This window comes from Eumetopias jubatus, unplaced genomic scaffold, assembly GCF_037043125.1.
Source record: "Eumetopias jubatus isolate StellerSeaLion01/CBP00866 unplaced genomic scaffold, mEumJub1_p1.0 scaffold_8, whole genome shotgun sequence".
Taxonomy (NCBI): domain Eukaryota; kingdom Metazoa; phylum Chordata; class Mammalia; order Carnivora; family Otariidae; genus Eumetopias; species Eumetopias jubatus.
Genome location: NW_028274814.1, coordinates 114,276,514 through 114,348,602, shown reverse-complemented (window position 1 = coordinate 114,348,602; position 72,089 = coordinate 114,276,514). Strand labels below are relative to the sequence as shown.

Here is a 72,089-nt window from a genome sequence, read left to right as displayed (position 1 = left end):
TTTAAAAATAGATCATTTATTTTTCTTCTTCACTAGACTGTGAGCGTATTCCTTCTCACTATATTAACTTCTAATTCATGGCACAACCCCAGAGAAAAGATAAAGGAAGGACCCTGATTTGACCAAGCTTAGATATCTACAAGTAGGCAGAATGAAGGTTCAAAATATAAATTAAATTGAGCAATAAAAAAAAAGAGTATGTGAGCTGTAATGTGTACCTTTTGCACTAAGATCAAGATATATCTAGGGTTCCATCAAGGCACAGTGCAGGGGAGAGAATAGGAACTCAGTGTCTGATGAATGAATTAATGAATTATATGACTGATGCTAATAGCTTTCATTTCTCTGGTGCTTACTCTATGCAAGCCGGTCTTGTTAATAGGGATCTTATAAGGAAAGCATTCTTTTTCTCATTTTGCCAAGGCTCGGAGAAGTAACCTCTTTTGTCCCAAATCAAACAGCCTGTGAGTAGCAAATATAGAATTCTTTTTTTTTTTTAAAGATTTTATTTATTTATTTGAGAGAGAGAGAATGAGAGATAGAGAGCACGAGAGGGAAGAGGGTCAGAGGGAGAAGCAGACTCACCGCTGAGCCGGGAGTCCGATGTGGGACTCGATCCTGGGATTCCAGGATCATGACCTGAGCCGAAGGCAGTCGCTTAACCAACTGAGCCACCCAGGCGCCCCGCAAATATAGAATTCTTACTCAGGTCTGTTTGATCCCAAATCCTGAATTTTTTGCTGAGCTATACTATGTAATCAATTTTATTGAACTTATGAGGTACTTATAGGTACAAGGTCCCAGGTGAGAAATATGTATATATGTATATGCACATGCATATATGATGAGGTCTCTTGCCTTCTAGAGAATTCAATGCATTTTCCAACCACTAGAAAGGATTATTTAAATATATTCTCTTGTTCTGCTCTTCTTAGAAATTTGATGTTATTTTCTCTGAGCCTTATTGATCCATCTAATATTTACTGCCTTATCAATAAAAGCAGGATACAATGTTACCATGTTATGCTTGGAATCTTAACATTTGCAATTGTGGTATATTTCAGTCAAATGATGCATTTATCATTTAAATGATTTAGGCATTGGTGGAGAGGAAGAAAAAAAAATGTCTGTTGTGAGTTACACGGGGATAAATGTTTCCTCTTTTCACTGCCTGGCAAGATGGTGGCAGTATTTTTTACAAATAGGATATGTAATTGTGTGTATATTCCAAGTGCTTGTTTATATTTTCCTTTAGGGTTTGACTCTCTTAGATGTCTAAAACACTCTGAGGGTGGGGTGGGGAGAGGGGATGCCATAAACTTTTACAAACAGACATTGTCCTTGTTTCCTAAGCAAATTCAATGCACCTTCTGTTGGGTAATTGGAATCCAAGAAGTAACATGGAGTGTTTTAGCCAAATGTGAACGAGCTGTATTTATAATGGAATGGCAGAGATGTGGAAACTCAAGCTATTCAATGTGAGAGAAAGTGATTAAAAAGACACAATGAGATATCAGAGTGTGTTGGCTCAGTTGTAGAATTTGGCATTCAACGTAGTAAACACAGGTAAATGTGAGTAAATATTTCCAGAAGAATGGTCCTATACCCCTTCTATTTCTGGGGTAAGGTCCCACCGCAGTTTGCTGGTAAATGCATTTTCTTCTTTTAAGGGGTGGTCATTGTAAACTGCACCATTTAAAATGTGCTATAAAAAACAGTACATCTCAGAGTGGTGTTTATCCCTTTTTTCTTTCTGTTTTAGGTTAAGAGACATTGGGAGGGGTTTTAAGTCTCATATTACTTTTTTGTGTCGTAATAGCTTCTTTTACAAAAGGCCATGTGTCTGTGTGCGTGCATGCGTGCGTGTGTGTGTGTGCGTGTGTGTGTGTAAATGTGTCTTTAGAACATCTGAGCTCGTGGGGCTTTGTAAATGCAATACCTTCACAAGAGGTCAAGGACTGAGAGCAAAGGCCAAAGGCCATCTCGCTAGGAGGACCGGGAGGCCAGTTGGGTTGTGTAGTGCAGTAGGAGGAAAAGAAAAACCCAGCTGGTGATGTGAAAAGGTCTGTAAGCTTTCCATTTCCTTTCATATTCATTTTCAAAACACACATTTAATGAATATTTACTCATATGAATATATAAATATACCCCTGACCTCTCCTCTTCCCAGACATTCATTCAAGTTTTCCATTTTATTGGTTGGTTGTTGTAGTTCTCAGAATTCCCAGGTTACTTTTTCTTCCATGTGAGAACAGTGATTTTCAATCATTGTGGAGTCATATGCCTCTGAGAATCCTATGAATGATATGATCTTTCTCCTAAGAAAAACTCACAAATATTAGGAGTTCAGAGCTCCCTAGAAATTCTTCAGTGGACCCCTGGTTAAGAATCACCTCTCTCTACAATCTCCTTTGTCCATGTATCTCTAATGCCATCCCACTGCTTCTTTTCCTTACAACATTTTTCACTTGCAACTTAGCTAACTGTTCTGTTTCTAACTTTGACCAAAGATGTGCTGCTCCTTTTGTGTCATAATGTGGTGGAGGGATGAGAATAAGCTATGTGATTTCCTCCAACCCCACCATCCCTTACTAGGAGTCTTTCTCTTGTGTTATTCTGGAACAGGTGTCTAATGGACTCTTCCCACCTGGTGAGGATGAAACTGATATCCAATAGAAAACTGATATCCAACAGAAAATGATTATTGAGTTTTTCCAGGAATGGCATTAGGTCTGGTATAATACTCTGTATTCTCTTAAAATGCACCCTCTTGAATTCAAAGTATCTATTGGTAAGACAGCATCCCCATCAGATGGAGTGTTTGGTGGTAGAGCTGAACAAAGTTAACTGGTCCCCACAGGAATCCTATCTCCGACTAGACAACAGGTCTAGAACTGACAGAAAAAAGTGAAATTCTTGTGTTTCTCAATGAAAAATCTTAAGATATTGAAGATTTTTGGGATTTGTGTGTTTGCCTTTTCCAATTTGAAAAATGCTGATTTATGAAGCTAAAAATCTTATTCCCAGAAACTGTTTTTCAGTTGCCAATTATAAATGAAAAAGGGTTCTTGTGTTAGGTAGAATATTGGCTCCCCAAGACTTCCCTATCCTAATCTCCTGAACCTGTAAATATGTTAAACTTACACGGCCAAAGGGATTTTGCAGAGGTGATTAAGTTTAAGGACCTCAAAACAGGGAGATGATCCAGCTTGGCCCAGTCTAATTACCTGAATCCCTATACTTGGAGAACCTTTCCAGGCTATTGTCAGAGAAGAGATATGGTAACAGAAGCAGGGTCAGAGAGATGCTATGTCACTGGCTCTGAAGATGGAAGAAAGACAAAGAATATGGGTGACATCTTGAAGCTGAAAAGGCAGGAAAATGGATTCACGCCTAGAGCCCCCAGAAAGGAGTCCAGCCTGGCTGACACCTTGATTTTAGCCCAATGAAACAATGTCAGACTTCTGACCTCCAAAACTATAATAAATGTGTGTTGTTTTAACCTACTAAGTTTGTGGTAATTTGTTACAGCAGCAATGGAAAATGAATACAGTTCTATTGTTAAAACTGTAAAAAAGTTTAAACAATACATCATATTAACATTACTATGCAAAAATTTTAAAATTTTATATAATTCATGAACCCTGAAAAGGTGCCTGTGGATCCTCCAAGGGTCCTGGGGTACCAGAGGGAGAAACGCTGCTGTATTTAAATATTAAAGAAGATGTAGACAGGAGGATCCATAGATTCTTTTCATCTGTGCTTTTGTTGGGTGGATTTGTAAATTCTTAATTCATTGCTTCAAATGCATTGGTCTCATTTTATGAAACACATATCTTTCTCTATGTGTTGAGTCACTTTCTCTTACATTGTTTAAATTTCTCATCTCTCAGCATTCAGGTTACCAAGAGTATCTTATCAATGATGCATCATGTCTTTTAGTAATGCATTCTACAGTCAGCAGAAGCTGTGCATTAATTTTTTGCATAGTTCAAAATTGTCCTGTTTGGGGTTAAAATAGCAGATTAGCTTATCTGCAGTGAGATTCTTTCATCTGATAAAAATACAGCTAGTTTTTCTTAGTAATGCCTTGAACGGTAACCATGTTATCTCTTAGAATATTTTATTTGTACCATGTGGGAAAATATGCATCTCATTCAGACAATATTGTTGTCCTCTCTCTGTTTAAGTTTATTGATAAATTTATTACAAAAAAGAGAGAGAGAATATAATAAGTTAAAAAAGGATCTTAAGAGGTCATCTCTTTCTTCAGGCAGGGCTGTATCTGAGTGATTCCGAACAGATAAGTATCTATCCTAGGGATGGAAATGGAATTTTCCCCCCTAAGGGAGCCCTAAATGTATTTCAGTCAGCTCATTTGCATGAGTCATTTACATTGATTTCCATGAACCATTCCTTGGCCTCTATTCCTCATATAACCCTTGACTTAACAAAACCTCTCTCTCGTTCCCTCCCTCCTCCCCCTATTTATTATTCATTCAATTCATATTTGAAAGCCTATTCTTGGAATGTCCTGTGCAAGGCATGATGAGAATCTCTGAGAAATAAAGTGCAATCTTACCTCAAAGAATTTGCAATCTCCTGGAGAAGCCAGAGTGTGGGCCTGAGGAAAGGTTAGCGACTCCTCAGAGATGTTTAGAGAGAATCATACCATGACATGCAAATGCAGGATACTCATAGGGAAAGTGTGGGCAGTGGGGAGAGCAGACAGAGTTTCTGTGGAGTACCTACTAGATGGGAAGCACCTTGTAAATGTTACCTTTTTTATCCTCAACAAATTTTTAAAAGAGAGAATTTTATCTCCCTTTAGTAATTGGGGAATATTGCACTCAGTCTTCTAACAGACTGTGATTTACCTGAGTCTAAAATTCATGCTTATTTCACTGGGCTACATTGCCCATGCACAACTACAGAAGGAAGCGCCCCCCCGTGGATGTAGAGATTGTTAGATTCATTTATCAATCATCTACTATGTGCCAGGCACTTGCTAGCTCTAATCTCCCATTTCAAGCATGAGAAACCTGAGGCATAGGTTAACTAACTTGCCCAACAGCACATATTAAGTAAGTGGGTGAGCCAGGATAGGAACCCAAGTGGTCGGATTCCCCAACCAACGCTGTCTTCCCAGTGCTGCACTGGATATGGGGGATTCCATGTTGAGTGGGAGGGTCTTTTCATTCCTTTCAGAATAACATGGAAAGAAGCCAGTTGAGCAGCTGATACCACAAAGCGTGGTAACTGTTTTGACAGGGGAAATAGAATGCTGGGAGGACATAGGAAAGAGTTCCTAACCTAGACATGAAGAAAAGGAATGCTGTCTCTAGGCAATCAGAGCTAAGCGGAGATGTGGGGCATGAATAGAAGAGAGCGAGATGAGCACAGAAGCATGTGCAATCCATCAACAAAATCACAGCCCCGCCTTAACTCTGGGGCTGATTCAGAGACAAGCGAATTGCTTGTAGGGACCTCTTCCCCCAAGAACCCACTTGGTTCACTCCTTAACTTCGTTCAGGTTCTGACTCAGATGTCACCCCCTCATTGAGATCTTCCCAAACCACCCTATTTAAACTTACACCACAACCCCAACCTTCCTAATTTCTTTCCATGGCATCTATTTTTCTCCACCACATCTATCTAACTTCCTACATTACTTATTGCTTCTTATATTTCCTCCCACTAGAAAATATGCTCCATAAGGGCACAGTTGTTGCTATTTTCCTGTTGTGTTCACTGCTGTATTTCAAGAACCTGGAATAGTGCTTATAACATAGTGAGCTCTCAATAAATACTCAGTGAATGTGAAGATCTCCACACGTTCCTGATTCCATGGCCACTGTCTCATGCACATCAGAGATATTTGCACTCATGTGCTCTCACTGGAAACTTCTTGAGGACCCTAATATGTCATGCTCTAGGCTGGATACTCTGAGAGCCACCAGCCATGTGGTGGGCAGGTACTTTATCTCCCTAAAGTCTGCAAATCACACATAGAATTTTCTCTAATTTTGTGTGGAGTGGAGGATCTTAGTTTTTGTGTCCACCCATCATCTGTGCATTTTTCTTTCCATTTTCTTCTTTGGCAGAGACTTGTTTCTAGGTCTCTCTGCCTAGCCAGGCCTCTGAAGCTCATCCCTGGGATGTATTCCTGGGTTGTGATGCTTGTTGCATAAAACCTTAATAATGTCCTTTCTTATTTTTACCTGATATGAGTAAGACCTCTGGCTTTGGCCGACTAAAAATGTTTAAACCTAAGAGGGTACTATCAAAAATATTTGGCATAGCAGAGCTACCAGATACATCCTGTTTTGTCTAAGTTTATAGCTTCTATTATTTTTTCAGATAATCTTTACAAATATATGCTGACAGTACTTCACCTGTCCTTTTATATCTGGGTAGAGGATTTGAAGCAGAGAACCCAAAGCCTGTGTATAAAGAGCTAGCGATTGCAAAGGGAATACAGAGACCTTAGAGACAAGAGTAATTCACTTGATGAGAAAGAGAAAGAGCTGGGGGTGGGGAGGGGGTGGGTGGGAGAGCTGAATACAATGAGTATATTAGTTGCCTGACCAGGAACCTGCAGGACACTGGAGTACTCCTTTACCTTTCCTACATGGAGGATTCAAAGAGATCTGAAATTTTGATGCCCTGGTGATATACTCCTAGTGTGAAAATATTTTGGTTGTGGTTACTCTGTGACCTTTGGAGATAGTTCATACAATCATTGGTTAACCAGGCCAACTCCATCCATATGGTATCATCATGGTCATTCTGGCAGCAGAGAATAGCACACTAGAAATCAAAACTGGAGAGCAAACTATGAGATCACATCTGGTCCCTGCCTGGTGTGATCTGAGCTTCTGTACAGTGGTAGCCATATCTAGAATAGGCTGAGAAAGCTAAGGTCAGAATAGCAACCTGTTTCCTGCTGTGACTTCCCTGTTAACCTCATTCCAGCCCTTGGATACAAATCAAGCTTGATTTAGAATTTTTCCAGCGGCAGAGGCATCAAGTCAAAGCTCCTTTTAGGTGGTCTGTTTCTTCTTTCTCCACTGTAAATTCAGAAGAAAGCAGAAGATCCATTTATGAGTCTTTTAATGAACGAATTAGATGTTTTCCTTGGTATTTGAACAGACAATTCACATAAATTCTCAAAGGCTGAATACGTAACTCCGAACAAAACATTGAACAGTTTCAGGTTTCATAACTGTTGAACTTGGGGATAATTGTTTCCATGTGTTTCCACTGATGAATCAACCTATAGTCATTTCATAGTTCCATTAAAGACATTTTTCACTTTTCACAGTTTTGTTTTCTATTATATATGTGTTTCTCCTCATCCCACACAAAATCTTCTATTCCCCAACAGAGTTCATGAATGAGAAAGAAGAGAGGACAAAGCAGTGAAATGTTGAGCAGAGAGTCAGTTGGGCCAGGTCCCATGACTCTTCACACTTGAAGGAATAACAAGGGTGGGGTACATGCATAGTAGGAGCAAATAATGGCTGAGTCATATAGGGACTTGTGTTCCACACTGGGACCAGAAGGTCTTGGCAGACTGGTGAAGGTTTGTCTGCAAGTCTGTTCTGAGATCACTGGGATGCATAAACCACTCCCTCCAGGCATACAATAATATGACAGTCAGCAACTCAAATTTTAATACTCTTCCTTTGACTCATGTGCCCCACTACCCCATAAAGATCTTTTCTTGAACTGTTTATAGGTCAAAAAAAGACATGTAAAAAGTTTGAATAATACAAGATAGCTTCCAGAGTTAATTAATTCAACACATATGTATGGAATACCCATTATGTATTGGTCATGATTTTTTTCCCAGGAATTGGGAGGTAGAATTATGGGTTCGGGTTCCTTGGAACTTACATTCTAGTAATGGGTGGAGAGTGATGCAGACAGACATTCCACAGGTAAACCAATAAACAAACACGATGATTTCCAATGATAATGTTTTACCAATGAAATAGATCTGGGAGTTATGATTGAGAGTGATGTGGCTGGGCAGGGGGAGGGAGGGCATTCCAGGCAGAAGGAACAGAAGGTGCAGAAACAGAGTGGTAGACAAGAGTGGACTCCAGCCTTTTTTCATCAGCATCAAAGGGTTTCTGGGGATCCTGGCAGAAGCTCTGACCTCACAAGGGGGCAGGGCCCTCCAGTCAGTGGGTGTTTCAAATCCAGGGAAACACAAGGCCCTTGGGTAGCACTTCAGGACCCTAAAGACAAAGCAGGTCATTAAGCAGAATGGTAATATACCTTGTGTCCTCTGTGCCATTTTGCTACTTTACCTCCCCCCCACCCCCTGTCTCTATTCACTTTGAGAAACATCTCATCTTTAGGGGCAGCTGCATAAACACTGCCTGGGGAAATGATGAATAAAGTATATGAGAAACCCCCACAAGTTACTGAGAAAAAAAATGATAATGACACTGGGTTTAGGTAAAAATGCTACACTATGAATCTTAGTACAGTAAGCCATTGATTCTCAACTGAGGTGGTCCTTCCTTACCCCAAAGTGGACATTTGGCAATGTTTGGAGTAATTTTGATTGTCACAACTTAGGAGATGGTGCATCTAGGGAGCAGAGAGGCCAGAGATGTCACTAAACATGCCACAGTGCATAGGTCAGTCCTCCATACCAATGACTTGTCTGATCCTGCATTACATGGCCCTTGTAGTTCTTCTTACTAGCATGAGTTTAAATCCTTCACACCAGGCTCCAGCAAACAAAGCAAGCTAGGAGTTTCTGGAGACTGCTAATCTTCTTGCTCCATTACTGGGGCTCAAATTCCGGCTCTGCGTCTTACTGGATATGTGATACCACGTGTATATGAGACCTTGGGCAAATTGCTTCATGTTCTGTGTCTCCATTTCCTGGTCTGTAAAATGGGGACAATACAAGTCCCTTCCTCAAGGTATTTTGAGGTCTGGCATAGAGTGATCATGTAGTAAATGTTCAGTATTATTTTTCCTACTGGGGTAGCCTGGTTTTAGGGAATGTGATTGGCAAACATCTGGACAGGAGGGTGGAGATCGCTTGCATCAGCATACCCTGTCCCACAAATTCAATGCCACCCTTCAGTGATTAGCTGCTCCATGCCAGGCATTCTGCTGGGATATGGAGATGGATGACAAATATGGAGTGGATAGACATTGTGAATGCCTTCTCCTAGGTGCAGCAGCATGATGACTCTCGACAAAATCGGTAGATACATTTGTCTTTCACTTAAAAATACAACTGATGTTTTAAAGCCTCATTAAAGCATCTTGTCTATCTGAAATGTGCATGTGCCATTGCACCACTGACCACTGAAGCTAACCTGTAAGCATTATTCAAACTGAATTTGGATTATCTTTGGTATCTGCTCAAAGGTTATTTGACAGCTTCTGGGGACAAATCTCTAAATGAGTGTGTTGTCAGGGTTCTCCAGAAAAAAACAGAACCAACAGGACATATGTATATATAGCAAGAGATTTATTTTAAGGAATTGGTTTATAATTGTGGGGGTTAGCAAGTCTAAAATCTGCAGAGTGGGCTGGCAGGCTGGAGAGCCTGGAAGAGCTGAGGTTCCAGATAAAGTCCAAAGGCCATCTGTTGGCAGAATTACCTCTTATTCAGGGGAGGTCTGTCTTTTGTTCTAATTAGGCCTTCCACTGATTGAATGAGGCTCACCAACATTATGAAGGGCAATCTGTTTTACTTAAGATCCACCAATTTGAATGTTTATCTCATCCAAAGACCCTCACAGAAATATCTAGAATAATATTTGACCACATATTTGGGCATCGTGGCCCAGCCAAGTTGACACATAAAATTAACTATCACAGTGAGTAAAGAAGTGTGGCCCATTACTGCTCAAGAACGAATGTTTGAAACTGGTTTGGTTCAGAAGCAGTGGTGCCTCCAGAGTGTGCTTGACAGGGGTCTGCTTAGAGTGACCAGTCAAGTAGCAAAACTTGCCTTTTAATTGCATGGGTTATCTGGCAGAGAAAACCTTAACCACAAAGAGCAACAGCTTCCTCTTTCTAGAACACTTGAGAGACTCTGGTTTTCTTACTGGAAGATCAAGATCCTAACCTTTTATTAAATTGTTCTATATGACATTTTCCCCTGTGATTTTGCCATAGCTAGAAAGGAATAATAAATCTTCTCTGTGTTTGTATGTTTTTCTTAGACTTCTGCCATTTCTTTTTTGAAGTTCATTGATATGGATAAATTGAAGCCCAATTGTCATGTCTGAACCTCTTACACACTTAGACTAGTGACTTAAGAGGTTCATCTCTTCCTGGAAAATTCTCTGAGGAAATCAAGTAGAGATACGAAAAGTAAATTGTCACTTGTTGATAATCAAATTCATTCCTCTTTAATAAGTTTTGTATTAGAAGTTGCCAAATCTAGTCACCGCTTCCTGTTCCTCCTGCAACCTAGATACAAAAGCATTTCATTCAACCACCCCTTCTAGTGACGGACTCCTTGCCAGGAACTCCCAGCATGCACTGCCATCTGTTCACCTCTTGGCTGCTTGAACCCACTCCCTTTTCTAAATTAATACTAAAATTTATTTCCCAAATGCCAGTCCTTTGGCTCATCCCTTAGCTAACTCCAACCTAATTCCAAGTACCAGGATCCATCCACTCTCCTCTAGGAGGAAACAGCATCAGCAAAGAAAGGAAACTAAACCTGTGTAAATGTATGGTCCAAATCTGCTGCTTAAAAACAGTGCTGCAATCTTGATGTGGGTCCCAAACAGATTGTCTGAATCTAATTAGACTACTTGGTATCAGATTTAAACTGAAGGACCTTTTAGAGGCAAATTCTTTTTCTTCTCTCCTCTTCTTCAACTATTGTAGTAGAATATCCAAGAACCAACAGCCCTCAGCTCAAGCCTTTTGGGAAGAAAATTTCCCAGGTTAATAGTTTTTTATTTTTCTTACCATTTGGCCCTTGGGTAGAATTAGCCACTTATTGTTATGCTAGAAGCTTCTTATGAACACTTCTTTGGAAATTAGGCTTCAAAGTGAAGGATAAGACAAGATTCAAGGATTCAAGGATGAGAGGAAAACGGAGGGGAAACCTAACTCTCCTCAAATACTTTCTCTCTCGCCTTTGGAGATGCTGTGCAGATAAAGGGGCAGGAGGAGAGATGTGTGGTGATAGGAGGTGACCTTGAGAAAACCTAAGCATACTCATTTGCTAGGGTTTCCATAACAAAGTACCAGAAAGTGGTACTGCTTACAGAACAAAGATATATTGTGTCACAGATCTGGAGGCTAGAAGTCCAAGATGAAGGTGTCTATAGGGTTTGTTGCTTCTAAAGACTGTGAAGGAAGAATTTTTTCCAATCCTGTATCCTAGTTTCTAAGGATCTGCTGGCAATCATTGGCATTCCTTGACTTGTAGAGGTATCACCCTGATTTCTGTCTTCATGTTCGCATGACTTTTCCCCTGTATGCACGTCTGCCTCTGTGTCCAAGTCCCCCCTTCCCCTTTTATAAGGACACAGACCTATTGGATTAAGGCCCACCTTAATGGCCTCATTTAATTTGGTCATCTGCAAAGAGCTTATTTCCAAATAAGGTCACATTCACAGGTCCTGGGGATTAGGACCTCATCATCTTTTTGGGGGAAACAATTCAGCTCATAATACTAGGAGTTGGAAAAGCCCATTTTCTTCTTCTCTATCAAATTTTAATACAGAAGAAGTTTCAGGCTGTTTACTTGTATAGATTGCAGTATGAATGTTTTTTTTATTGCTTAGCATTACCATCAAAGCACCAGCACATGGACTGCTCTCTCCTCATGTCTTATGTTGTATTGTTTTCTTATATACATTTTTTATGACTTTGTTGCTGTCAGTGTAATTTTCTCTAAGAGAATGACTACATGTGGTTTTGCTAAAAATTAACAAAATGTAACTTTCCATTTCTCTCATGAGAAATTGATCCAAATCTGATAGTACTTAGGAATGTAGACAATAAGAATTGCTCCTCACTAGCTATTTATCCAGGATCCTTTCACTCACAGTTTCCCACACAGCCACACAATCCTGGAGTACACACACACACCCACACACATTTACCTTGGCCTTTAACAAGTCTACCAAAACAAGGTATTGGTTTTAATTCCTCTTACATGGCAGTACTCCCTTCATGTTCCTTTTTTTTTTTTTTTGATTACTTTCTACTGGATGACTATTAGATGCCCAGCCAGCTGTACACCAGCAACAGAGTGAAAAGATAAACTGCTACTGGTTTCCCACAGAGAAAACCTACTTTATCTCAAGGAGCTGAACTGCCAGGTGGAGTTGAGTAAACTTTGGGGGTTGCAATACAGTTGAGGCACAAAGTTCACCACCAACGTAAAACAACCAACCCAGTTCTGCTTTTTTAATGTGCTCTAAACTGATGGGACAGAGGAATGTAAACAAGGGTGAAGCAACAGCTTCAGGAGGAAAAGGGCTACACTCTATTGACAACTAATGTGTGAACTGCTTTTTTAGCATTTTCATGTGCAGAATATAATTTTATTGGCCTTCAGAGTTTGCTGGGAAATCAAGGCTGGAAAGGGAAAAACTATGTGGAAACTAGAAGAGAGGAATTGTTTATTGCCTGCCAGGTCAACTGATTCATGGACTTACGGAGTTAGAAAGACCTTTTTGAGAGCAACAAGTTCAACCGTCTTGCTTTCTTAGGAAAGGAACCCAAAACTCAGGTAAATTAAATGGCATGAAGCTGTATGGTTTAATGCAAAGTTTAAGGACTTTGGGTTCAAGTCTCTAACTTTGTCAAGTAGATATCCTCATGTATATGTTATAGGTTGTTATGGGGGGATTAAACGAGAGAGAGCTTTGTTTGAGTTTGTCATGTGTTAATGAGTTACCTTCCCTCCTTTGACCAGAAGGGAGCAGACATCATTTCTCAGTTTGTTGCTTCACCTTTGTTCATGTTATCTTAGTGTTTGGAGGACAGGATTCCCGAAATCCCCAAATGAATGAACTCAAACCTCTTTTTGGATAGTTGTTTCCAACGCACTACCAACAGCTTTCATCAGAGCTGCTAATAGTTAACCAAAGGGAGTGACTAGATGGAAAGTTTTCCAGCCTCTCCGGAGCATACCTTGCCAAAAACCACATGAGAGGCAGCCAAAGTCAGGACGAGAGGGGAAAGCCAGGGGCCTGCAAAACACACATGCGCGATTGAAAGTCTTGGCTCCGAGACAGATGGAGCTGTGAGACACCAGAGCTCTTTCTTCATTTGTGTATTTACAGATTCGGGGTCTCATTTAGGATCCAAGTTCAGGGGACCGACCAGACCACAGCTCAGGGCTTCCTCAGTGGTGTTTACTTCCTCAGTAAATTCGTTAGCCACTTTCTGCAGCCTTATCTGAATCACAGTCTCTATTTTAACACCTTGACCCCACTGCAGGGTTGTGCACAGTGGGTTTTAGAAGGGAATAGGGACGCATGGAGTGGGGAGCAGTGGTGTTTGGACATAAAGAACATCGCTGCTCTGGTGCTCTGATGCTTGGTGTTTTGTCATCAAGGCTGGAGATAAGAGAATGCTTAAATTAGTTATGAGAATAGAAGAAGAAGCTAGCAACCCCTACCTTCTCCCTAAAACACTAGTGAAGAAATGATTTGTTGGGTGCCAGTGGTGGGCTGCACAATGAAGGATTTTTCTGAGGCCTGTTCACTTTGGCTGTCCAGTTCCATGGATCAGTTCAGATCAGGTGGAGTTTCTATGTCACCGGAAACTGCCCCTTTCTCAAGAAGGACGGGAATCTTGCCCCGTGATGTTGTCAGAGTAAGGCCAGATAATTTTTCTCACCCAGTTTCAGAACAAGAGGTCAACATGCTCTAGGACACCACCCCAAAGCTATCAAACACTTAGAGGTTGTCATGGCCACCAACAAATCCCCAGGGTGTAGAACCGTGCAGGAATTGTGCAGGGCTTCCTTGTGGAACCAATGAGCACCGGAAGTGGCTAATTAGGAAGACAGTTGCCCTTGATTTAGATGACTCATGCCAACATTAGCTTGTTGGGCAATATTGATTTATTTATGGTACCCTGTTAAATTCCATCTTTTAGTTGCAGACACTAAAGTAAACAGACCAGGATCATTAAAGAAGCAAATGAGATGATTGATTTCATTTGAATTTTTCAGATGTTCTGTTCTACAGTTATAGAGGAGTCAGTTGGGCTCTTTTTTGGATGAAAATAAAGATATTAATATCTCCATTGTAAGGTTGTTATGAGGATTAATAAGTCAAACATGCTTAGGACAGTGCCTGTCAATAATGAGTTTTCAATAAATATTCTATTATTTATTATTATTAATATTATTATGCTTTGAGCTTGCTGTTGAAATACCTTTTCTTTTTTGTAATTTTTCATCTATGCAGTATATATATATATGTAATTTTGCATAAATACATACATGTTATCTCACACAGGTATTTATCTGTTATTTAAAGTCTTATTTTTTCCTTCATGTTTACCATGAACTTCCCTTTCCTTTCCCCTTCACATTCCCTTCTACAGCCCTCTGCACCATGTAGCATGGGAGAGGTTTGGCGATGGTCCATCTTAGGAACATTGCATCATGCACATTTTCTGTGTCTTACTATTATTTTTTCACTTAGAGTGTAACTGTATAGGAATCTTTCAAAAGTGGCCTTTCAGCTGTAAGTCATTTTTTGGAATGGCTGCATGATAATCAGCCTTTCAGCTGTAACTCATTTTTTGGAATGGCTGCATGTGAGTGAGCTGTCATCTATGTAAACGTTCTCACTGATCCTCACTTACTTTGATCCCTGCTCCCTTTTCCTTTTCCTGCTACTATAAACACTGACATTAAGTGTCCTTTGACACATGCCATGGTGCACTGGTGATCTGAGAGGTGTCAAGGCGATTGCCGCATTAAATGGCACATATATGTTTAATTTCTGTGTGTGTTTGCTGCTAAATGGCTTGTCATAGCAGTTTTAACAGTTGGATTTTTCTCAGCACTATGTGAGCACCCATTTCATGGTAACCCAGTAACCGAATAGAGGTTACTGATCATTGCAATTTTTGCTAGTCTGATGGGCATAAAAAGAGACACTATTGTTACTTTAATTTGCATTTCCCTGAGTATGATTTATTGTGAACATATTTTCATTTGCTTATTGGTCATTTGGGTTTGCTCCTCTGTGATTTGCCTATTCTAATTCTTTATTCATATTTCCATGAGTTCATTTGTTTATCTTTGTTGATTTGTAAAAAGAAACAAAAAAAATGATTGTTATCTATAGTACAAATATTTTGGAACCTATAATTTGTCTACTGAACTTGTTATGGAATCTTTCTTTTGCCAAAAAAAAGTTTTAAATTCGTATATGATAATGTCTGTTTTTTCTTTATAGCTTCTCCATCTGATCAAGAAATGCTTAGGTCAGGAAAGTCTCCTTCAATCTACAGATTGTACATATACATGCATATAATAAGCTGGATTTTCTTGAAAGTATTTACTTTTTTTACAGTTATTTTTAATCCAAAAGGCATTTATATTTGTAGCTGCTGTAAGATTGGGGTTCAATTTTTTATTTTATTTTATTTTATTTTTTTAAAGATTTTATTTATTTATTTGAGAGAGAGAGAGAATGAGAGATAGAAAGCATGAGAGGGAAGAGGGTCAGAGGGAGAAGCAGACTCCCTGCTGAGCAGGAAGCCCGATGTGGGACTCGATCCCCGGACTCCAAGATCATGACCTGAGCCAAAGGCAGTCGCTTAACCAACTGAGCCACCCTGGCGCCCCAGGGTTCAATTTTTAAAAAAAAAATTCAATGAATAACTGTGCCATAATCAGTTAAATACATATATGAATGTGTGTGCACACCTATATCCATATATGTATGTGTGTGTGTGTGTGTGTGTGTGTGTATATCTCCACATATATGTTTGTGGATATATCCATATATGTATAGGTGTATATGGTGTATGTATATATACACACATACACATATGTATTACACACATATGTATACGCATCCATATATATTTACATATATCCCCACATATATATGTATATATACATGGAGTCATATGTATGTGTACATATAATAATTAACTGGGTAGTTTCACTGACTTCTACTATGACCTGAAGGCCCCATCAACCATTGGATTCAGGAATCAAGGAGAAATCTGAGTTAACTGCAGAAGACAAGAAAGCTATGTTCAAGCCCACATTGATCCCAAGCCCTCCCTTTAAAATATTTTGATCCTGTGACACCATAACCCACCCTCTCTTCTCAAAATAAACCACTCTGTTCTCGTGGGTGTTTCTCTTGTACTAGTTATCACTATTACTATTACAGAAGTTTCTTCATGTCCAGGTAGACTGGAAAGCTTCCACACAATGCCTATTGACTTTTTCTATGGGAGGTAGTCAGAGAAGCAGCACGTACCAAGTTGGTTGTCAGAGAGGATAGGAAAGAGTTAATATTTCCATCTCTCTTTTTTCCTTAATTTCTTTCACTCAGATATCCTGTTTTGGCACCTGAGATCTAATGTTACTTATAGGTACTTTAAAACTTAAATATCAGTTGTGGAGATTCACTAGCAACAATTATGATAGAAAATTTCAGAGTTAACATCTCTAAGCACTTCAGAAAAGCACAATTAGAAACAATTCCTAATAATCCAGACTCATTCCAACTTGAATTATATTTAGAGTCGTGGGGAAAAAAGCAAGACAGTTTAATGATTTAATCTAAAATGTGACATGCGATCACGATTCCCCTTTATCCTAGGACAATGTCTCAGACTGGTAAGTGACTAAAGAGCCATGGTTCTTTATGGGCTTTCCCTTGGGTGACCTTTACAAAAAGGCTAAGGTAACAACCTAAGTCAGTTCATTTCCCCTTTCCTCACTGGCTCTAAAAGAGGTATTGGAGAAGTCTCATTTCTACAAATCAAGTCCTGACTCAATGCCAAAAATTTTTAAGGAACATAATTTTATATGTAGATTGCCTAACCCAAGAAGCTTTATAGTTTCTAGAAAATTTTTCTTTCTTTCTTTTTCTTTCTTTCTTTCTTTCTTTCTTTCTTTCTTTCTTTCTTTCTTTCTTTCTTTCTTTTTCTTTCTGTGTTTTTCCTTTATATATATTTTATTACATAAAGCATATTCTCTCCCTCTTTCCTATACTTAGATAAGAAAATAGATTTGCTTCTCATCATCACAGAAACTTACAGAATCGTAAGATCTTAGAATTGTAAGGGACATTATAAATCAGCCAACTTTAGAAATCAGCTTCTTTAAACTCTTGTGAAATGCTTCTTTTTTTTTTTCCCTTTTAAAGCTGCCAGTTGATTTTAAGGGAAGGCAAAATTCTGTGAATGCCTGAACTCTGTTTCACGTCCTCCTTCTGTCTTCCTCTGAACTTTATTTAAATGGCTTTGCCTGGAGGGCTTTCCAGGGGTGGGGTTTTGTACTTGAACACGTGTGAGAATCCACTTGTGCCCCTGCATTCTTGGAGGAGGTGATTTCGGAGGGGATTTTTGTTTCATGGACGGAGGGGGTGTGAGTGCACTTTTTTTTTTTTTTTCTACTCAGCACAGCTGGTAGTTCCCTACTGACTGGTGTTTGTTTTGAAGTCATGTGGCAAAGGGGGTTTCTGCCAATGTGTACTCATTACACATTCAAATATGACACTCTGACGCCCATTCACAGGATAACTTCAGTGCTGTTATTCAATTTTCCTGCCAGAAATGGAAAGTTTATTCCCAGAGTGAAAGTTGCTTTCTTTGCAAATGCAGGTTTCATGCTCAATAGGCATGTTTTAGAATTGTTGCTTGTTTAACCCTAAATTCATTTCATTATTCAATTTTTCCATTTTTTAAGATGACTGCTTGGCTGAATATACCTGAAATATTTCTTAATCAGAATTACATTTGTTAAAGAATACTTTCATGGAACAAGGCTCAAGACAACTTCATACATTACTGTCTTAATATAAATTGAAATGTTTTTATTCCTATTTGGGGTCCCTACCCTTGCAGAGGTAACACATCTCTGCAATATTGTATGTGGATAAGGACACTTGACTTGCTTTGGTCAATGAACTGAGGATGACAGTTTCTATCAGGGGCTTCTAGAGCCAGTGTGGGGTCCACCACTCTTGCTTTTCACTCTGTTGTATGAGTGGCTAATTTCCAGGTAGAGGCAGCTTTGTCAGCTGGGTCCTGCCGGACACACAAAGTAGATCAAAGCCATAGCTGCCACGGAATGTGGGTCAGAAGTCAAGCTTGATTTTGGTGAGCCCCTGAGATCTGAAGGCCATTTGTTACTGCAGCCTAACCTAACTCATCCTGACCAATGCCGATGGCATACTGGAAGGAGCAGACAGAACTTAATTTCAAATCTTGGTTCTGCCATTAAGTAGACACGGAAACTTGGACGCTTCTAAAGTACTTGTGATCTTTACAACCTGAAACTCAGTTTCCTTGGGAATGGGTACAATCACCATCACCTTCTAGATCTCATAAGCTTGTATGAGGCTAAAATGGCAGCATTTATGTTACAGTACACTGAACAGGATCCTGCCCTAAACAAAGGTAAGGCGCTGTTCCAATTGGATTTTCCCTCTTTTAGTGAGTTGTGTGAACCAATCTTTGCCTCTTTCCAAATTTCTAATAAATAAACGTCTTGAAGTGTATCATCCTCATAAAGTTTGATAAGCAGTCGAATGCAGATACTCACATACCCTTGTCTGAGAATGGCACTTGGACCACTCTTTGTAAGCATCCAGCTTGGAGAAGGACACACGTGGAGCAGTGCCCAGGCATGTGGACACTAGCCCGGCCAGGCCAACCAGCCTGATTATCTTTCCTGAGCCATGAGCATGTCATGTTCTGGCCAAACTGCTTTCACTTTTTGACAGAATGTTGTCAAAGTTTGGGATCCCTATTATATCATGTATTTTATTAGGAAGACTTAGATGGTGGGAAGAACATTAGCTTTCAAATCATAGAGACCTGGGACATGGTAGTCACTCAACAAATATTTATTGATTCAGTAGATGAATCAGCTCAAATCTCACCAATAATTCTAGCTGTGTGACCTTTGTGCAAGATATGTAGCCTCTCTGGGCTTCAGTTTGAACACTTGCCACACACAAAACAATAATCTCTACCTCATAGGGCTTTTTAAAAAAGGATGAATGAAGTGGAAGATGTAAATCTCTCAGAGCGCTTAGTAAAGATTTCATAAGTGTGGAAGTTTAGTTTATGAGCTACATTATGTTCTGGAATGGGTAGCCAGCTTATAGAGAAAGAAAAAGAGTGGGCTTTTGAGCTTGTTTGCAAGATTCTATTCCGGATGCCTCCAGATTCCTTCTGAACAATATCAATTAGCATTTTGATAAGCCCACATTTTCTTTGCCAACAGAAGGAATATCATATGAGCGCACCTGTGGCAGGCATTTAAAATGCTTTTGACACACAAAAGCTTCAGGGGCTGTGCCTTGGAAAACCTTCCCTAACAAAAGGAACGGCAACACCTCCCTCCCACTGCCGGATTTCTGGATTGCTTTTCCATCTCCTTTCAACTGGACTGCCTCTACCACCCTGGGTCAGTCCCTGCCTCTTTAATATCCTCGCAAATCCTTGAAAGGCCTGCTTGCAGATATTTCTTAACATCACACTTAGGCATTTATACCAGCCACAATAAGGGACATGACAATGTTTTAAATGATCTTCATCAACAAAGGGAGATAGGAAAGAGCCTGTGATAATACCTGGTGCTTTGCTAGGTGTTTCTCATTCATATAATCCTTGTGAGGTGAGTGGCATTGCTTAATTTTTACAATAGTAATTTTAAAACAAGGATACTCAGATAAAAAAGGTTCAGGAATTTGCCCAAAGTCACATCTCCAGTAAACGCTATAGCTGGAACTTGAACGCTTAACTCACACTTCCCTGCCTCACCCATCACTGGCTGTTTACTACCTCAGTGCGTGATGCCACAAAAAAGTCAACAGCTCAGCCTGGAGAGATCCTTTGGAGCCAGGAGTCCTGATTCTCCCACTGATCATGCCATTTACTAATTATGTGGCCTTGGGCAGGTTACTTATCATCTCTGAACCTGGAGTGCTTCATTAGTACCAGGAGATAAATTGCCCCTTTCAGGCAGTATTGGTGAGAGGACTAGAGACTGTGTGAATAGAATGAGTGCCTGGCATAGACGAGCCACTCAGTCTGTAAAAGTACTCGTGTTATTATTATTACCCTGAATAAACAGTCCCCAAATAGGATGAATAACTCCACAAAGCTGTACTTGGTAAGTGTCAAATGGGTGATACAGATAGCATGCAGCCTTGGAAGGAGGTGCTGGGAGGATGGTTTCTTGCTTGAATAACTGGGACAAGATGGAAGCCCAGACAGAGTCACTGCAGAGGCCACGATGGTGGGGATTGGGCCTGCTTTTCTTTCTCTCGGCCTTGTCTTTCTACGACTGAGGACAATGGGCTTGAGCACAAAGCAGCGCTCAATGAAGTGTGTTGAATGAACACCAGTTGGCCCCCTGAAGGGGCATGATGGACACTGGAGGGAACATAGAAGGTGATTGAAAAAGGTGGGGTGGCCAGAAAACTTACAGGACTTGCTGGAATGGATGGAACTGGGCTGAACTGGAAGGAAGTAAAATGATAGGGCTGGAGAGGAAGCGGTGGGCTAGGTAACTTAGGAGGTCACAGCAAATGGGAGTTTCCAAGACAGCGTGGCATGTGGTATCTATTGCCGCAGAGTTTGGAGAAAGGGTGAAGTCAACAGTCAGGCAATGAAGAGACCACTGGTTGTCCTTAGAAGATAATTCTGTACTGACTTATCTGGTTGCTCTGAGGATTAAATGAGATATTACATGCAAAGAGCTTGGCATTCAGTCCATTAGTAATTATTAGTATCAAATTATTATTTATCACTTTGTGGCATTTTGGTGAGTGATAAAAGCAGAAGTCATGATGTGGGGGTAGGAACAACAGACCAGAGAGACGGTGGACACAGATATTTAGAAAGAACCTGTAAGTACGGAGCACTGCCCAGCCCCTCCAGCAACAGCAATGACACTTCCTTCTACTGCTTCTCGGAACACTGACACATCCCTCAAGGGCCTTATTACCAGATGTGGTGTTAGCATTTGCATCACGGTATAGTATCACTAGCCATTTTTATAAGCTGATCTTGGGGACCCCTTCCTGGGACGTCTCCCGAACCCAGTCAGTTCCCAAATGCCATCCTGGGGAATCAAGGGGGAGCAGAGCTCAGGGCCCAGCTTCTGTCCAAACAGGACTGAGTTACCTAAAGCGACCATTTAAATTCTATGATCAATCTGAGATGACGAGATTGGGCTAAAACTTACTTTGGCTTTTTCCCTTTTTCCAGCCGCGTGGGGTCTTGTGAGAGGAGCAGAGAAGTTGGAGACTAAATAAAGAGCAGTTTTAGAACAAATGTTCTCCACATAGCTGAGTATTGCCTTAGCAATTTTATGACCCACTATGCGAGCACTTAAATAACTATAACACAAGGTAGAAAGTGATAAACACAGAGTACATAAGTGCTGTGGGAATTTGGAGGAATTATTTCAGCTAATTTGGGAAAGGCTTTGTGAAAGAGATAGAGCTGGAGCTGTTTTTCTCTCCAACACCGGACTTTGAAAAATTTCAAGCATACAGAAAAGTGGAAAGAATCATACAATGAACAGCCATATACCCTTCAATAAGATTCAACTTTCAGCAATAACTTGGTAGATTTGTTTTCCCTCTATGTATGAGAATCCATGCATACATGTATACGTGTATATGCAATATACATAGTATATGATTTTGAGAACCGTTCAAGAGTAAGTTACAAATATCATGACACTCCATTCCTAAATACTTCAGGGTGCGTCTCTTAAGAATCAAGGCCTCCATAAGCATAACCTCCTATCACTGAAGAAAATGAGGACTAGTGAGTGAGCTGGGGATTGGAGGAAAGGTGGGGTTTGGGTTTTTGATGACCAGTGACAGGGTCCCTTGGACAGAGGTCACAGGTGAGTCCAAGCCCGGATGCAGCGACATATGTTAATCCCTTCATTGGATGGAGAAACTGCTTCTAGATCAGAGAGCTGCCACAAAGGCAGATGGGGAAGACCTGGGACCAGAAGCCACATTTTTGATCCCTGTTGCATTTCTCCCCACCACACTCCTCTTCCTGGCATGGCGCTAAATTGAAAACACGACACTCTTGTTTTCTACACAGGGGTACCTTTAAATCAGTCTCAGTTAGAAAAGCTTCTTGGATGGCACCCTTCTGTGTGGGTTTCCAAGGTGTTGCCAGTCGGAATCCTGCCAGTTCTCCTGGAAGATCAAGGTTTAAACAGGTGGAGAAACAGAAATAGGGATGACTGGCTGCACAGTAAGTCAGGAAAAAAGCAGAGGGTAACGTCCCAGATTCCCAGGGAATGGCAGTGCCGTGGCCCTTGCTTAACCCACCTTTATGGCTCGAGTGCTCTTTCCCCTCCTCTTGCCTCTCAGAGCAGAAGGAGAAGAGCCGGTAGCTACCGAGAGATTAGTGGGCTGTGGATCAGGACACTGAGTGCCGTCTTGCTTCCCCTTCTGATTATCAGTGTGACTTTAGGCAGGGGTTCTCAGTCAGGGGTGATTTTGTCTCTCAGGGAATGTTTGGCTATGTCTGGAGACATTTTTAGTTGTCAGAGCTGTGAGGATATTCGCGGCGTCTAGTTCGAAGGGGCTAGGGATGCCCTGAAATATGCTGCAATGCTCAGGACAGCCCCCCCAACAAGAAGATTACTCAGTCCCAAATGTCAGTAGTGCTGAAGTGAAGACCCTCTGTTTTTGAAAATCACTCATTTTCTTCAGGCCTTAATATCTTCACTTTGAAGGGGACATTTGGGCTAGCTCAGTGGCTCTCGATCTTGAAAGTGCTTTTTTTTTTTAAGATTTTATTTTTTTGACACACAGACAAAGAGAGAGAGCAAGCACAAGTAGGGGGAGTGGCGGAGGGAGAGGGAGAAGAAGACTGCCCTCTGAGCAGGGAGACAGACATGGGGCTCAATCCCAGGACCCTGAGATCATGACCTGAGCTGAAGGCAGATGCTTAACCAACTGAGCCACCCAGGTGCCCCACGATCTTGAAAGTGTTTAAGAATTCCCTGAGATGCTTGTTCAATAAGGCAGTTTTCTGGCCCCATCTTTAGAGACGCCATACTTGGGCCACAGGGCACATCTTGAGAAATGCAGCACTGGTCAGTTTCTAAGATCTTTCTCGGCCGTCCCATTTTCCAATTCTAAAAATGTGGACGAGCAACAAATGTACTTAGCGTTCCTGCCTGAGCACAGGATAAATATGGAAATAGGAAATTGGAATCCTCCTTAAGATCTCCTCACACACACATATGCCTCCACGCCCACAGGCCACACAGAGCGGTCAGTGTGGCTGTGGAGAGACTTGAGGTCTGCTCCTTTTGTTCTTTCTCAGAAGCCCATGAGCCTACCCATACCTGGTGTAGATAATATTGTAGACCTGTGGCAGGCCCAGTTTTTCTGGAACAAGTGATGAGACAGAACAGCAGGAGACAACACACACTTCTTCAAATATGAACATTGGCTCTCCAAGCATCTTCTGTTCAACAGAGGCTCTTTGTAGCATAGGCTACCCCTGGCATTTTCAGTTATGTAGGAACTAGTTTAGAGTACCATGGGGGAAGGCATAGATGTGTTTGTTTGTTTATTGTGGGGTTTGAATCATAGGTTATTCTAGGGAAAGGGCAGGGTTGGGTGTGTTGCTACTGTTGGCAAAGCATGACTCCAAGTATCCTCACAGCTGCCGATTCCTGTACTTCTATGTGTCAGAGGCTTCTGTGACATCATTTAGTTCTCCAATTACAAGGAAGAAATTACTGTTGTCTTTTCTCAGATGAGGAGACTAAGGTTCACTGGCATTTGGTAACTTGCCCACGATCCCACTGTGAGTGAGTGGCAGAGTCCATTGATCAACCTAGGACTGTTTGATTCCAAAGCTCATCCTCTGTCTGTATTGCTTACTACTTCCTGGAGGACTAAAGATGACCCGGAAGGGCAGAGACAGGGGAGGTAGGAGGCTGGCAGAGGCAAACACCTTGCATGAGGCCTGTCCCCAAGCACCTCCTCTGCATGTTCCTGGGCTTGAGTTTTCTTGGAATTTATGTACTGACACTGGAGTAAGATGCAGTGCTTATTTATGTCATCATTCTTTGAGGATCCAGACTTTTTTTAAAAAAATATTTTAAATATAGATGCACTTATTTTTCTAAGGCCTAACATTAGAACTACTGATTTAAAACACCTGGGAGTAGGGTTTGGGTGGTTTGGTTTGGTTTGGCCTATCAGTATCAAAACTTTCACCAGTGGGATCACTAGTCTTTGTTTTGGCTAAGCTCTTTTCTCCAGAAGGCCTCATTTCCAATGCAACCATGCTAGCAAGAAGCAGCGTCCCACTGAGCCATTACAGGTACTGACACACTGCTGGGGGTAAGTATCGGATAATGTCTTGAGAGAAAGAAACCCACAATAGGTAAGAATGGATGTGAAGATACATTCGGGAGGAATCTATCTATCTTACCCAAAGCATGGTGTTGAGACAGAGGCTGGGTAGGTTCTTCAGTGGGAGGTACAAGGTAATTCTTTTGTTGCCCTTGGTACTGAGAAATTAGGAAATGGATTTTAGAAAAACAAAGGTAAATACTAATGGGGTTGATTAGAGGGAGGTGTCAAAGATGAATTTCTGTTACTTCTTTTTTTAAGATTTTATTTATTTATTTGAGAGAGGGTGAGGGAGACCACACAAGCAAGGGCAGAGAGAGAGGGAGAAGCAGACTCCCCGGGTGGACAGAGAGCCTGATGCGGGGCTCGATCCCAGGATCCTGGGATCATGACCTGAGCCGAAGTCCACCCAGGAGCCACAATTTCTGTTATTTTATTAAAGCAAGTTGATGGTAAAGACGCTACAAGGCGTTTTAAATGTATTTAATGCAAAAATTATAATGATTATATTGACAGTTTATTGGATGCGCTTAAAAAAAGGAATGAAAATTACAACCTATAACATGATTTTGCCACGAATAGAACATAGTTTTGCCACATGTTTTCTCATTGGAATGATCATCCTCTTTGCAAAGTTGCTGTAGCACACTTTTCAGTTAAAACAATAAGTGCTGGGTCTTTGTTATTTTCCTCCTAATCATCTAGAATCTTTTAAATGATAGTTCATCTCTGTCTTGAGAGATGGCACTTTGCTCCTATCTCTATAGTAGCATTTACCATGCATTTTGCAATTTATCCGCTATGCATTTGCCTCAACGTGCAGGAAGAAGTACCTAAGGAGCCCAAACTGGGTACCATTCATTTTTGTAGACCAACTTGCTGGCATGGAGGAAGCATTCAACACATGTATCAAATGAAAAAAAAAAAAAAGAATATATTTTCTTTCCAGTATAATCCAAGTCTTGCTTTGGTAGGCTCTCATTGACCCTGAACTTATTAGAAGTAGAAATAAAAATATTTTCTGTGTGTATAGGAAGGGGATACTATTGATCTGCTGTCACTTTGAAATCACAACATGAAGTGGGTGATTTACCAGGAGCAGTTATGGATCAGGAGAGGTCAAACCCCACATTTCACCCAGGTTTATCATAGTCAACCATATTTCAGACTGGTACCTTGTACTGTTTTTACTGTTACTAGATTTTTAACTTTCATTTCCCTCTTTATTTTTGAGTATAAAGACAAAATGTGTTTACTGTAGAAAATAGAACATACAGGCATGTGTCAGTTAGGGTTCTTTGGTCATAAGTATCAGAGACCACCGAGAGCTAATTTAGCCAAGAAAAAAAAATATTGAAGGGATGTGAGGAAGCTTCCAGAATGGACAAGAGGCCAGAGAATCAGTTTAGAAATAGAACAAGCAGGGCAGCTCTAGGAATTAATGTAGGGGGAAATTGATTCCCTAGTTCTGGTGCCACTATAGGATTGAATGGGATCTGACATTTTTCTCTCCCAGTGTAACTCAGCTAAAAAGTTTTATTGGCTCATCTTGGCCAATATGCAAGGTTCTTGGCTTATACCGGCCAGGTGGGCAAAAGGATCTGGCTGAGGAAACTTCATTATTTTCCCATCAAGATACACACATAAAAACAAAAAACAAAAACAAAAACAAAACAAAAAAAAACCCCACCACCAACAACAAAAAAAACGACACACATGAAGAAGAGGTGATCTTCCAAAAAGAAATCAGGGGCACCAGTGGAGTGCAGGAATGAATGCTCGTAGAGAAAAAAAGACAATTATTTCAACCATAATCATGCTGCCACATGAAGATAGCAGTTGGCCTTTTATGTTTCCTTTCCAGACTTTATTCTAATCATAATGATAAGATTAGGATCTTACTATATATAGTTTCATGTTTCACTTTTCCCCACGCTATTAACCATATTTCTAAAGCATCTTTTCTAATCGTGGCATCGAATTTCATCTTTTGGCCATTTCACAATATAGTGAACTACTCTCTAGAAAGACATTTTGGCTGTTCGGCTTTCTGCTGCTGTAACACAATGACAAAGGGACGTGGAGGAACAATATGGGCTTTGATGTCTGGGAGAATTGAATTTAGATTCCAGCTTTACCATTCCCTAGTCAGATGCTCTTAGGTAAACTGTAAAACCTTTGAGTCCCCATTTCCTTATTACAGTACCTTACAAATTTGGACATGCCGAGTTTGAAGAGATTGTGGGCTACCCAAGTATATGTAGTGGGGGTAAGAGCTATAGACTGGAGGTGTAGATTTTTTAAAAATCTATTTTAGAGAAGTATTTGAAGTCCGAGGAGGAGATGAAATCAGCCAGAAAGAGAGGGTAGAGAGTGAGAAAGGCAGGGACCCCAGGATTCAAAGTGACCGGGCATACTCCAATTTAGTGGGAGGGGGAGGGAGAGTGCCAAAGCCACGTGATAAAGAGCAGAAGTTGACAGGAGGAAAGAAGGAGCATGAAAATAGTGTGGAGGAGCCCAGGAAATTGTCTTAAGAAGAGAACAGAGAGGGAATGGTCAGAGAGTCCCAGCAGAAAGAAGAGATGGTTGGGGATCAAGAATTGAAGAAGGGGAGGCAGGGGAGGTGGCAGCGAGGGTCACTAAGGCAAAGGCTGGTTTGGCAAGCAGGAGCTGGACCCGTTTCCACTGAGCAGAGAGTCAGAAGCTAGAGAAGGTTATGCAATAATTATAGAGTGTTTGTATAAAAAAAAAACACATTTCTATCAACAAGGAAGAGGAAAGAATGGAAAAATGCAAGAGGAGATCAAGGGAGGACTCCCTTTTTCAGTGGTCTAAGAGACTTCAAGGTTCTAGGCTGATGGAAAGAAGACAATCAAGAGGGAGAGGTTTTAGGCCCAGGAAAGAAGCAGAATTCACTCATTTATGTATTTCTTCACTCATGTATTTATTCACCTAATTAGAATAGAGTGCCCGCTACACACTGAGATCCATTTCATGCACTGTCGGAACAGCAAGGATCAAGGCGGGGTAGGCCACTGCTTTCAGTGGGGGTGTATTCTGCTAGGAGAAACAGACAGTTAACCATGATGAAAACCCGATAGCAACACCATGGAAGTAACTCAGGAAGAAGATATTAGAGGGCAAAAAAATATATGCAGAGCATCAAAATAGATCTACTGCTTTGTATTGAGTGGCTGCTTTAGATCAGATGTTCAGACGTGAGGCTAAGGAGGTGATATATAATTTAATAATAATTTAATTTAACATTTAAAGAAGAGCTTTGCATATCCAGGGAACAAGGGCAATAAAGGGAAGAGAGGGAAATGTGATCAGGAAGGAAGGCACAGCCTAGACATTGAAGAGCATTGTTGGCCATAGTTTTATTACTTTTTTTTTTTTTAAAGATTTACTTATTTGAGAGAGAGAGAGAGAGAGAGCGCATGGGCACACATGGGGGTGGGGGGCAGAGGAAGAGGGAGAGGGAGATAATCCCAAGCAGACTCACAGCTGAGCTGCTGAGCCTGATGCTGGGCTTGATCTCAAGACCCTGAGATCATGACCTGAGCCGAAACCAAGAGCTGGATACTTAACCAACTGGGCCACGCAGGCACCCTGGCCACAGTTTTATTCTAAGTGGGACTAGAAGCCACTGGAAGGGAGTAATATGACTATATTCATATCTCAAAAAGGATCTTTCTGTCTGTGGTGAGAACATAGTTTAAGAGGAAGGAGTAGAGGATGGGAGCCTGTTAAGAAGTTATTGCTGTCATCAAAATAAGAGGTGGTATGGCTTGGGCTATGATGGAGATGACAGGAAGTGGTTGGAATAAGACCATATATCAGAGTAGAGTCAAGGGACATGCTGATGGATCAGACATAGAGAAGTAGTGTAGGAGGAAAAAGAGAATTCAAGAAGGGCTTATGGCGGGAGTACTTGAGTGGAGAGTGGATGATTTTTATTGAGATGGGGAAGACTGGGAGCTACGTGCAAATCAAATCAGCTATATGTCAATAAAGCTGAAATTTAAAAAAAAATGAGTTCTGGACATGATAAGGAGATGATCGATGGGGAAATTATTTGGAGGAACATTCATTGCCTGCCCTCCCTCTAGCTCAGTGATTGCAGTTTCCAGGTTACTGAAAGGATGTAAAAACAATTTGGAGTCCCCACTTTTTGGCGGCTCTCACTGTCCTCTGTGCACCTTTGCCCATCCTTCTGCTCCCTGGCTCAATAATCTGACTTCTGACCCACCTGCCTGGTTCTGGAAAGCTGTATATCCTTTTTCTGGTTTATTATTCAGCTTGCCCTCTGAATCTCTGCTCTGCATACTTCCATGATCTCGGCATTAGCCTCAGCTTCAAGATACTCTGTCAGATAGTACCATGATTTCCTCACCGTGTTTTACCATTCCACAGAACTAGAGCCAAAGGACCTTTGCTATGCAGCATCTCCTGCTCCCCAACCTATGGGAAGAGAAAGCAACTCTTTGTAATCCGTTAAACTACTAGGTAAATTCAGCCAATAGTTTACATATTCTGTTATTGTTCTTTTTTTTTTTTTTTTTTTTTGAGAGAGAGAGAGAGGGGAGGGGCAGAAGGAGAGGGAGAGAGAGCATCTTAAGCAGGCTCCATGTCCAGCGTGTGAGCCGGAGGCAGGGCTCAATCTCACAACCCTGAGATCATGACCTGAGCTGAAATCAAGAGTTGGAAGCTTAGCCAACTGAGCCACCCAGGAGCCCCTGTTATTGTTATTCTTAAGAAAATTCTACTTTGTTACAAGTACCAGTTGAAACCAATTTCTTGTTAGGATTCTTAAAAAGTCTCTGAATGTCTGAATGTAGGTGTTTATTAAACTGGGAGGCTGACCCCACTGTATTCTAAGCCACCATCTTCTGTTATTTGAACTTCTGAAAAATCTCCTAACTGGTCTTTGTGCATCCAACTCATTCTCCACAATATTGCTGGGGTAATTTCTACAACCTAAACTTGATCCCAGCAGTCTCCTGCTTGCAAGGCTGTAGTGGTTTTCCATTATTTTTAGGATAAAGCCTGTTAATCCTTGACAGAGATATTGGAGATCGACAAATGGCCCATGTGTGTCCTACATTTTCCAGCATCTCTTGTAGTTAGTTGGGTCTTTGTGACAAGTTCTGGACAGCGGTGGATGAACATGTCTCTTTTGGGCCAGAGTATTTAGGAGCCACTGCCGTATATGCTCTTCACCACTTGGAGTGACCCTGAAAGCCACATGTTGGGATGGTAACATCAAGAGATAGTGGGATCCCTGGTGTCTGAATTACTCCATGGAGAACTGGAGAACTGCCCTGGAATGTCATCTGAACTGCACTGGAATTTACTTGACAGAGAGATAAATCTTTGTTGATTAAGCCCCTGAGTGTTAGGGTTCTATTTCTACAGCACAGCCTAGCCTACTGGGTTGGTGCACATGGCGAACGTAGTCCCGCAAGCTCTAACTCCAGTCCATCTCTCAGCTTGTTCAACTCTCCGGGCAGGTGGAGCAGCTTTCACTTCCTCCGAGGTACCATGCCTCCTCCTGCCTTTGGTTGTTTCCCAGTTGCAAGGTAATTTCTGCCTTTCCCCCCTCCTCCTTCCAACACATGAAGTTTGGTTAAATCTTACTCACCCTTCAAGTCACAGGCTTACCACCACTTCCTTAGGGAAGCCCCCCCCACCCCCAGTTTCCCTTCATCTTGCTCTTTACACATCGTTTCAATTACTTGTATTTAAATAAATCTGCCAGCACTGCTAGACTCTACGCTTGGCCTGTCCTTTTTTTTTTTTTTAAAGATTTTATTTATTTATTTGAGAGAGAGAATGAGAGATAGAGAGCACGAGAGGGAAGAGGGTCAGAGGGAGAAGCAGACTCCCCGCTGAGCAGGGAGCCTGATGCGGGACTCGATCCCGGGACTCCGGGATCATGACCTGAGCCGAAGGCAGTCGCTTAACCAACTGAGCCACCCAGGCACGCCTTGGCCTGTCCTTCTTAGGGACTCATCACTGGTCCCTACACAGTGTTTGGCTTTCTAGTAAGTGCTCTACAAATATTTGTTGAATGATGGAATGGTTGATTGAACGAATCAGCAGAAGATAAATAAAGGTGAATGAGATGAAGATTACAAAGGAAAAAAAAGGAAGATGTGGTAACACACAGGATTCAGCTTGGGCAGAAACTAGGCTTGGCATTGGTGGGACTTTCTGTGAAGCCATGTAAAATACCCATTCTAACCGAAATTTCTCCTCCATCCTCTGTGATACCACCTGAATTTATTTGGGTATAAAGGAAATCTTTCCTCATCAGGAATCTCTGACCCTTTTCTGTTGCATGTGGGGTAAGGTTCAAATACCTCAGCATGGTGTTTGAGTCAATTACAGACTGGCCCCTACTTTTCCTCATCTCCCCCTGCCTCCACCATCCATCCGCGTGCACACTCTGCTTCAATCAAAGCAAATGCCTCATCCTCTCTGAAATACGTGTGAAGCTCCCCCCTTGCCACCTAGCCAACTCTTACTTGTATTTTAAGACTCAGCTTAAATGTTGCCTCCTCTGTAGAGACAGTTTTAAATCCCCTAGTCTTAGACACTCAGCATTTTGGACTTTGATAATGCTGTATCTTGATGTAGCATTTAGGGCACAATTGTTTATTTCTATGTGTGTCACTCTCACTTAGAGGGGAGATCCTGAGTAGGGACTGTGTAACTCACTCATTTTTTATTTCCTATTACAGTGCCTAGCCAAAGGGGAAGCCCTGTGGATGCTTAGCCAGTGAATGAATGAACAAAAGAACAGAAACAAAGCTGGAATATTGCAGTGGATGCGATTTCTAGTTTCACTCTTTGTTTTAAAATATTGTCTTGAGTGAGTACACAGGGATGGGAGTGGAGGTTGCACAGGGGAAAAATAGCTTCTTTCAAAAGTCTATTTTCCACTTTTACAATTTCTCTTAGGACCAAGTAGTTTTCAAAGTGCAACATAATATGGACGGCATGTTTCAGACTCCATGGGTATTTATGAATTTATTAATTGGTAGCCAAATCTTTATCCAGAGTGTACACACCTTTGATTTTTGATGAATAGAAAATAGCTTTTTCTAATTACCTCAAAATTAATGTTCTGCATACATTTAAAATTCTGAGCTTTCCTTTGAAAAATTTCTTTCTTTTGTGGCACACGTAGACTTCACATTTTTTCTATGTTGGGACTGGGGGGGGTTGATTTGCTTTCTCTTTTCTTGTAATTCTAAGTGTTTTTTGAGTTGCTATCTTTTTAAAAATTTTTTTACAATCATTCAGCCTTGAGCCCTGGAAAATCCCATTTCCTCTTCCCTGTCGAGGATATTACTGTGAAAAGTTATTAGCTCTTGACAACTCTCCAAGACTGTGTCACTGGCCCAGGACACTAGACCGATAAAAAAATCCACATACCCTAGTGATTGACTAGTTAAGAACATATTGAAATGCTTGCCTAAACACCTAGCACTGGGTCCCATTTGCTGGTATCTCATACCCTTATCGACCGACATCTGAACTACTTCTCCCCTCCCCCCTCCCCCCATAGGAGCTGGGAAGGGTTTGAAAAGCAGCTGCTTTGGAGCATCGGAGCAGACTGTCTAGGAGTAAATAATGCTTCAAAGCCCACCACGTATAGCTCAGGATCTCCAGTCAGGGGAAGGGACCTGAGGATTTTTGAAGGAGAGAGATTCATACTCCTTTCAGATTGGTCTAGGGATTCAGGAAGATCACAACAAAGTAAGACATAAAGATGTCAGTAGGCGTGGAGGTGGCTGGTTTCAGTTATGCGTGGTCTGGAGCTGTCAAACCTGACATATACCACTTTAACCTGGCTAAAAGATTCCTAAAATCATCTCTAGGACTGTCAAAAACAAGGTTTGTGTCTGTGCACGCGTGTGTGTGTGCGTGCGCGTGAACACGTGGGTTTGTACATATGCATTCTCATCCTGTGGGGACAATTGTGTTTTGGCTCACAGGTATAAAGTCCTGTTTTCCTCTCTCAGGTGACCGTGAGTTTTGTCATACTCAGCAGGCCTTTTGTCTAATGCATTGACACTTTAATGAAAAACAAAAGGTACATTCATCAAAAGAGACAAGATTACTGGAATCATAAATGGAGAACATCAGGGAAGCTAGCAACAATAATAATAATAAATTGTGGCTATTGTCCACAGAAACTTGCTTTTCTAAGGCACTTTTGATAATTACCTGTCAATGTTTCAGTTTCCACGCCCGCTCCTTGAATTGATGGAGTCTATTTATATCAAATAAAATTCTTGTATTTTCCTCTTGAAGTGCATTCCATTCCCAGACATGACTAGGGCAGAAGTTATTTTATTTTTCCAAAAGGAGAAAGTGGCCTTGTTGAGTTTGACACATGTAAGCAGTGCTTTCTGCTTGAAGGCAAGCCAAACAAAGAGACAAATAAACATCAGCCTTAGTCGGGAGGCAAAAGGAGAGAACTCTAGCCTGGATGGTTTGGGGGCAAGTTGTGTCCCGTCCCCAGCAGAGTGGCACTCGGCTCTCTCTCTGAGCTTGTCCCGCTCCAGTGATGTCTAACTCCTTGTCTCTTGTCAGGTGGTGTGTGGAAGCTTAAATGCAAAGTCAGCACAAGGAACAACAGGGGGGCCCAGAAGAATGGAGCCCATAAAAATCTGTTAGGCATGTAGGAACTTCAGGGATAATAGTTTGTCTTTATTTAAAGAATGTCTTAATATGAGGGACTGAATTTAATAAAACCACATGCATTTAGGGATGCCTGGGTGGCTCAGTTGGTTTAGCGTCTGCCTTCGGCTCAGGTCATGATGCCGGAGTCCTGGGATCAAGTCCTGAAACCGGGCTCCCTGCTCCACAGGGAGCCTGCTTCTCCCTCTGTCTGCCTCTCCCCCTACTTGTGTGCTCACACTCTCTCTTTCTCTCTCTCTCTGACAAATAAATAAAATCTTAAAAAAAAAAAACTACATGCATTTAAAGATAACGAATGTCCCATTGATTCAGTTCTTTTTTATAGTCTTTCTTCAAGTCACAGAAGGCGGGGGATGGCTGCACAGGACGAAGCAGCAGGGAACTCCCGTATTGCCATTAGAGGAGAAAGTGCCCGATCGGGAGATTTGGGTCCTGGCAGTGGTTGTGTTACGGTGTGACTCGGGACAACTAGTCTGTCTGCTCTGGGCCTAAAATTCCTTATTTGTTCAGTGAGAAAGTTGGGCCAGATCCTATGCAGCTTTAAAGTTTATTTTTTAAAACTTTAGTATCCTTCCTTTTCAGACACAGTGTCTGACACAAAAGTGGGGATCGGCCAGGGTTTATGAAATAATATTCTCTTAGACGTAATTGACCTGTGCAGTTCTTGGGCTCAGTCTGTTAGTGATGGTCTTTCAGAACGACAAGGGTTATCCAGTAAATTTGGCACATTCCCCAAATGCCCATTTTCCTCTTTCTTACTATGTGTGGGAGGCAGCCTCTGAGATGGGGTCCCGAGACCGCCACCTCCTCGTATTCACGTCCTCGTGTAACCCCTTCCTTACTCACTTCTAACAGGCAGAAAATAGCAGGAGTGATGGGTTGTCACTTCTGAGATTAGGTTGCTAAAACCTGTGATTCTGTTCTCTCTCTCTTTCAGAGCCCTTGCTCTGGGGGAAGCCAGCTGCTGTGTTCCGAGCTCCCAATGGAGAGACCCACACAGCACAGAAGTGATGTCTCCAGACAGCATCCAGTGGAGACTTGTGGCTCCCGCAGTTGTACCACTGAGCTCGGGAGTGGCTCCTTCCCTCGTTGAGCCTTCAGATGACTGCTGCCCTGGTGAACACTTCAGCTGTAGCCTCCTGGGGGACTCTGAGCCATACCCAGATTTCTGACTCACAGAAACTGAGGCAGGGGCGCTTGAGGGGCTCAGTTGGTGAAACATCTGCCTTCAGCTCAGGGCATGATCCCAGAGTCCTGGGGTCCAGCCCCACATTGGGCTCCCTGCTCCGTGGGGAGTTAGCTTCTCCCTCCCCCTCTGCTGCTCCTCCTGCTTGTGCTCTCTCTCTCTCAAAGAAATGAATACATAAAATCTTTGAAAAAAAGAACTGTGAGATAATACATGTTGTTTTAAACTGGTAAGTTTTGGGGTAGTTTGTCACATGGTATATTAGATGACCAATTATGTTACAAAAAGAATCTAAGTCTATCAGATAATTTGAGATACAATCTAAATAAAAGATATGACAAATATACCAGTAACTAGTATGCATAGTTGTAATAGTAACAATAACCAATTCCCACCTAGAGCTTATAATGTGCCCCAAACTGATAGGTGTGTATATATGCTAATATATACATATAATATATATATAATACATATAATTATATATATAATAATACATATTACATCACATCCATATTAACCCATTCATTCCTCACAACCACACTGTAAAGTACATGACATGACTGTCCCCATTTTACAGATGAAGAAGTGAATTGACAGGAATGTTAAGTAAACTGTCCAAGGTCACACAGCTTGTAAAGGCAGTAAATGGGAGACCAAAAGTATAAACTCGATTTTCCAGATGGCTCACTCGTTACGGCTGTGCTGTAGTGTACCCATAAATGAGATTAGGGGAGTATCACAAAATGATGAGAGGTTCAAAGGTATGATTACAACCAACGTAAAGGGTAAGAATGGGACTTTACAGAGGATGTGAATTGTGACATGGGAGGGATTAAACACAGTGAGAGAGAAGCATGATACAAAGAGTTCCCTGTTGCCATGGATTGAATGTTTGTGTTCTCTCAAAATCCATTTTACATTTTACTAATATTTTGCTAATTGTATGCAGCTATCACTAAAATTGCTGCTGATGTTCATTTGTCCCGTTGATAATCATTTCATTACTTACTTGTGCCAGCAAGGTGGACACATTGCATTCTATTCGGTTCAACTTGACCCAGCACGGATGTGAAGTCAGGCTGCAGGGTGGGAGTCGGCTGCAGCTTCCCATTTTCTAGCTGGATGTGGGCTGCCTCCTAGAGAGGTTTCCAGGCTCCCGTTCTACAACCTGGAATCCCAGGAGTTCGACTCAGATGCAGAGTCTCATTTTCAGAAGTGTCACGTCTGTATAACTATACAGCTGGGGATATCAGTAGCTCAGGTAAGTCAAATAAGTTTGTGCCTCTGCACAAATGTAAACTTGCTCCCTTTCCCCAGGCTCCCATCATCTATCTTATAACCATTCTGTGGCTTCTGGCTCTTTCTCAAGCCTCCTCTCCTATTGCATCTCATGCTTGGCAGCCGTTTCACTCTGTCCTACGCCTGTGAGCCTTCTGTGGGGCCAGAAGGCTTAGCTATGCAGTGGAGAAGGGCGGGAACTTCAGCCGCAGGTGACCTGTTCCTGTCCCATCAGAAACCAGGCAACTACCACGCCTGTCTCATCTCCCGGCCCTCTTCCCCGCCTCTGATTTTTCTCTCCATACAGTGGACAGAGCTTTCACTGGAAACAATTAACTTGGTATTTTTTAAATCTAAGAACAAGGTAAGAATAGGTTTAAAAAAAAAAAAAGACAAGCTCAACAGTGCATGCAGTGAAAAGTTTCTGTATTTGGTCAGCTCTCTGGTTTCCAAGGACCTCTTCCTATAAGCAACCACATTTACTGGTGTATTGTATATTTTTCAGACATAGTCTATGTATATACATGGATGTATCAGATATATACACACATATTTTTGATGAAATCTTTCTCCTGTACAAGAATGTTTTTAATATGTAAGTTTGATCATCACAAAAAACAGAAACTCTCCATTAACCTTTGGAACAGACCTCAAATTTTCAACATGGCCCTCAAGGCCCCACCTGACCTCTACAACATTGTCTCCCTCACGCCAATCTCCTCTTCATTTTTCCCATGGGACTTAGATCCTCCAACATCTAATCTAACCAACTGAGGTTCTCCACACCTGTTTCTATCTTTGATTAGAATAGCTCTCTGTCTAGAATTGAAATTGTTGCTGCCTCCTCCATGTTTAGCCCACCTATGTTTAGTGGTCATATGATTTGGATGGAATGGACCCACCCCTAAGGTCCAAGGTTACACAAATCCCATTCTCCTTACCAAAATGATCGGTGTGGATAACCAAGACTTAAGTCAGACAGAGGCATCCACTAGTTAGAAGGATTGATTTGGGGTTGCCTAATCAGCATAAAGAAGAGAACTCTTTCTGTGACTATGAGCAAATAAACTGTCATTGGTAGACATTGTCATGACAGAAACTAAGTGACTAAAATGAACATGTAAAATTTGGTAGGACAGTGAGACTCTTAGAGAAATGAAAACCAGATCTTGATCAAACTGTGCCTGAAGCTATACCAATAAATAACTTTTAGTGTTTTAAGCAAATTTGCAGTGGGTTTTATTTGACTTGCAGGCAGCTTAAAGCATCCTGATACCCCTGCTCCTTCCCTGCACTGATCTTCCTATATCTGGCTTACTCTTATCTAGTCTCCAAGCCTCTTAACTGTTCCCTCTTCAGAGAGGCTTTTTCTGACTTTCCCAGACTAGGCTGCGTTTTCCTTTTATCTGTTTTCCTTGCACTGAGGCCTTTTCCTTCTGCATACTTGTCACAATTGTAATGAAAGATGATTTTTAAGTATCTCTCTCCCCCAGAGGACTGTAAATTAAATGAAGTCAGGGCTCTATCTGTCTGGTTCACTGCTCTAGCCTCAGGTTCTAGCATGCACCTCACACTTATTGATGACTCAATAATTATTTGTTGGATGTAAAACTGAATGAATGATAGAATTTATTATAGATAAGTGGTTCATTCCCAATGATTTTTAAATCAAAGTTATTAGTATTCTCACAGACTGAACTACAGCTTTTAACCTCTGGTCAAACTTGGGCAAAATATTCTAAGTCCCCAGGATATTTTACTAGCTGTCATCCAATTCCATCCCTGCATCTTTGGGGAGGATGGTTGTTAAGAGCCCCACTCCAATGTAGGTAAGATCAGAAACCTGGATCTTCCACATACTGGGTTTCTGGTCTTGGACAATTTACAGAACCTCTTTCAGCCTCAGTTTATCTGTAAAATGAGGGTTATAATGGTACGCACCTCCCAGGGTCACTGCAGGGATTAATTGATGTAATGCATGCAATGCACCCATTTCAATAATACGGACTGGCATACAGTATTTTCCATCACATAGTAAATACATATAAACATATTACATGACACATGGAGGTACTCGCTATTATTGTTATTATTTAGAGATGGACCTCAATTTCTAGGACTGCACGTGGAGATTTCTCTTTACTCCAGCACTTTGAGGGTCTTTACTTATGAATGATTTGACAGACATAGGATTGGCCAGATGCTGGATTTTTTATGATTGCTGCTTGATTCAGATTCTTGTTTAACCCTGTGATTTTGAACAGCTATTGTTCTTTGAGAAAGAAAATGGATTTGAAGGAGTATTTATATTGATTTATTGTTGGTTGTCATTGAAATGTAAATAGCCCTGAATGTGCCACTCACTGGGACAGGGCAGTGCTTCTCATAATGGACAAAATAGCCTTGTTTCACTTTAATAACCTGCTTGTGGTCAAACCAGTCACGGGATTCCTTAAACACAGCAGAATGCCTGCTATTGTCATTTGCATATCAATGAGCAGACATCTCTCTGCTGTCACTATTACAGGGCACTGCCATTTCCTTAACTTGGGGACACTACCGAGGAGTTGGAACGCACCAGGCAATTCTCTATCTCTACCGTACAGACACCCGGGCCCACAGCTGCTGAGACAGTGATGCGACTTATATGTGGTGTATTTGTAGAAGTTGTAGGGTTAGAATAGATCGCCCACCCTCAATATCTTGTAGACATATAGGTGTCTATTTCCTTTACAGACGTTATGATGCAAAGAATCATTTTGCGTTTTCAAAGCTGGACACACTAGATGAGGGAAGCTTGCATAAGAATAATAAGGAAATAATAACATTTTACGCAGGACACTGACTCTACAATTCGGAGGGGGAAAAAACCCAAACTTGTTTCCTTTGCTTATCGCCCCCTTCCTCCTTCTGCATTTCCCCAGAGTTGGAAAGAGCCCATCCATTTTACTGATTTGGAAATAAAACAGGCATGTTAATCTCTTGCCTTCAAGGGCCACTGAGGGCATTGAGGTGGGTCACAGTTCATGATTCTAGATGGGTGCCCAGAGCAGCCCGGGAAATGAGCACTGCTAATTCCAGGGCTGTGTCTCACCCTATGCTACAAGCCTAAGCATAAGGCTTTTCATAAGCTTTTGAGGTGACCTTCATCGTGGTTGGGGCACGGATTTATCACTCAGACCCGTTCAGAGGGAACGCAGAGCCTGACGTCCAGCGTCCCCATCACCTTTGCCACCAGTCATGGTTGTATTCCACCCTGTGAAAGAATCAAGTAAGGCAAATATCCACGTGTCAGTAGATTTCGTTTTTAACTGAAAACTGGTTATCAATGTTGTACTAGAAAAATGTGGGGAACACACACACACACACACACACATACACAAAATAACAATAATCATACTTTTTATCTGCTTGACACCGTTCCAAACTCTCTTTGGGGAGGAATTCATCTAACTCCTTTCCTCAGCGACATGAGACAAATACCACGATTCTCCATTTCTTCTGTTGAGCCACTGAGGCAGGAGAGGGCCAGGACTTCGTCAATTTAATCAGGAATATAAATGCAAATGCACGGCTCTATCTCTTACGCACAGGGATCTATACCGACTGGAGGTACTCTGAGCTTACCTACTGGGTTTCCTCTCCTTGTACCAGAGCTCAGCATCCTTCCAGCCCCTGACCCCACAGTCCGCTGCCTCAGCTGCCCGCTTTCCTTTCCAATGTCCTATTTCTTTAAACACTAGCCAGGGCTGGTTAGCAGATGGACAATCTGAAGACGGACTTTGCAACCACGTACAGAGGGAGCAAATGAGTTAATATGTTCCAGATACTTTTATATTTTTGGCATAGACTCTAACCAATGTAATCACAGCTTATTATACTTCTTGGGTAACAATTGTCCTTTTATTCATTCAGTAAGCATCGAGTGGCTCTGATGGCCCGGGCACGGCTCTAGCCTACGTTAGTATCTGTGACAGGAGCATTTTTGGAAATGCAATGCTCCATTCATCCGAGTGACTTTAATGGTGGGAGCCCTCGGCCGCTTGGCAGGCAGGCTTTTTGGCTCCCCTGAAGTCACATTAACTTAATGGCCATTGACTCTGCTTATCTGAAGGGCTGGTCTCACTGGCACCACATTTGAAAAAAGTGACAGAGTTTGATTCCATTGTGGAAAAAAAAAAAAGAAAAGAAAATGGCTTGTCCGGGGTTAGAGGAATTCTTTCAGTATGGAGGGTGTCATTTTCTGACCTGGGACATAAAATAATATGAAATGCAACTTAGCAAACATGAAATTCGGCTTCAAAAGAGAAGTTTGCATTAGTTTCCATGATGGGATTGGGATAATATCTTCATGATTTTCTTTTTTGGGGGGTTAGTTTGTTTAAATAACTGGGTTATCTTTTGCCCATGTCTAGGCCATTCTAGAGACTGTTTCTTTGATGAGATCTTGCCACTGCTGCACTGTTTTGTTATAATTATTCATGTTTTCTAATAAAACCACTTTTTTATTTCATACATGATGACCATCATCTGTAAACACTTTGTTGAGAACCCTTCCTGACTCTAGAACAGCCAATTTATGGTGACATGAGCAAGTCGGTGGACCCAGAGTTCCAACAGGGGCAGGATTTTTAGATCTAATGAAGACTCTGTCAGGCCTGATTTGGATCTAGATAATTAGGGTCGGATTGAATTTGCCATCTTCAAAGCACTGTGAGGTCTTTGGGGCCAGTAAACTACTCCCTGTATTTTTCTGCACAGAAACAAGGGTGAGGTCGAGTTATCAGAGCATTTGTGTGTCACACATTGTCAGGAGTCACGCGCTTGGTGGATGACTTGCTAGGTCATCTTAGATAGGCTGTTTAATCTTTTTGTGTTTTCGTTTCTCCATCTGCCAAGGCGTGATAACACATGCTGGGCTTCTAAGAAAAGTGCTATTAGGAAGGTTAGGGTAGGTGTGCTGCTGGAGAGGCTTTTGCAAAAACCTTTACATCACTATTTGCTAGAGAGATTGCAATCTGGAGCAACTTGACGGCAGGGGCGTTTGAGCCAAAGTCCTCGCCCGGGAAATATCAGACCTGAGGGAAGGGAGGGTCATCCCTCATATTTCATGCATTTGGAGGTGGCTTCTGACATGGGATGGTGCTGGAGTTTCCCCATGGGAAAAACTGAAATCATGAGAAGGTCATTCAAAAGTCCAAATTAAACTTACCCACAATTTTTAAAAAGGCAAATTCTTATGAGCTCAGCTCCAGATGATAAATTACCAATAACACCTTTGGTAGTTGTGTTCTGCCGCTTTGGGGGGACTTTGGTGCTGAACACAGCCCTGTACCTGCTTTGCACATGACCCTAACATTGGCAAGAGTATTGTCAGTCCTTGAAAATGTGGAGGTTGGCACCCTCTGATTTTGTTGGCCTCTGTGATGATCTAGATTGCCTGACATCTCCCAGACCAGATACATTTTTATAAACACACACAGACCCAATCAATATTTACTTTCAGATGATTAAAGCTATTTTAGTAAATACCTTAATAAGACCCCGGGAAGAAAATATATCTGAATTCAGAGAACAGCCTTGCTTCCCTACTAACTTCCAGTTCCTGGATGTTAAAACACGGGTTTGAATCTCTTCAGACATATGAACCCGACTCACTGGAACCCCTTATTGATGGCCACCTCCTTGCTTATTTACTTGCCTTTCCCCTCCCTCCTCCACCCTATTGAAACTGCTAGAAGGAGACCTGTTGCTTTCAGCTGTGTGAATTTCCCACTGGCAGGCCCCCAATGCTCAGATCATCCTAATTCCCCAAAGGGAACCACCAGGCGCTCAGTCGGTGACCAAGGTGCAGTGTGCTGTGGGGATCAGCCCGGGCTTGCCCACATGTCCTTGCAAAAATGTAAGCAAGAGGCACTCGCTGCAACTGGGCCCCAGAGTGAGGGGCAGGTCTCTGTCAGTCAGAACCCCAGACAAAGGCAGGAAGTGATGCTCCTTCCCCCCACAGCTAGCTGGTGCCTCTAGGAGATGGGCTCTCTCACTGAACAGTTCCAGGGCCTTAAGCTGTAGTGCCTGAATAATAAGGGTTCTACTGGGCGAAAAGCTACCTTCCAAGGGCTTGGCAATTTGTCAGTCTGGGTTACTCCACACTTTAAAAATTCTCAGCAACTTCATATCCTGCAGCATCATGGGGAAATAGTTATGTGGTTAAACTTGAAAGCAACAGTTACATTGATTGGGTATCATTTGTAACAGCCAAAACCTGGAATGGACCTACCTGTCCAATAAGAAGGATTTGGTTAAATGAATCATGATATCTGCTTACAAGTAGATTGTCTCTTTCTCTGCCACATATATCTATTCCCACCATTTAAAATGAGGGTATAAAACAATGGGTTTCTTATTTTAGATTGTAGATATCCTGAAGAGCTTGATGGAAGCTAGCAGCCATCCCCCCAGAAAAATACTTACAGGCTCAACCTTTTCATGCAATATCAGGAGATTTCAACATAAACTTGTCTCCCATTCAAAGGTGAAGGACACTTAATACAATAAACAGTAGAAATAATATTTAACAGTTCTGGTGTAGGGAATAGTGGAAGGAGCAGGTTCTAAAAGACTAAAATCTCATTTTTGTTTAACATTTTTTGTTGTTTGTTTTGTTTGTTTGGGAAGGACAAAGTTTTTCTTGACTCTCTTAAGATCCTTGGCTGGGTCTGAAAATTAAATTGACGTAGACAGATTACCAGGGGAAAAGTACATACATTTATTTAATGTAAGTTTTACGTGGCATGAGTGACTTCTAAAGGAAATGAACAGCCAAAGAAACAATTAGACCGAGTATTTTATGCTAAGTTTGGTGAAGAGTGCATATTTGCAGAGTAGTAGGATAAGTTAAGAAGTATGAGGTAGGTGTAGTAAACTGGGGAAAACGTTGCAAGGCCTGTTTGTTTGGATTTTTCTTGGTGTCCCCTTTGTCTCCTGAGATAAGGTACTCCTTTCCTCTGGGTGTAGGGAGGGCACCTCTCACATGAGGATTTTATGGCCTGTTTCAGGGGAAAAAAAGGGTGCAGGGCAAAAAGTCAGAGTGACTCTCCTGCTTCTGCTGTTTTCTCAGATTTCTTCAGCTTGAAATATTCAATTTGCCAGGATGCCATATTTTGGGGTAGCGCATTTGGATCCCCATCATAGGTAACTGAACTTGAACATGCTGACAATAGCTTCTCTGAGGGATGATATTATAGTCTCTCTCTGTGCTTATTTGTATCTTCCAACTTTTTCTATAACTATATACAAATTTCGTTTATAAGAAGAAATATGTCATCCAAGTTTGTTTAAATTAAAAAAAAAGCTGTAATCAGTTTTGGCAAGTGTGTTAGGACCCCAAGGACATTTTTAGCACACCTCTTTGTTTAGTACATGATGAAATACTAGGATGAAGGAATGCTGGGAGGAAGGGACACTATTTCTGAGTGAGATTTAATTAGGGCCAAATAAAGAGGTACTATATTGACAAACTTCTTTAACATGAAGTACACAGATAAAACATTTTAAGATTTAAATGAATCAGAGCCGATTAAAAAAATGCCAGGATCACACATGGTGACCAAGAAAAGCCAGTCCCTAGGTAAACTTTAGCTTCACATCAACAGCGTTTCCTCTCTGGAATGGCCTGTAGGGTACCTCTGTCAGTTCAATGTCTTGAGAGATTATGAGTCTGACATTCCTATTTCTTTCACCTTAGGAGGCATCTGGGAGAACTTGTTCTACCTTTGCAGACCTCGCTGTCTCAATTAGAAGGTGAAGTTTGCATATCTTTTATTTTGTTAAAGACTGAAAGAATGAAGGAGCACAGAGGGGGAGAGGGGCAGAGGAGAGGGAGAAGCAGATTCCCCGCTGAGCAGGGAGTCTGACACAGGGCTGGATCCCAGGACCCTGAGATCATGACCTGAGCTAAAGGCTGGAAGGCAGACACTTAACGGACTGAGCCACCCAGGCACCCCAAAGTTTGCCTATCTTCTATTCATTGGCAAGTGTCTTTAAGGAAAGAGAAATTCATTAGGGGGCTGCAGAGATATCTACTCAGCATCCACGCCCCCTTTCTTGGGTAACAGTCACCTTCATCTCTGTGTGGGGAAGCCCCTTCTCCCACTCTCAGTTGCCATGGCTTCTGCGAGGCAGGCATCACCCTGCAGCTCCAGGATGAACACGTGATTCAGACCTGCTCAATTTGGAGTGTTCTCTCTCTCTGAGGCCACAGGGAGTGGTCCCATAATGGGCATAAAGATCCCATCAATGAGATACAAAGAGGGAGCCCTTGATAGAGATTTCTCCAACCAAGATTTCTCAGCTGGAAGAACGTAAGCCTGTAATTGTTGTGGAGGGAGCCTGCGGAAGAATGAAAGCAAACAGCACAGCAGAACCCCAAGAGGGGAGAAGGCAGAAGGGGGTTGGGCTTGGGCATCATCAAGTCCTGAGGCTTCAGCTGAGCCCCCAGATTCACAGATGCCAGAACCAAACTTGTCGCTGGAGTTTTCAACTGTGTGGGACAATCATTTTCTTTGTTTGTTTAAGCCAGTTTGGGTTGGGTTTGTTTCACTTACAACCAACTGGGTCCTGACTGATATACTGGTTTAAGAATAACACTTACTGAGCCCTTGTGAAGTCACAGACCCTGTGTAAATCCTGTATGTGCATTCTCTTATTTAATTCCTACATTAGTTCTTTTTGGGGCACCTGGATGGCTCAGTTGATTAAGTGTCTGCCTTCAGCTCAGGTTATGATCCCAGGGTCCTAGATTCGAGTCCCACCTCGGGCTGCCTGCTCCACGTGGAGCCTGCTTCTCCCCCACTTCTCTCTCTCTCCCTCTCTGTTTCTCATGAATAAAATAAAAATAAAATCTTAAAAAATTTTTTTTAAAATAATAATTCTTACATTCGTTCTTTTTAAGAAAGGAAACTGAGACTCAGAAAGGGTAAGTAACCTGCATAAGATCCCTCAGCAAGTATAATAAATCTATATTCAAACCCAGATATACCTAAAACCCTATGCTCTTAATTAGCTTACTACCAATGGAGCAGTGATACTTGAAGAAAGTTAGGCCTGACAGCTGGTGGATGGTTCATTTTTAACTACAACTTACAGAGGGATACACTGAGGATAATAAGTGAGTATTTAGGAAGCATGGCCAAATTTAGAGGTTAAACTTTTTTCACTTTCAGTTTCCTTGTCAGTGCTCCCCCTGTTATTATTTTGTTTTGTTTTCTGACAACCCAGCAGTGTTGAACGGAAGAAGCTCAACCGTGTATATTTTATAGTCGAAGAGTCTGGGGAAGACGAGCTGACCTGGTCCGGACACTGCAACTTCTCTGGGGCTTGCTTCGGCTGCAAGCCAGTGGACCTGGAGAAAAACCAGGGGTCCTTTAAGAATCAAGGAGGAGGGGCGCCTGGGTGGCTCAGTTGGTTAAGCGTCTGCCTTTGGCTCTGGTCATGATCCCGGAGTCCCGGGATCAAATCCCACTTCAGGCTCCTTGCTCGGGTGGGGAGTCTCCTTCTCCCCCACCTGCTCCCCCACCTCCCCTCTCTGCTCCTGCTCTCTCTCTCTCTCTCTCTCTCTCTCTCTCGCAGACAAATAAATGAGTAAAATCTTTAAAGAAAAAAAAAGAATCAAGAAGGAGCCACAGGCTACTTTGGTGATATGTTGTTATAAACCAGAGTGGGCTCTGTTTTCATGAATAAAATAAAAACAAGGAGATTTATCAGTTCTGCGTCGCTCCATTCTCAGGAGAGTTCTTTCTTAGAGTTTGAAGAAAACAAGGTAAACACAGGCCTGGGAAGCCCCGAGCCCGGTTTGGACTCTAGCTCTGAGGTTCACGCTGTACTCATAACATCCTGTTCTTCTCTGCTGCCTGTGATGTGGTAGATAGCAGCCCCTCCACAGGCTCTTAACAGCTGAATTCATTTTTCGTAAAGATACTGTCCTGTAAGACTGCGGAAATGGGCCACTCCTGCTCCCCCTTTGTCACTCTTACGGTTAAGGATGGGTACTCCCAGTTGCTTTGAGAATGCACTTTCCCTGGGCTCTAAAATTAGGTCTTTAATTCCTTTGGGATATTTGGCAAACATAAATTTACTGGAAGCCCAGAGGGTATTAGTGAGTGGGGGAAAAAAGTCTCAAAAAAAAAAAGTCATTTGTTTCACATCGGAGCATTCTGCTCTGGAACCTTGCGGCTATGGTCAGGGAAGGAAGGGTAGCTGTGGGGAAAGGTGTGATGGTAACCTGATACTGAGGAAAAACAGTGTAAGTGAAGTCATCCGCAGTGCTAGGGACTGGGAACGATGACTTCTGATCCACCCCTTCCGGAGGGGCCTGGAGGGCTGAGAGATGCCTTTTTTGTACGATATGTTTATCAGCTTCCAGTGAATTTGTGTCTAAAGATCACACCTACAACAAAAACACACATGGAATAAAAAATAACATGTCACTTCTGTGGTCAGGGAGCTGACCCCAAATTAGTTCATTGCACTTGGGATTCTGAAGGCACAACGAAAATAGCAGTGACTTCTGTTGCTCGACTACAAGAAAGGTGCTTCTCTTCTGTCTTCGCCACTGAGTTGCCATCCAGGAGACAAACAACAGCAGCGGTTGTGGGGGGGGGGGTGTTTTGAATGGCTTTCCTTAGAGAGAAAATGTGCATCCTGGGATTGTGCTTCTTATCCGGCAGTTTTACAACGTGCCTTGGCCCTGGAATCACGAAGGTGTTTTCAAAAGGTTAGACAGATCCTCTATCAAACCCACACCTACCAACTAAAAACGCACAAGAGCAAGCCCTGGTCATCTATAATTTTATCTAGGTGATTCTTATCATCAACCAGGGAACCACCCCTCTGGTCTTCCTTAATTAGGACAAATTCATCAGAGTAGCAACTCACTATCTGAGATCTGTAGACATGACTGGCAGGGACAGGTCAGCCTTCGATTAGGGGCAAAATGCAGGGACAGAAGGTGGAGATTAGCAGGACGTGGCAGAAGCAAGACCAGGATGGCAGGTGGCAAAGAGGCATTCTACAGGAAGACCCCGTGTGGGCTGAAGGGGATTCTTGGTATGGTTCTCTGAGGACTTTCGAAGACTGGTTTGAACAGAGAGTGGCAAAGCCCACTAGGCCTCTTCCAAGTGAAAACACAAATCTTGCCTCTGTCTATAGTGTCCACCATTTTTATGCTATTCTTCAAAGTCAGAAATCAAAGATATTTATTAGAACCCCATTCCTTTCAAACAGAGACATGAAAGAGAGGAGATCTAAACACAGACACTCAATGTAACATGCATATAGGTGGTAGCATAGCCCCTTTTTCCCACCTAGGAGAGCACATCCTGTGCTCATTTACTCATTCGATCATTTAATTAAGCATCATTTACTGAGCAAAGGCGATAGGTTGAACAAAGGCAAAATGGCCTGGTGGGTCCGTAGAAGTCTATGTAATTTGCTATTATGACATGAGAGGGGAAAGTAAGGGAACACGATGTGGTGTTGGCAGCATCCAAATCATACAGGCTCTTAACTGTCTCTACGTCTGTTCTAAGGAAAAGAACCTGGCACGAGCCCAACATCTGAATTTAGAAGCACCCAGCAGAAGAAAACAGCGGCTGCTCGCTGGAAGACAGGGATGAGTATGCGTAAATTCTTGCTTTCTTATTACGTACGTACCTTGGGATTGGGGTTGTAGGAATCTACCTCTCAGACAAGCTAGGTATATTGACATGGCAACTCACAACTTGTAGAGAATTGCTATTTTTTTTCCACAGCTGCAGAATATCTATTTTTTTTTTAAATGAAAGCCACTTCCATCTTCAATTTTAAAATGCCTTAATTTGAGAGACCATTAGTCATGAAGGTGTTTCCATAGCAAATGTGTGTGGGATGTCCTAGCTTTGTTGGCGATAGTTCAAGGGAACTTCTATCATTAAATTGGGACAAGGCCTGGCATGATGGCAAGGAATATCATGGCTCCGTTCCCGCAGCATGAGGCCTCCATTTAAGGGCAAGATAGACTGAAGGCAAAGAGCAGGAAGAGAAGTGCTGGAATGAAAACAACTAACAAAGGAAAGATAAAAATGCAAATCCCAGTTCAGAGTGAATAATAGGAATGCAAATAGTGCTGCTAAAATAGGAAGGAACATTACTTTTCAAAAAGGCAAAGGAAAAGAAAATTGTAGTAGCTAAAGCCTTGTGCAGGGTAAAATTGCACACTGTGTATGCCTCTCAGAAGCAAAGCCACCTACTCTGATTTTTCCTAGCACGATGCTGTGAATTTGGTGAGTCATTTTATGAAGGTTTACTACAAAGCTCCAATCTGGATTTTTTTTTTTTTTTAAATACATTAGGATTAAATCTTTCTTTTGCCACCAGCTGCTTACTAATAGTCCCGTTTTAAAGCCAAATTTCTCACCTGGGCTACAAAAACATATTTTCCAAAAAATTAATAAGTTTATGGAATGATCTCCAGAATTTGTTAAGTTAAAAAAAAATCGTGGAGGAAAGAAGAGTTTATGGCATCCTGCTATTTATCTGAGAAGGTCATCTGAATATAAATTTGGTTATATTTAAAAAAAAAACTCTCAGGAAAAAGTTATTTATGGGAGAGTGGGGAAATGAGGTGGAGGGGACAGAATTCCAAGTTAGATATCTTTGAATATATTCTGTTTTTGTTTTGGATTAAAAAACAGGTATATATTTAATGTGATTATAAAACAATATTAATCACAAGACAAAGCAACCTCTAAAAATTGAGAGCAAAATGACACAAGTGAACCTGAGCCTCAGATTACTGGTCTAATTACAGAGAGGAATTATTTCAGGTGACAAAGGAATTTATCTATTGATAGACTCTAAGAAATTGTCAAAAATTTGTCAACTCTCTTTCTTAATTTTATTGTTGGTGATAGTATTGTTACTGTTTGGGCTTATCTTCCTTCCTTCCTTCCTTCCTTCCTTCCTTCCTTCCTTCCTTCCTTCCTTCCTTCCTTCCTTCTTATTCATTTTTTTGAGACAGTTGTATGTACTATGGGATAAAACAAATAAGAAATTATGCTTGTGTTGGGAATTAGGATTTGGGGAATGGAAGAAGGCAATTTAAATGTAAGATCAAGGATGTTAAGTAAAAACCTTGTAGTATGGAATTTATAATTGTCAACTGAAATTGTGATGTGTTTTAATACAAAAAACAAAAACAAAAACAAAAAACAGATCTCCTAGCTCTACTCACTGCAAAGACCTGGAAACAGTGTCAAGCTCAGTAAAAATGAACATGTTCATTAACCAGGCTCAAAATCCAGATTGTGGTCTCCCAATACTATTCCCTCCTAAAAAGAACCAGAGTTCCTTGGGAGAGAACTGATTCTAGATCTGGGGCAGGAAATGTGCAACAATGAGCCTGGAATAATTTATCCTACCGAAAAGCAGGGACACTACCAATTGCTTTTGGGGTTATGTCTAAAATACTCTGGAGCCAACTAGGAAAGGCTTTCTTAGCCAAAGATAGGACAACTTGAGCATCAATAAAATAATAACTTCAATGACTTAAAACGCATCCATTATGCTTAAACCTACAGTGATTCTAAAACACACACTCCAAGAGCCAAAAAAAATCCCCCCAAACCCCCAAATCATTCGTTCTCTTTGGAGGACACTAGGTAAACAACTCAAAAATTTGAAAGCTAAATGAAAAGAAATGAAATAAATAAATAAATGAAAAGGAAGAATCAAACATTTATCCTGTCTTTTCTGTACATACCATACTGTGGGGTAACCAAAGGGGAAATAGTTTCTGATTCAAATCAGCAAAATGAAAATGAAACTATAAGGCAGTTGGGGAAATGTGAGCACTGATTTGGTTAGTTAGTATCATGGACTTACTGTTAATTATATTTAGTTATGATAATGAATTGTCATTATGTTTATGACAAAGTTTTCCTTTCTAAAATACATATGTATGCATATTTTACATATATGCATATCTAATTATATATTATATATAATATATACAATATATATTTGCAGATGAAATGTGATGTCTCAGTTTTGTTTTGAAATAATCCACTGGGCTTGAGGGCAGGGAGAATTGGACGTGGGTATAAATAAGATTGATCATGAGTTGAAAACTGTTGAAGCTGTGTACGTGGGGGTTTATTATTATTATTCTTTTTGCTTTTGCACATATTTGAAATTTTCCACGTAAAAAGTTTTAGACAAAATCAATTGCTTTGCTCACCTTTCTTTTCCTGTAACCTGGTAAGTCTGCTCACATGGCAAGTACTCAAGGAAAGTTTGGTAAGAATCATGCTGCTCTTGGTGAAGGTGTCCCTCTAGCCTTGTATAAGGTTCTCATTCTGGATGAAAATTGGATAGTTAGAGAAACAGATTCTAGGCATTATTCGGGCCAGCTAGAGGGTAACTGCTTTGGGGGAAGTCATAAGTTTTTAGACTTCAACATTTGATGTTTGGAGTTCTAAAAGTGACTTGGTCTTAAAATGAAAGATATCAGCCCTCTTATCTAGAAGCAATATTTCCTTGAGCCACAAGAAAACAGTTTTTCCAACTCAACGCTTATGAAAAATTGACATAATGTGGTCTCCTGACTGATTAAATCCTCAACTGCAGGAAGACTCATCGCTAATTACTTTACCATAAAGCAGCTGAGCTCATGACTATCTCTGTTCAGTAGGGATCTTTAGCAGCAAAACCCATGTTTTGACACACTGCAGTGTTACTCGGGGGTGTTTGTTGTCGTTCTGAGGGTTTTCACCTGTGTAATTTTTCAATTCTGGCACATTTTCTTATATTAATTTATTGATATTTTTCCCTTTCAGTTTTTTTTTCCCCCTGAAACATTAATTCAGATCTCTGACCTTTTGGATTGATCCTGTAATTGGCTCCCCCCCATTCTATTCTATTTTCCATCTCTATTATTTCGATCTAATTTCTACTTTATGTTCCTAATCTTTCTATTTACTTACAACTTTTCTGTTCAGGAAGAAAGAATCTTTTCTTATATTTCTGATGTTTCTTTTTTAAAAAATAGTATGCTATTCCTGTTTCATTCATAGCTACAAAAATCTTTTTATATTTCTCTCAAAGTGTAACCTTTTTGAAGTTTTCTTCTGCTCCCTGAATTCCCTTTGCTTCCTCCAAGTTCTTTTTATTTATTATTATTTTTTTTGTCTTTGCTATTCATGTTGGGGTCTTCCTTCCAATATCTGGTGACCCATGGCCGGCTATTCACATTTAAGAAAGAGGCTCTCAACAGGTGATTGGACATTCTGTGCAAGAGGTCAGTCTTCCTGATAACTTAGAGTAGAACAAATATCTACTGGGGGATTCCAAGGGTAGTATTAAAAGTATTGAATAATTGATGGGGCATGGGCATCATTCAACCAAAGAAGATAACCCAGACACTCAAAATGTACCTATGTGTTTTAGCTGGACTCAACCGCATGAGTGGGTCTTTCTCTTGGATGGGATGGTTTCCTCAGAGAGGACTTCTCCAGTGTCTTATCTGGAGTGAGACAGGGATGATAACCCTCCTGCCAGGGTTGGAGGGATCCCAGAGTTTTTTTTGTAGCCTGTCATTTAATCTATCAGCTGGGCCTCATGTCCTTGGAATGTAGAGTTTCTCCGATTCTTCAAAATCTGTTCCTCTCTTATCTTCTTCACTTGGGCTAGAGGTATTCACCTAGCTAGCGATCGTAATAGGACACTTGGGGGTCTGACCGCCCCTGACCCAGACTTTTCTGTGAGATTTCTTTCCTCAGTTCTACCCTTCACTCTTACCTTTAGAGATACTAGAAACCTCAAATTCCTAACTCAGTCTGGGTTTCTTCTGCACACATTGTCTTGTTTCCTGTCAGCAGTCCCTCTCTTCAGGCATAAAATTCAGTTTTCTTTGATCTATTGAGTAAGTCACCACATAGCCAACTGTTTCCTTTCTTCTCTTTTTTTATATGCCTCGTTTGCTATCATTTCCTCTCCAATTCTCTTTGCTGTGATTGGTTTAAAGTGCGTGTATGTGTGCTTAATTTCCTTGCAAATTTTAGTAGCCTTTCAAATGAGAAAAAAAATATGTATTTCATCCACTATGTTTAACCAGAAGTTTTATATTTATTAAGATGAATCTTTAAGCACAATTAGTTTTTGATGATAACTAGAGCTCATCAGCATTTATGAACTCTGGGAAAACAAAATGAGAATGTTCATGCTTTTTTTTTTTTCATTTCCTTGTGACTCACCACCTCCCCAAACGGGATCATCTGTAATTTTTGGTCTAAATTACAATCAATCAAAAAATAACTTTTTTATATTATTGCTATTTGCTACATCAAAGTGATTGAAACTTAATAATACATGATTTATCTATCATCAGTCTTCCTCCCCAAATCCCCTTCCTACATCGTAATTCCTTCCTTATCTTGGCTTCTTAGTTTTATTGGTGAAGTTGGTTCAGATTGCAGGAGTTTCTCTCCAGTGATGGTGGGGGCAGAAGAAGACATCCTTCAAGGAGGTTTGAAACTCTAGCTGGTCTCAGAGGTGTCTCTAGCTATCTGTGAAAATGAATGGCCCCATCTCTTTGGTCTCTGAGCCCACACTCACCTGTCTGAGCCTGTGGGTACTGGCTGCTCTCTCTGGCTCAGTATATCAGGAGGTGGCACCTGGCTGACAAACCCAGTCTCTCTACACGCATTGTCCCCATTAATCAAGATGACAGCTGTTCCCTGACCTCCTCCATCTGAAGTTCCCTGTAATCGTAATCACTCTCATCTCCACTCTGCTTCTGTCCAGTATGGTGTTCTCTGGCCTCGTTTCACTAAGAATTTAATACTATCTGCATTATATCTTTTTTTTTTTTTTTTTTTGGTAATTCTGTGTTTAATTTTTTTAGGGAACCACCATACTGTTTTCCACAGTAGCTCTACCATTTTACATTCCCACCAGCAAGGTACAAATGTTCAAGTTTTTCCACATCCTCACCAACACTGGTTATTTTTCTTTTGCTTTTGTTTTTGTTTTGTATATACATTACCACCCTGATGGGGATGACGTGGCACCTTGTGGTTTTGATTTGCATTATTGTAACAGTTATTGCTCTTGAGCAGCTTTTCATTGTTCTACCGGCTGTTTGTGTATCTTCTTTGGAGAAATTACACTATATCTTTTATGATTACCTCACATCTTTGGTATTGGCATCACTTTTGTTTTCCAGTGCTGTTTTATATATTTATTTATATAATTTATATATATGCTGTGTGTGTGTGTGCATATGCTGTATATATATATATATAATTGGTTTTATCTATGTATATACTAATATGTTTATTTACTTGTTTAACCTAGTATCACGGCTAACCTGCTCATCTACCATTGCTGTGCTGTTTCAAAAATAATTTTTGATTTGGTCTCCCTCCCCTTGGTTTCGTCCCTTTTTGTTTGTTTGTTTTAGACCTGCTTATCCTTTTTGTTGTTGTTGTTATTTAGTACAATCCAATCTGAAGCTAAACGTCTATCTTTTTAGTGAGCTACAGATAAAAACCGACACTAAAATCTTAACTCTGATATTTATTTACTATGTATACTCTGCCAAGTGGCAAAGAATGCATTTCCAGTATAGATACCCCACTGGTACTAAGGGCATCTGTAAGACATTAATATGAAAGAGAGCCAGAAGTTTACAATGGAAGCAGTGTTGTCCAAAACAGTTTTCTTTAAGTGAACTTGTCTTGAAAGGACTCTGTATGTTCCTTCAGGGAAATGGATGCTTTCTCTTCACACATTTTGAATTGGCAATCATCCCGTTTTCTAGAACCTTATTATCAATTTTTTTTGTTTCATATTTGAATCAATGCAAAGAATAATTAGTATTCTATGAGGAAGTTATTGTTTTTTATCAAAAAATGTGATTTCTAAACATATATGTCTGTGTGCTTTAAGGTAAATTGTTCTCATTTTTTGGGGCCAATTATTACTTTTGCCATGGAATTCCATTTTTGAAATTATAGTGCAAAACCCTGGAATAAAAGTTAATGCATAAAATTTCATTTTAGGCATTGTCAGCATCAGAGTTAAGGTTGGGGTTAGTGTTCTTTTGTTATATGTCCTACCTGCATGTTATAAAGTGTGGCTGACCTAAGTTAATGCAATGCTCTTCCAACTCATCTTTAACACGCTCCCAATTCCAAAATTATCATTCATGTAAATTCAGGAAAACTGATCAGTATATAAACAACAGTAGTTTGCTCAAAAAGAAAAGAAAAGAAAAAGATCTATTTAATGCTTTTTACAACCCGAGGTCTGTATTTTGAGAGTATGGTTGTGCCAACCTCTCAAGATACATCAGACTTCTGAACTCCCACTTGGACCATTTTTCTCTCAATGCATATGATCTGTGTACTAAGGCCTATGTGTGATTTGTGTGCACTTTTGGGTTTTACCTGGAGCCTCCTTTGCTTATGTATATCTTCCTTTTGCCAGACCTCTTTGTCTCTGGGACATGTGTTGTCTTATTTAGATTTGGAGGCAAATAATAAAAATGAGAACCAAAAGGAACAGGGTATTTTGCTGCTGCAAGAGCCTAACAAGGTAATTTCTTCCAGATTTTTCATTGTTTACATGAGAAAATTTAGACCTAGAAAAACAAGTGCCTGGTTAAATTTTCACAACTGGCTGGCGCTAACAAGAAGGGATGTACAGTGGTAGGTGCATTGTCTTTTTTTCTTCATCACCTGGGGTAATGCTATTTGAGTAAATGAAATACAGTAAGTTGCTAAGGTAAATTCCGAATAACCACACTATGGAATGTGACATGAATGTCATCTTGGAAAAAAGTCCTTCTTGCCAAAGACTAAGTATAATAATATAATTATTTATTTTGAGTCCTTGAAAGAGTTCCGGTCTGTTCAACTTAGGCTTTTATGTTTAAACACTAAACGGTTTTCTGTATAAAAATCAAACAAACCCACAACTAGAGAGCAAAGCATCTGGAGTCATCGACTTGGCTTTGTCTAAAGGCCTCTTTTAGGGGCTGAGTTAACAAAGAATGCATATTGTTTTCTGTTTGCTATGTAACACTAGTAGTGGAAATCCAGCTTACTATTTAGTCAATAGCTTTTGCCTTAAGCTTATCATTTTATTGAAAGTGTGGGGGGGAGGAGGGGAAGAGAGAGAGAAAAAGAGAGAGAGAGACAAGGAGGGAGGGAGAGGGAGAAAATGAGAGAGATTGAGAGAATTTTACGAAGCAAACTATGACCTTTCTTTGGTAATTTAGCACCCTTACATAAAAAGTGAAGGGCTTATTGCAACTTGGTTTGGGGTCGAGAACACTGAATGAGGAAACCTGAATTTCACTTCCAGCTCTGATGTGCCTACTCGTGTGGTGTTGAGCAAGTCACTTGCTTTCTCTGGGTCTTGATTTCTTCATCTGTGGAATGAGGGAGAATAAAATTTAATTTCAAACCTCACCCAACTCGAAAGTTTCATAATTCTCTGAAATAAAATGTGTAGTCTTACTTCACTGATCCTCACAAAGCAAATAGATTATACGTAGTAGCCATCAATGTCCAAATGATTTGCTACATCACTTTCTTGGAAAGAAATGCACGAGAAAGTTGCCTGCCTTAGAGGACGCTGCCTACATTTAGAAATATTTTTTTTCTTCATTAACCTAGCAGGCTTTATTTTTTGGAACTTTTTGGCAACTTTGTGTTTATTATAGACAACATTTCAATTAGATCTCTTTCCTAAAATGTGCTCATTATATAATAAAAAAAAATATTTTCTCTGATCGGAATGTTAGAGTTTATACTTACCTGTATTTTCTTTTTCTTTCTTTTTTTTTTCAAGATTTTATTTATTTATTTGACAGAGAGAGCACAAGCAGGAGGAGGGGCAGAGGGAGAGGAAGAAGCAGATTCCCCACTGAGCAGGGAGCCCAACAGGGGCCCAGTCCCAGGACCCTGAGATGATGACCTGACCCGAAGGCAGATGCTTAACCGACTGAGCCACCCAGGTGCCCCTATACTCAGCTATATTTTCTGTGATTATTTGATGATCTGTTTTCAAACTAGACTATACACTCCATGAGGGCAGAGATCATTGCAAACGTCTGGTTCACAGTTTAATCCTAGAATTTCGTGTAGTGCCTCGCACCTAGCATCTATTCTTTGAAGGAAGAAATATGTTTCAGTAGTCTGGCCAGGATGGTTCTGTATCAAAAGCCATATATCATCTTAAACTCATCCAAGGAAGCGTCCATAAAGAAAACACGCGACTCACGTATAGTCTTTCTGAATTCTCTGGATTATATTGCTGATGGGGGAGCATTTTCTGCGCTATTGGCTTCCTTCTTTTGGAGAGTAGAGCTGGTGTTGGTCTGGCTTGATAAATTTCCACAGCCACTAAGTGTTAGACAGTGTTTGGATGCTATTTATTTTTTCTGCTTGTTGTCTGTAGAGAAAGGCTGTTTGCAAATCAAGCTCATTGATGCCTCCTTCCCTACCTCCATGCAAACTTCTATGACTCCTCATATAGATCCGTAACTTCAATTTGCCAAAATACTTGGCTAAGCATTCTGTCTCATCGTCTTCTGCAGGGGCAGTGTGACTCAGTCCAGCAAGCCGGAGTAAGGCCGGAATCAGGATGAAGCCAACAGCTGCTGGATGATCCTGCTGAGGACACCGGCAAGAAAAGCCAGTGGACAGGGCTTCAGTCTCTACATGCTTGTTATGTCCCAGCAATGTCATAGCTCAGTAGATCAGAGATGTGGATCATTTTTGTAATTTTCTTTCATCAGTCATACCTATAACAGTTGAAGCTTGGACGCTCTATGAAAAGCAACACAATGATACTCGTTTGAAGAATCGTGCAAAGATGAAGGTTATGTAGGGTTAAAAGAAAAATCATATCAAGCCCCCTTCCTTTCTTCCTTTTTAATTTCTCCCTCCCTCCCTCCATGCCTTCCTCCCCTCCCTCCCCATGCCTCTCCTCCCTTCCTTCCTTTCTTCTGTTTCAGAGAAGTGATAGGCTATAGCGAAAAAAGCTTGGATTTTAGAGGCAGGCAGATATTACTTAGCATCTTGACTTAACCATTTTCTGTGAAGGCACTTTAACCTCTGAGTCTCTTTTTCCTCAGGTGTTATTACTTACATCACAGGGTTGTAGTGAGGCTTAAGTTATATAATAACATCAGCTACTATTTATTAAACATCAAATATGTGCATTATCCAATGCAATCCTCACAATAACATTGCAAGCAAAATGTCTGGTCCATGGTGGGTGATTTATAAATAACGACAAAGTGTTGGATACTTCCCATAACACGTTTTTGGAGTAAGTGCTTACTTATTTAATTCTCAGGAGCCATTTGTCATGCCATTATCCCCCACAGTCTCAGCCACCAAAGTGAAACTGATCATTCATTCATTCAAAATATGTTCTTTGAGTATCTGCTATGGTTGGGGGGTAATTGGGAAGCAAAGAACAAGGCAGTTCTTAACATGAAAGGGGTTATAATTAGGAGAGGTTATAGATAAGTAAACAGACAATTATAACCAAGCGGGATGAGCCCACTGACAGCGGGAAATACAGAGTGGACGTTTAAGAGGGACCCCTGAATTACAATTTGGGGGTTCAAGGAGGGTTCTTTGGAGGAAATCACATCTGTGATTTCTGAGACCAGAGGGATACATAAAATGAGGAGTAGAGCTTGGAGTCTATGTAAAGGCATTGAGAGGAGGGGCACTCTGACGCATTCTGGGAACAGAGCAGTTCGTTCTGGAATGTGAAGGGATCACTGTGAGAGGAGGCTGGGGTGAGCAGGGCTGTCAGTCATGGAAGGGCTCAGAGCCCATCCCGCAGAGACTGTCTGATCTCTCGGGCTGTCTCTCAGCTGTTGCTGGGTTCTCGTTCCCCTCCTCCTCAGCCTGGCTTTGGAGCCAGGCCCTGCTGTAAGGCTGACTGCTAGGACTCCCGATCTGATGGGCATGTGCTTATGTTGCTAAACCCTCACCCTTTCATAATCTTTGAAGCTGAGTTCTTGGTCCTGAGAAAGAAAGGCTTATCTTACTAGTACCAAGGTAGCACATTCTTGGCTGGTTGGCTACGTCTAGATACCACCCCTACCCTCCTCTGGGGGGTGCCGGCCTATGGGGCAAGGAGGCTCTCTCATCAAGGGTCTCTTTTGGCCAGCATTTTGCAGTCCAGGGCCCTTTTAGCAGGCCTGGGAATCTGAGGGCAGGCTGACAGACGAGTCAACTCTCTTTCGACTGGGCCTCTCTGAACCTAAATGCCTTCTGGAAAACCTGGGCAAACCAGACTCTGTGACATGATAACCTCATTACCATTTCACTTTTCCTGGAAACTGAGAGATAAACAATATGTAGATCAATAAGCTAGGTGGAAGGCTGATTCATTTATTGGCTCACAGATTGTTTATCTTTGAGTTGGGGCTATAGAAAGTACTATCCCAGTAGCCAGGCCTGCCAGAGGGCTGAGAGAAGTCTGAGCCGTGCTCAGGGCACACGGATAGGAAAGCAGAGAGCCAGTTCTCAATCTTCGTTTTTCCTTTGTGGGACCCGTCAGATGCTACTTAACTCTGAGTAAGACGACCATATACTTCATTGTCCAATCCCGGACATTTTGAAAGTGAAAGAGGCTGCTCATAAGGGCTGTCCAGGGACAACAGGCATAACCTGGGATGTTCCAGGCAAAGCCAGACGTAGGGTGGCCCTAACCACGAGCTCTCTCTGTTTGTCTGCTCCCTGGTTCACGGTGTCGGGGTTCTGGTAGAGAACCTGGGTCCAGGTCGTTGCTGGGTCTTGTTGAGGCTTTATTTTTCATGTTCCCAATAGCAATTTTCCAAAATATTTCCCACTTTATGAGATCCTCGTGTTTCTGAAAGGTCATTTTAGCCATTTTAATACAAGACAGTTGATTTCTATTCAAAGCAAAGAAATGGGGTGATAAAAAATGGAAAACCGAAGAGAAGATAATCCTGAAGAGAAAAACTGCAGCTGTATCTTCTGCTTTTTTTATAATCCTTTATTAAGGGGTGCCTGGGTGGCTCAGTCGTTAAGCGTCTGCCTTCAGCTTGGGTCATGATCCCAGGGTCCTGGGATCGAGCCCCACATCGGGCTCCCTGCTCGGCGGGAAGCCTGCTTCTCCCTCTCCCTCTCCCACTCCCCTTGCTTGTGTTCCCTCTCTCGCTGTGTCTCTGTCAAATAAATAAAATCTTAAAAAAAAATCCTTTATTAATTAGAACGTGGAGGTGGAGACATCGTTTTCTTTAAAGTTTGAGTGACCTACATTATTAGTTTTGATGATACCAGACTCAAGGGGTAGGGGTCGTTATCTGAGTTATTATTGTTTGTACAGAGAGGTCACAAGGAAGAAAATATCTCACATACAACAGGCGAGAGACTCAGGAGGCATCTTCTTGATTTATGAACTGTTTTCTTGTAAACATGTTTCTTGGCAAAATCCTAAGGAAAATGTTGGTGTGCTGTGAAGCCAACAGCACCTCAACAGCAGTGATTTTCTCCGCCTCAAATCAAGCAGGTTGTGGGGGAGAATTTGGTGACCAAGTATTACTTTCATTTTTAATTTCTTCCTCCATTATAATGAATGATACTAAAAACTACGATTTTCAGCTCTTTCTCCCGAAGCAGAAGTTCTCGACCCAGAGAGATTTTGCCTCTCAGGGGATATTTGGCAATGTTTGGACATATTTTTGCTGGTCACAGCTGGGTGTGGGGTGCTTTGGCGCCTCATGGGTAAAGGTGGACATGTTGCTAAACATCCTGCAAAATACAGGGCAGCCTCCCTCCTCAAACAAATCAATGATCTGCCTCCAAATATCAATAGTGCAGCATCCTAATCATCCATTCATTTCTTCACTCAACAATTATTTATTGAGAACTTACTGTGTGCCCCTCACCACACTGATATTGAACAAAATAGGAAAAATCCCTACTCTTGTCTAGTCTGCGTTTTCATAGGAGGGATAGATCATAAATGAGAGACATAGAATGATACAAATATGAAGGAGAAAAAGCTGGAAAGTATAGAGCAGTGAGATTGGACCCTTGCCTTGCTCGTGGAGGTGGGTATATTTGTCATGATTATGGATGGGGAAACTGAGTCTAGAAAGGGGAAGTGCTGTTCAAGGGGGACACCTGCTCCTAACAGATAGAGCTGGGATTGGACGTTGGATGTGTCTGGTGCTTGAGGAGAAATTTCCACTTGTGCTGTGCTATCTATTATCACCAGAAACTAGGGTTGTCCTTGTTGCATTTTGGTGGGATTCCTCTTTCTCTAACTTGCTGATAACCACCTCCTGCCCTGCCCAAACCGTTCAATTTTAGCATCTATATTTCTGTTAGTTAGAACATTCCCTGATTACATCCTTTTGCCCAGACTTGTTATCCTCATTACTTAAACCACGTTCAAAGTGAGCTATCCACAGTTTAGGAAATAAAGTGAAAAAAGTCCCTTCTTTTATTCTACATGCCTCTTTACCATAGCCTCTCCCTCTCCTCCTCTCATAGCTAACCTTCCTTAAAAGGTGCTCCATTCATGCTGTCTCTCTCTACGCTCCCCCAATTTACTCGTAATAGGGCCTCTCTACTCTCACTCCACACACACTTGTTTTCAACATCCACCGGTGACTCCATAATCCCTGCTTTTATAGACTTTTTCTCTTTGCCCTTTCTTACTTGACAGCCTCCCAACATTTGGTGCCCATGACTTTCCTTTTCCCGTGTCAGCCATACTTCTCTTGACTTCCATCTCTTCGATTCCCTTCTTCCTTTTTGACTATTCCTTCTAAGTAACCCTCATGGGTTTCTCTTCTCTTCATCCCTTTATAAATTGGTGTCCTTCAGGATCTTGTCCTCAGTTTTATTTTCCTTTTAACCATGGTTTCTATGGATTTGTCATGTAGATTAATCCCCAAGGTATATAACATACTCTGCAATATGCTGAGATGTGAACGTGATTGAAATGCAGTGAGAGTGTGATGTGCAAGTGTGAGGGAAATCTCTGATTAGTGATCCTGGCCAGCCACCCAGAATCCACATTGCTGCACTCAGCTGAGCGAATTTTACAATACAGACTCTCCGCCCCCCTCCCCGCCGCCCCCCGCCCCCAGCCCCTTGATGACTATAAGAGCTCCATAATTGGTCTCTCTATTCTCAGCTTTAGCTCCATCCTTTACTCTCACCATTTTCATCCTTCTAAGGCAAACCTGATCAGGATCTAATGTCTACCCCCTTGTATCGGTCCATTTGGGCTACAGTGACAAAATAACATGGATTGGCTGGTCTATAAACAACAGAAATTTACTTCCCCCAATCCTGGAGGCTGGGAAGTCCAAGATCAAGACACCAGCATGATTGGGTAGGGTACTCTTCCCAGTTCATAGATATCTGGTTGTCTTCTTGCTGTTTCCTCACATGGTGGAAGAGGTGAGGGAGCCCTCTGGGGTCTTTTTTATTAGGGCACTAAGGACCTAATCACCCCTCAATTTCCCCACTTCCAGATACCATCATAATGGAGATGAGGTTTCAACATATGAATCTGGAGACAGAAACATCCATCTGCAGCACCCCTTCATCTTCGGAACATAATTCATGTCCTGCATCTTTTGCACAGCTATCCTGTTTGCCTGGAATGCCCTCCCTGCCCACTCTGACTCCACAGCGTTGACCTTGGGAGGTCTTGCTCGTTCTGCAAGGCTAACCTTAAGTACCGTTTCCCAGCTTTCTGGGCAGAGTACTATCTTATATATGCCCCAATGCCCTCCACTTCCAATTAGATTGTGTATTCCTTTAGGGTCAGGAGAAGAAAACTCAACAGCAAAGTTCCTGTCCTCAAGCATGCTGTTCTACTTATTATCTACTGATATCTCATTGTAAAGTTTCCCTACTCTCTCCATTACAAATTACTGAATTTCTGTCATTAATTTGCTGTGTGATCCTGTGTATTTCACTTAACTCCTCTGAGCTGTCATTTTATCAGCTTAAATTCTGTCAAATAATGTTCCTATTATAACTCAAAGAAATGTATCAAATTCTCTGAGCTCTCCAGGGGAAAAGATGTCACAAACCAAAGATGAAATAAATCGTCACTCATTAAAGCAATATTTTTATTATCAAACATTGTATTCAAACTTCAACAAGGTGAAACTATTTCCAAAGAAAAATAACCCCTCCTTATATATCTTTAAATCTTGACACCACTTATAACATAACAAAGCTTTATCGTGTAATTTTTTTTCTTATGCTCCCTTCCACTTCTCCTTGCATTTTTGAAAAACTTAAGATTCATCCTTGCTATTTTACAGAGCTCGCTCCCCTCCCAACTGAAAGTTTCATGACAGAGAGGTGAGGATTTAAAAGGTGACAATTAAAATGTCTTGATCATGATCCAAACTTTTCTCATGCCATCAACAGCACTTACTGTCCCAACCTGGGGAGAAGTGAAGCATTGAGGGAGGAATTAGAGGAAAAGAGATGTTAGATATGAATGCCAGGTACCTTTATTTACTTCATTACTCCAAGTTTTAGAATTAAAATCATCTTTGAAAAATCTGTGATCTCTGTGAGATGGGTAAACGCAATAATTGTAAGAGAAAATAATGCAAGAGGAAGATTTCAGTTGGGGTATCTTTCCCTCTCCACACTTTTGTGTCCCTTTGACACTTCCATGGAATATCTCCATGCGTGGAAAACCAATGTTTAGATATTAAGGGTGGGGTGAATAAGGAGAGCGAACTAGAATTTATTGATTACAATCCCTGTGCTATGTCTTTATATAATTTATTTCACTTAAACTTTCCAACAACTCTGTGTAGTATATTTACCTATTTTTGAGTTGAACACACTGGAGCTCCCTATACAGCTAGCAGTAAGTAGAGCCAAAATGGAAACCTAGGGTTTTCTAATTCAAACACCATATCACACTGATGCCCTGTTATTTAGAAAATGAATGTCCTGACCTCAAGCAATTTATAATCCAGAAAAGAAATGCAAATGGCTCTGTAAAAAGCAGAATAGAGAGACCATGTATGTGTCTTATTTTAAGTACTGTAAAAATAACTCCAGCTACATGATTATGAAGTTTCAGCATCCTTGCTAATACAGCACCTACTTTTTAAAAAATTTTTTATTGTTATGTTAATCACCATACATTACATCATTAGTTTTTAATGTAGTGTTCCATGAATTCATTGTTTGTGCATAATACCCAGTGCTCCACGCAGAACGTGCCCTCTTTAATATCCATCACCAGGCTAACCCATCCCCCCACCCCCTCCCCTCTAGAACCCTTTCAGTTTGTTTCTCAGAGTCCATTATCTCTCATGGTTCGTCTCCCTCTCCGATTTCCCCCTCTTCATTCTTCCCCTCCTGCTATCTTCTTTTTTTTTCTTAACATATATTGCGTTATTTGTTTCAGAGGTACAGATCTGTGATTCAACAGTCTTGCACAATTCACAGCACTCACCATAGCACATACCCTCCCCAATGTCTATCACCCAGCTACCCCATCCCTCCCATCCCCCACCACTCCAGCAACCCTCAGTTTGTTTCCTGAGATTAAGAATTCCTCATATCAGTGAGGTCATATGATACATGTCTTTCTCTGATTGACTTATTTCACTCAGCATAACACCCTCCAGTTCCATCCACGTCGTTGCAAATGGCAAGATCTCATTCCTTTTGATGGCTGCATAATATTCCATTGTGTATATATGCCACTTCTTCTTTATCCATTCATCTGTCGTTGGACATCTTGGCTCTTTCCACAGCTTGGCTATTGTGGACATTGCTGCTATAAACATCAGGGTGCACGTACCCCTTCGGATCCCTACATTTGTATCTTTGGGGTAAATACCCAGTAGTGCAATTGCCGGATTATAGGGTAGCTCTATTTTCAACTTTTTGAGGAACCTCCATACTGTTTTCCAGAGTGGTTGCACCAGCTTGCATTCCCACCAACAGTGTGGGAGGGTTCCCCTTTCTCCACATCCCCGCCAACATCTGTCATTTCCTGACTTGTTAATTTTAGCCATTCTGACTGCTTACAGCACCTACTTTTGAGTTGTTTTTTCCTTGACAGTAATGTAGAAACGTAGAGATACTATTTGTGGACACTTTTTTTTTTTAGCAGATGATGTAACATATCACACAGATTTTTGAAGTACTCCAGATTTAATGCCTTCACTTGCTATGCAAATTCGGTAAGTTATGTAATCTCAATCAGACTCAGTTTCCACTTTTTAATTTGGAAGGTGATACCTATTTTATAGAGTTGCTATAAATATCAAAGAGATGCTTGATTCATGCATAGTTCCCAAAAATGATGGTTGTGATGATATGTGGCAGCCGTTATCATTGGCTTGTCTTTTTTTTTTTTTTTTTTGAGAGAGAGAGAGCGAGAGCACAAGCATGAGCAGGGGGAGGGGGAAGGAGAGGCGGAGGGGCAGAGGGGGGAGGGGCAAAGTGAGAAGGAGGCTCCCTGCTGATCAGGGAGCCCAATGCAGGGTTCCATCCCAGAACCCCGAGATCATGACTTGAGCCAAAGGCAGATGCTTAACCGACTGAGCCACCCAGACACCCCTGGCTTGTGTTTTGATACATTTTGAGGCATTCTGGAGTTCTTTGGTGGTAGGTGGGGCCATGGCCCCAGATGGAGCCTCTGGACTCCCTGACCAACAGTGTTGGTCAGCCTGATATGTGCATCAGAGTGCTAAGTATTGGGCATGCAGAGGGGAGATGCTAGGGTCAGGGAGATTCTGGAAAGAAGGAATCAAGGGTTTTACTAAAAGTACTTTTCAAAGTCAAGTCAAGGAAATGGCAGGGACATACAGGAAGAAAGTGGGAAAGGTTGGGATGGGGGATGAACATTTGTTTCTCCCAAACTGAAAATCTCCAGAAAGACCCTTCTTGGACCAATAGTCACAAAATTTTCCTCTTAGTAAGAAAATCTCTTTGGAAGGACTTACCTTACAAAACACAAAATCACAAAGCGATGGCACATGTTTTCATCCCCCTTATTTCATCCTTTAATGTAATACATTAAAAAAGAAGTTGTTTCCCATAAACCTGATTAACTCTGGAGAGAGTCATAATCCATCTAACCAATCCAAATGAAGGTAAAAGGAATAATCAGGCTCCTATTATGCAAAATGGTGCTCAATTAATTTATTGCACTGCACTGAATAATAAGCTGTTAGGCTCCACATTACTTTCTTCACGTTAGATCAAATAGCTTATTACTGCCGGAGCTTATTTCATATCGCATAAAATTTGGATATATTACAATGGAGTAGATATTAGTCCATTATAAGAGACATCCTTAAGTACTTCATTTATAAGATCTCTCCATGTGGAAAATGGCAAGGGAGAAGAAGAATTGCAAACAAGGTAATGGACAGAGGGGGATTTCTGTGCCTTGCCCACCCACAAGCTCTGCGGTGGGTGGGCTGCTGTTTGCCACACTGGGCTGGGGCCTTAGAGAAAAGCAGTGTTTGCAGTGGGAATAAAATCCAAAGAGAGTTTATGTTCCTTGTCAGGGAAGTGTTGACATTTTAATTACTTTCTGTTTTCTTTGGAGTTACATTTAAGAATTGGAAGCCAGTTAGAAAACTAAGAATTGGCTTTATTAGAAATCAGATGAATTGACACGCAGCCATGAGCTGGAGAAAGTCCAGAGTCAGCTCTTGACAAACTCAAGTCTCCAGCAGGACCCGGAGAGCCAAAAAAACTCAGCCATTGGAAAACCAACCAGAAGAATTCCTCCTCGGGTCTTATCTTCTCAGAGAGCGGACCGGGCCTCTGTGCAATCTAATCTTTTCCGGCCACGGGACCCCTGTGCGTCACTTTGCTGGGTTTTTTTACTTTAAACTTTGGTCTCCTAGGGATTTGTGAGGATATGTAGAACAAGAATGCAAAGCAAAAAGGGCACGATCACGGAGAGTTGGGATGGGTTGGGGAAACTGGTGGGTTTAGAACGATTTGGTTTTGAAGATAATCGGATGCTTTGGGTATTTCATAAAGGAAAACTGCCTGAGGATATGTAGAACAGCTTCAGGAGATTGATAGACTCACACCCTCTCTCCTTGCACCTGGAGTTGCCTCCAATTGAGCAAGTATTTAGCAAACCCAGGGTACCTACATGTGTTCTGGGATCAGCAAATTTAAGAAAGCACAACTCCGATCAGCCTGTTTGTTGGTGGTGCCCCAAAGGGTGTCGCCTGAGGACAGAAGCTCTCTGTGTCCCTTCCCCACACTCCTCAGTTTTCCTCTGCTGAGAAAGTGCCTTCCAGGGACAGTATGGAAATGCCATTAAGCTTAGACCAATCAATTCGGTAATAAATGGATCACACCAAGTTCCTAAAAATGATCTCCTATCTACTCTGTGCCAGGAGCTTTAAATACACTATTTGAATTTTCAAAAATACCTATAAGGAGATATTATCTGTGCCACAGATATTGTTATTTCTGTTTCACAACTGCAAACTGAAGCTTGAGCAGGTTCAGCAAATTCATAAGCTATACACACTTTTACATAAGACATTTCAAATATGTGCACAAGAAGATCAAACAGTATAATGAACCTCTAGGCTTATTGTACTTCATCCACTCAGAGTCAGTCTTTTTTGTCAGCATCTACTACACCCCATTATCTTGAAGCAAGTCCCAGACATCGTGTCCTCTCCTCTGTGTATCTTTCAGATGTGTCTCTAAGAGGTAGAGATTCTTTAAAATAAAACAACCACAATATCTTTATCACTCACACCCTGAAAACATTAACAAGAATTCCCAACAACAAGCAATACACATGTTTGCTGATTCCCGATTGTCTTGCAATATAATTTTTTTTTAAGTGTGTTTGAATCCAGATCCAAACATCATCCCTGGACTGTGATTGCTTGATGAGTCTCTCATGCCTCTTTAAATCTGTAGGTTCCCTCTTCTCTAATTTTTTTCTTGGACTTCTTGGTTAAAGAAACGGGGTTGTTTTTCCTGAAGATTTTCTAACAGTCTGAGTTTTCTCAATTCCATTTGTTGAGGTGATCTCAGATATATTTATCATCTTGTATTTTGCACTTCCTGTAAATTTACAGTTAGAGCTAGAAATTTTATCAGATTCTGGTTCCATATTTTTTGCAAGACTAGGTCATAAGTAGCGGCATAATTTCCATAAGTGAGAATGTATGTGTGTATGTGTAAAGTTATCAACTATTAAGGATTTTTGCCTAGAGTCAGTCTTTCCTTAGCTATTGCAAAGTTGCCGTATTCTAATTTTGTGGTTTCAAAAAAAGAGAAATTATTTTTTAGAGCAGTTTTAAATTCACTGTAAAACTGAGTGGAAAGGACACAGAGTTCCCAAGTATCTCCACCCCTCCACCTTTAGTCTCTTCCACTATCAACATCCACCATCATGGCGTTGTATTGTTATGACGAACGAAACCACACTGACGCATCCTTCTCACCCAGAGTCTGTAGTTTACATCAGGGTTCACACTTGGGATTGAACATTCAGTGGGTTTCAACAAATACATACGGATGATTTCTTTTTCATTTACTAACCAGAATACTCCTTTAAGGAGAGACTTCCCCCACATTCCATAGGTGGTTATATGAAGTTCATATAAGAAACCCAGGATAAATGCTTTTTCTTTCCCTTTATCTACCAGTTTGCAGAATGAGTTGGTTCTTTCTGGGATCGTCTGAAGTGAACATAAATTCCTGTATGGTTTTCACTGTTAGTATCACTAAGAGCTCATGTTTTTAAACATGTTTGGTGTGTTTCAGTGTTCTACTATACATGCAGGTATACGTGTGTGTGGATACACGTGCATATGCTAATAACTCAGTGGTAAAGTTCCAGGTCACCGATGTCTATAAATCTACCTTATTTTGCTGCCTCAATTTTAAAAAAGTAATTCTTAATGTAGTTTAAAATTTTATCTCTTTTGCATTTACTGACTCTTATAAAGATTCCCCTGAGTCTCCGAGGATGGTAGAAAACCTTGCTTTGTTACTAGAAAAACATAAACAGCTATTTATAGAGACATAAAAGCAGGAAAGGAAGAAGGAAGGAGGGAGGAGAAAAGAAGGAAGAAAAGAAAAACAGAGCAAACAAATGAGCATAAAAGATAAGCCAAGTAATTCATGGGCTATTGCGTAGTCTGGGAAAATGATTGTAGTGAATTTATTTATATAGTGGCATGTGATGTTATTGTGAAATAGTTAAGCAAGAGGCCTTGAGATTTGGGCTGCTTGGGTCAAATCTCCAGTTCAGATACCTCCTAGTTGGGTTGGCTTGTGCCTCGGCTTTTTTATCAGTGCATCAGGGCCAAATCAGGCCAGGCCTGTAAGGATAACATAAACGAATACATATAGAGCACTTAGATTGCTTCAATAAATGCTCAGTAAATGCTAGTTGATTTTGTCCTCGTTATGATGGTGATGATGGTGGTGATAACGATAATGATGTATAAATATGTGGATGGCAAAGAAGTGTCTCAGACGTGAAGAGCAAGGGGCACCTGGGTGGCTCAGTTGGTTAAGCATCTGCCTTTGGCTCAGGTCATGATCCCAGGGTCCTGGGATTGAGCCCCGCATCGGGCTCCCTGCTCAGCGGGAAGCCTGCTTCTCCCTCTCCCACTCCCCCTGCTTGTGTTCCTGTTCTCACAGTCTCTCTGTCGAATAAATAAATAAAATCTTAAGAAAAAAAAAAAAGAAAGGAAGAAAAGAAGAGCCAAATAGATTTGCTGAGTAACTACTAGGGGCAGGTACTGAAGTAGCATCTGTATTATATATAACGTATAATAATTTCATAGAGTATATATGAGTTGTTATCAACCTTAATATATTTTTAAATCTATAATCATTATTTATTATTTATTCTAGCACAGTAACAGGCATGGGGAAGGAATACACTCTACCCTTTTTGTGAATTGAGCAATCCTGTTAGGTTTCGCTAACATTTGCTGAGAACTTTTACGAGACAAATGAGGCTACGGTGCTAGCAAGGAACAGAACTTTAATATTCTGTAAGTAGAGCTTAATGGGCAAACCCCGGTAAACGTGTTCAAGCAGTGAAGTGGGCAGTGAGGCGCTAGTGAATCACACAATTCTGGAATTGTCCATGGCAAATCAATATCAATATTCACCAAAGTTTTGTCCCTACACAGGAAAAGAAGGAAAGAAAGGAAGAACAATTTTCGAATCACTCCTCCAACCACGGAAATGATTTTAATTACCAATTCATCTGTTGGCAGACTCTTCTGGCAGATGTACCTGCAACTTGGAAAGCTAACAAATGAACTGATTCCTTACTCCAGAGTTGACACTGATAGTGCTTGCTGAATTTGCTCTCAGAAAAGAATCCTGGGCAACAATACATCTGGCACTCTGCTCGAGGAATTTGTCATGTCGTTGACATGTTCAGCCTCCATTGTCCACACCACCCCGACAGCAGGTCCTTTCTATTTCAAAGAAATTGCAGTCTGAATTAATATAATTAGAATGTAACTGCTATTCACTGCACAAACTCCTCATTTCCAGGAGTACAGATCTGATAACGTGTCTGTGCGCAAAATCTTCCCAATGATGGCTGGAGGGGAGCGCGCCGATAATACCACGACAGAAGAGACACCATTTCATCTGCCTTTTTAAGCGCCAACTATGGGAATCTAGGAGGAGAAGAAAACTGTGCTATCTTTGGCATGTCTAAATAGAAATATCCTTCAAATTTACCAGCCTATATAGATTTTCATAAAATATATAGAGTGTCTGAAGTAAGAAAAAAAATGAAATGGGAAAGATTGCCTATCTTCCAAAAGACCGCTATATGAGGTAGAGTGGATAATTCATGGATAGACTTACAGAATGAAAAGGTGGTTGATGACTTCATTTATTCTTTACAGCTTCACTGTAAAGAGCCCATGTCACTAACTGAGCAATTATCACCAAGTAAACAACTAGATTCTTGAATTCCATTGTTTGTTGTTATCTTACTATAAACACTCGACATGGTGGAAGCCTACATCAGCATCTTTTTTTTTTTTTGAAATAAGATTAATTTTTATTCTCTTAAATATGTTGGCATTCTTACCTTGAAGGACTCATTTTAGGGGAAAAGTGACCTGACATACTCATGTGTCGGCTGGTGCTCATGGTCTCTCCTCTGAAGAATATAAAGTGTATCCTTGTGCAAATTTGTGTTCCTCCAAAATGTTAGTCTCCTTACCCCCAATGTTACAGTATTTGGAGGCAGAGTCTTTGGGAGGTGATTCGTTTAGAGGAGATCATGAGGTTGAGGTCCCATGATGGGATTAGTGTCTGCATAAGAAGGAGACATGCAGAGCATATTCGATCTTTCTCTCCTCCATGTAAGGACACAGCAGGAAGCCTGCCATCTGCAAGCCAGGAAGAGAGCACTTACCAAGAACCGAAGGAACCAGCACCTTGATCTTGGGCTTCTTAGCCTCTAGAACTGGGACGAATAAATCACTGTTGTCTAAACCACCCAGGCTCTGGTATTTTCTTATGGCAGCCTGAGCTGACTCACAGTGCATAGGAGCCCATTGGGTTAATGAGCACTAAGGAGGGATAAAATGGTTTCCATTTTCTTGTTTTTCTCAGAAGCACATATTGATCGTCACTTGAACTTCTGTGTCAGAAATTGCAATAATAAAACTATGTAGCATGGGTAATACAGTATAAAAATAGGGCCAAGATTTGTGAGTGACAAAAGGTTTCCAGAGATGCATACCAGTGCCCCTTTTAATTTTTAACCAAATACATTTTATAAACCAAATACATTATGGTAATGAGCTGTGTAGCCTTTAGGTTTTCTTTATAAAGTCTGGACTCACCTTTCCAATCAACATCTTGGAAAAGTCAGAAATGATTCCTTGCCTCCAGGTTCTCCTATGGAGTGTCTTCCTTGTTTCCCCCAACCTGAAGGGATTGGCTATTATTTTCCATTAGCTAGCAAATTTTCAGAATCAGGTGCGCTTCAGAATCATGTCCATGTGTGTGGTGGTGGTGGGGTGGGCGGGAGTATGCTGATGTCCAGATCCTCCAAATCTCCTGAATCAGAATTGCCAGTTGTGGTGCCCAGATTGTGTAAGTTGAAAACCACCCCAGAGCTTCGGCTCCATACCAAACTTGACACCCATAGACCAGTGTTCTTTTTCACTGATACAAATATTCAAGTTTACTACTTAGGTGGATCTTTCTATAGGCGATATGTGTGATTTTTTTTAAATGGATAATTTAATTATATAAATGGAAATCCACTTAAGATATTTTGGGCCAGTGGTTTTGAGAGGGGCTTATCAGAACACTTGTCAGAACTTTTCTGCATTTGTATGAGTTCCCTTTCTCCTCTACCATAGCCCCTCATGTTTAGTTTCTCGGTCTGTCTGTTTTATTTGGGTTAGGAAAAAAAAAATGGCATTTCACAGTGTTAGGCCATTTCTTTGCAAACAAATACAATAGGAATTTATACTTTAATATGAAAAGTCATTTATTAGAGTAAATAAATGCCCCTCCCTCCAATGCGTTTGTCCTATTTGGATGTTCAATAATAAGACCACGTGTTACAAACATGTTTAGACATCTAAGTACATGCACAGATGGAGAATATCAAGCTTGCAGGAAGGGGTCATCCTCCAAACACGGACAGTCAGTGGAACTGGCCTCTGTTTTTTTCTGTGGAATATGAAAGTCAGACTTGAGTGTGGGAGGTTTAGGGAATTCTTGTCCCAAGCCTCCTAGTTTCTATCAGCCACTGGCTCTGACACAGTCGTTTTGATTTTTAGAGGCCTTACAAGTGTTCTCTGGAGGGTGAGTGGGAAGTGGATTGGGGAGGGGGCCTCCTTATCCCTTGTTTGACCAGTGGATTGTGGGATAGACTTGTCATTTGGAAAACAGCTCGATTGATCCAAGGGAGGTAACGGTGACTCCTAGGACCCAGCCCACTCCGTAACACCCCAGAGGACTTTATTCTGAGGTTTACAGAATAAACTGACTGGTGATCAGCTACATGAATGAATACGTAACAACTATGGAAAACAGACTGTTTTTAATTGTGAGAGAAGTCCATGGAAGACACTATGTGGAGGGGGGTGGAAGAGGAACGTGGGAAAACGAAAGGAGAAAGTGTGAGCTAGAGTACTAATTTTAGAACCAGAGATGTGGATTAGAATCCACCCTTACTGTCTTGTGCCCTTCGTGGAGTTACTTCATGCCTCTGGGCGA

General features: G+C 41.2%; 2 long non-coding RNA genes across 3 annotated transcripts; both read left to right on the top strand.

Annotated features, from left to right (window-relative positions):
* Positions 1–12,512: 12,512 nt before the first annotated feature.
* Positions 12,513–47,434, top strand: LOC148163802 (uncharacterized). Of its 2 annotated transcripts, none has more exons than XR_015768730.1 (4): positions 12,513–12,742; positions 34,240–34,717; positions 35,507–35,749; positions 47,352–47,434. It is a non-coding gene; the product is annotated as an uncharacterized LOC148163802 (long non-coding RNA). The 2 variants fall into 2 exon arrangements; XR_015768731.1 differs by lacking the exon at positions 12,513–12,742 and adding an exon at positions 31,340–31,464.
* A 16,104-nt stretch (positions 47,435–63,538) lies between these two features.
* On the top strand, positions 63,539–70,349 carry LOC114211035 (uncharacterized). The gene is made up of 3 exons (XR_003609634.2): positions 63,539–64,048; positions 68,730–68,872; positions 69,014–70,349. It is a non-coding gene; the product is annotated as an uncharacterized LOC114211035 (long non-coding RNA).
* Positions 70,350–72,089: the final 1,740 nt, after the last annotated feature.